Raw genomic sequence first — 72,089 nt, forward strand, 5'->3', positions numbered from 1 at the left:
GGGTGATTGATATGCTTCTAATTCTAGCCTTACTTTGTATTGGATATTCGGATAGGTTTCATATCACGCACTGCATCGATATTTCACATGGTTTTTGTTTCATTTTTGTAATTTTCTTACTTTTATTTTATTAAAATATTTATACCAATGTCGATTATAATACTGTGGGAATTAGATATCGTTTGAAATTTATCATGTCTATAATGATTTGTTCTCCATATCAAAATATGAATTATCTTCTGTGATATAAACTTTTTCTATGCTAATTATGTTGTATTTTATTAGTCTTAATTCTTTCAGGGAGTAGCTGTTGTGGCACTGTTGAGGCACTTTGGATGCCCGTGCTGGTAACTGATCTCACGTTTAGTCATCAATCAAGACATATTTAAGTAGTGATAGTTCTTCTAATTTATGCCTTGTGGAATCATGTTATAAGCTGGGAATTGGCTTCAGCCTTGAAAGAGTCCAAAGCAAGGTTTGATTCAGCTGGTGTCAAACTAATTGCAGTGGGTATTGGTACTCCCGACAAAGCCCGCATGCTTGCTAATCGAGTAAGTTCTGAGTCCTCCTTTGTCATTATGGCTTTTCCTGCCGAGTTGTATGCTTCAGAAAGTAACATAAAATAAGTCATTGTTTTAGGGTCATATTTGTTGGAGTTATTTTTTGACAATCATTGTTCGTTATATTACCTTTTCTACAGGACATCCCTTCTTAGTTTTAGGTGTGAAATTAGATCAGGAAAGGTTGATTCTGGTAAACTTTGGAGTCAACGAATGCTAATTTTTAGTTAATGTTTCGGATTTGGGATGACAATTTAACCTAAACTCAATTATTACTTATAAAAGTTTCTTCCTATGAATGAGGTTCTGTCCATCAAACGGCCCTGAGTTAGGTCTAGTTAAATGATACTTTGAAGGTCTGGGTTTGGACATCATGGTAGGCAACCTCCCGTTTTACCTCGCACTCTCATAAATTTGTATTTGTTATATGTTATATTTCGTAGTTGAGTTGGATGTTGAACTTTTGAAAGTTAATGTTTTTTCATTGTTAATTTAAAATAATATTTTTGTTTCACCAGTTTGTAGAAAAAGGGTCATTTAAAAGAAAGTATATTCCATATAACTAAAATGGAGATGATGAACTTATATCATATGCCTGTCTTTGTATTATTACCTATCAACTCTGGACACTAAAATAGTTAACCTATCTAAACCCTGTACCCATCGTCGTTCCTTCAAGTATCTATCATTCTAATGAGATTTATTTTCAGTTAACAGTCTCAAAACTCAAGTATATTTGAGTTGAGTGGTTTGTGATTCAAGTTTAAATCCATTTTATTGAAGATTCAGCCTTTGTGTTGCTTATTGACTCAAGTGTTGCAGTGGAATGGTCATTTTTATCTTAACCAGGCATAGTGTTTCAATCACTGTTTGAATTTTGAAGACTTCATGTAAATGAACAATTTGTGTGATATTGACATGAACATGTTCATGATATCAGAACTGATATTTTTGTCTTGATGTTTTTATCTTTAGTTACCATTTCCAATGGATTGTCTTTATGCTGACCCGGATCGCAAGGTAATATGCTGGGATGGCTAGTTGAACATTCACCCACGTAACTCAGCTTTTGGTCAATATTAACCAATTTGACATTCCTTCAGGCATATGATGTTTTGAACCTTTACTATGGTTTTGGCCGAACTTTCTTTAATCCAGCCAGTGTAAGCTTAGACTCTAACATCTTTGAAGTTACATTTAGTTTTTGGAAGCATTTGTAATTATGCATGCAGAACTGCTGATTAAACTTTTTAACCATACATTTGATATCACAGACAAAGGTATTTTCTAGATTTGATGCTCTGCAGAAAGCTGTCAAGAACTATACAATTGAAGCCACTCCAGATGATAGAAGTGGTGTGTTGCAGCAGGTTGATGCATTAATCTGACAGAAAAAACGATGAAAGCAATATTATGCATATTGTATCCCCTAAAATACTGATTCTTTATTTTTCAGGGAGGGATGTTTGTGTTCAGAGGAAAGGAGCTTCTGTATGCAAGGAAAGACGAAGGGACAGGTGATCATGCCCCCTTAGATGATGTTTTTAATGTCTGCTGCAAAGCTCCGGTTGCCTAAAGATTTCAAAGTTTGCATAGTTTAGGAAATAGTAGACGAGATTTCTCTGTTGACAACATATTGCATGTTAAGGTTTGGTTAAAAGTCATTTACACATTATAAAGTCAAATATACATAAACAAAATTTTAGTAGCAAAAGTTGATATAGAATTCGTGATTGTAATATATGTAGGTTGTTCATGTTTTAGCCATTATAAATTATTATAATGAATTGCAAACTGGTATATATGACTAGATATATTTCTAAAGGTGCATAAGACAATTAATTTATCTAGCATGTAGCTCAACTTGACATTATAGACAAAAACATATTAGAAAAAATAAATAAAAAAATAAACTAGTCAAAATTTTGATTACAAATTATTAATAATATTTTTAAAAAAATTTGGGACCAAAAGAATAATATTTAAGTATCAAATGGATCTATAACTTAACAATTTGTTCAAATCTTGGTTCCTAAATACCTTATCATTTTTATTTTAAATTGATGTGATTGCGGTTAAGAAGTCTCTACTTTTCCTCAATTCAAATGAAACACTAATGTAACATCGTACAAATTTAGGACCAAATATTTACTCCATATTTTACTGATAGCACAACAATAGCTGTTCTAATTGAAAGGGGGAATCGATTTACTTTAAATTGGTTTTAAAGTTTTATTTTATAATTTTTTTATTAATCTATTGTTTTTCGGCTCAATGTTTCATATGATAAGTAATTTTATTGTTTATTTTGCTATTATTAAATATTTATTCTTTTTAATATTATATATAATATTAAAAAATTGATTAAAATATATTTCCTTACCAATAAAAAAGTTAAAATAAATTGTAAAACACAAGGAATAACTACATTCTTATACAAGACAAGTAAAAAATAAAAAGTATGGTGCTATATTGATAATTATTACATAAATATTAGCAATTTCGTTATTTATATATTAACACATTATTATTTTTATTATTTCTCTCGTAGATTTATAAATGTAAATCAAATTAGGTAATATATATTTTTCTCTTATATATTATAAGTTAAATAATAAATAATATTTAAATAATTGGTTTTCATTAATTTAAATTCTATACCTGTGCAATAGGGAACATAATTAAATTTATCCAATGTCACAAAATTTAAAATTACATAAATATATATTCAATTTTTCTAAGTAAAAATGAATTTTTAAAATTAAGTTGTAATATTAGATATACATGTACAAGAGGGGACTAATATCATACGGCATGTGGTGGAATACATTATATCGGCACACAGTTATCATTGATATAATAAGAGGTTAATATGAAAATTAATACATCCTAAATATTTCCATACTAGCTTTAGTCAATCCTGAGACACATCTATTCTGAGTAAAATCTCACAAGAAATGTGTAAAAAGTAGAGATGACAATACATGTCAGGTTATCTCGTTTTGACTAAAAAAAATACAAATACAAGCTAATATTTTTATTCGTTTCGCATAACATTTATTTTGTGAATTTGCATGCCAATTCATAATTCTCATAACAATTTTAACAATTTTAATTTTATTTAATTAAATTAATACAAATAATAATTTATATCGACCTATTTCTTAAAAGTAATATTAATAACTTTATAATTCATCAGTTTTAAGTACAAGATTATTTAAAATAGAAATAATTTTGAAGTGAAATGAAATACGAGAATAAATGTAAATAAGAAACTTATTTTTGAGCGGACTTGACGCGAATAAGCAAACTATTGTTGGATGTACAGAAAAAAAATGAATAAATAAGTTACTTAGAAAAACACACCCAATGTGTTGTGTTAGAACTACTATATTTTAGGAATTTAAGTAATATATGCGCAAGCTACATGTTTTGTGAGACAGATTATCAGACTAAAATACTCAATTCACACGTACTTTTTTCAACTTCAACTTCTTTTTATAAACAATTCACATGACATGTCCCACATTGTTTTTCCTTATAGGAATGAGACACTAATCATGAGACAGGTAAATTCATTTATTATTAAGATTAATTACACTTAGGGATGGTAAAATGGACTGGGTCCAATGAGCCAATTTGTCAGCCCGTGTTAAAAGAAACAGGTTGGATTGAAGATTTCAACCCGTCAGCCCGTTCTTACCCATTCTGTCCTGCCCGTAACCTTGACGGGCTAAAGTACCGGCCAACCCGTCATGGCCCGTTGGCCCGTTTAAAAAAAAAATAAAAAAAAATAATTAAAAAGATTAATTTTTTATATTATATATTTTAAATGTATAAATATATAATAGCATTGTAATTTAAATCATTAACACCTACAAATTAAGTTGAATTATTAGTTGCAATTGAATAATTTAATATGTAAATTTAATAATTATTTTAACTTATCTAATTAAAAACATTAACTAATCAATGAAAAGTTTAAAAAATATTTTATTTGATTAAATATGACTTTAATAATAATTTATATGTATATATAAACAAAATTTAAAAAATAAAAAAATTTTAAAAATATGAAAACAAATTAAAAAACTTTCAAAAAATTTAAAAAAAAAGAAAAAAAAACTGGACAGGCCAGTCCGGCCCAGCTCGTTAATCCATCCTAAACGGAATGGATTGCGATTATTGACCAATTTTTGTTTGACGGACCAGTCCGACTCAATCCGTTTTTGACAGATCACATACGGGTCGAGCCAAAACGGGCCGACACTTGTTAATTTATTTATTTGTCAGTGAAGTCTCTTTGGAAACATTTTCACCTATAGTGTGGTGAAAATGTTGAAGAAAGAAGGGACGGGGACTTAGGATGTGTTCACTTAGGGGAGAGTAATTAAGAGAGAGGGAGTGGATGAGTTTGAGTTGATTTAAGAGTGAATTTTGTGTTTTTTTTAAGGGGTTTAGAAGTGATGGTGAGTAAATTTATAAATAATTTTTGTGAAAGTTTGTCAAAGATTTGATTGATGTGATAGATTAAAAAATATGTTTTAATAGAAGTAATAATGAGATTACCATTTTGCCCTTAGTTTAATAAGTATTATAAATTGATCTTTGTGTGAGTAAATTTATTTTCAATTTCTTTGAGTTCACAAATATTTGTTCTGTACATGAGCAGAAAATGTTGTCCAATATCATGCTCAATGAAAGCATGGCAATTGGGGTCTAAAAAAGAGAGAATATGCACAATGAAAGCATGTTGCACTATGGTATAAAAAGGGGTTGAATTATATTGTGCGCAAAACCCCGTATCCGATCTGCACTATGTGGATCCAATTTGTATTAAATCCATGCCAAGAGGATCAAATCCTCAACACCACGTATTGTTAGAAAATGATTACTCAAATAATATTAATAATAATATAAATATGAAATAATATAATAATAATTATTAAATCAATAATAATACTAAGACAATATATAAAATAATTAATATTAATCAGAGATCAACAATTATAATAACAATAATAAATAAAAGATAAAAGGTAAGGAGTAGAAATATCTTGGGTTGAGGCACGCATAGCGTTATCCTTATAGAGAAAATGCCCATACTGCACAGGGCTAAACAAATATATCAATTCACAATCATATGTGTTTCTTATTCTTATCATATGCATTTCTCTCCCAAGATACAACATCCCGTCAGATCGATCGAGTGCAGCAAAGGATCTCCGAACCTTATGAACACCACTGTCTTAAAAATAATATAGAGAAGAAAAGAAAAACACTTTTAAGAAAGACTCTAGTGTTTGTTATCTTTGTTGTTGTATGCTTCCCCATGCACCTAGGTGGTATTTATAGGTAACAAAAGGAGACAAAGGAGTAAATAGTAATAAGAATATAGTTGTTAGCCATTAAAAGCATTAACCCATAAATTAAAAGTCTATAAAAACTTTAGTAACAGTAAGTTTTTTTATTTTAATTATTTATTTTTTAAATTATAATAAAATATTTCCAATAATGCCCCACATAATTTAAAAAATAAAACAAAAATATATTATCTTTTAAAACAAAATATTGTAGTTCAGTGTAAGGAACCTTGCGGGTCTGACCCTTACACCTAGTGCTTATAAACTTCCACCCGAGAAGATGCAGAGACATGATTGTCTTGAACTACATCCCCTGTGACCAGATTTTAGTAAATAACACATACAATATCGATGTTCATTATAGGTTCTAATCAGTGGGTGCACGTTACGAGTGTGTGTATCTTGTTTCATGAGTGTCACTTAGAGACTTGCCCATGTCTCACAATGGTGGCCCCACCATCACACTCACTAGGTAAACCCTCAAAGGGTGGTTTGTGACTCACACCGCTACAATAATTGTCATTGGGTTTATTAAGAGGTATTTTATAAAATAAGCATGATAATGCACATACCTCAACCTTATTATTGTCACAATTTATAGTACACCTCGCCATAGGAATGAGACATAAAATTTAATTAAATTATTTGGTGTACTTTAGTCAAGAAAAACTTCGTTGTTACCCATTGAACTCCATTCCATGGGATCGCCATTCATGTGGAGATGGGTGTCCATTGTTGCAGCTAATTTATGGGCTATAATCTCATTCCCCTCGACGACTCAAATACTTGTTGTTGATACATCAACCCTTTGATAAGCAGATCTGCAACATTTCTTTCTAACCTGACAAAGTCAAGAGAGATAATATCATGAGTAATTAAGTTTCTAATATATTTGTCTTTCATTCTCATATGTCAATTTTTCAATTTCATTGACATTTTTACTAAAAACTTTAAATATAATAATTTGATTGTCAGGATGCATTGAAAAAAAGAATAATTTATGCTTGCATAATAGATCATGATAGAACAACAACTTTTTAACATGTTTCCATGATAGGGCATTTTCATCCAAGGTTAAAACATAACCATAACCAATAGGTGATTTTGTGTCACCAAAATCAATATCCAATTTACATTAAAAATATCATTCAATAATCTCAAGAAATTGGACATATTGCCATAATATAAGAAACACAAATAATATTACACTAGATGGAAAAATAGTTCTCGAGGTATCATAAACAAATTTAGTCAATTTATTATTTGAAGGAAACATCTCTAAATATTTATCGGTATAAATAACCAAAGATTTTTTTTTCTCATTAAAAGGTATATTAACCTTTACAAGATATCCCCACACTTTGAAATATTTTAAATGTGGTTCTTTTTTCTTTCATAACTCATAAAAAGTTTTATCACAACCTTTTGTGTTCAAGATATGGTAAGCAAGATATAAAATTTCACTAATATAATGTTAGGCAAGCTAGAACTTGTAGAATAACATTTACCATATCAAACAAAAACATTTTTTTTTCTTTCACTGCACCATTATATTAACACCATACACTATATGAAGATGTTACATAATGAATAATACCATGAATTTTACATAAAACACTCATTTATAAAGATATGTATCACCACTTCTCTAATTAATTAATTTTTGCACCTCAAAATTTTATAATTTGAATGGCCTCTAACCAGAATTTCTCAACATCTCAACAGTTGTAGCAATAGCATGTCATAAATCACAACTTAACATTTTGTAATAATCAAAGAAAATTTATAAATATTTTATTACAAGATAAAGGTACTTAACTCAAACATATCATCACAAATATATCATTTATCATCCAAAACACATGTCTTGAATTAATAATTTTATTGTACTCAAGAAACACTTCATAACTATGTTGAGCAGCAATGATGTTTCTAAATTCAGAAACATAAAAAACATTTTAAAATAAGAAGTCTTTATGGCTCAAACAGCTAGCGGACCTCCTTAATTGAGAAAGTCAAGTCAGCACGCCCCCTACCTATGTAGTGGGCTTCCCGGTAGTTTGCGGGACGCTATTGGAATCGGTCTATCTAAATGGCCTATCTCCATATGTATTCTTGAAGTGCCTTTCTCATAGTTCCCTTCCCGGGCATTGATTGAGAGGGAATAGACTTCCCCACTGAACGAGGAAGTCAGTCAACTCTTGCCCATAGTCGGGCAATCAAATCAATCCTTCCTCTCGGGCACAAACAAAAAATGTAACCAGATCTACTCAACCCAGACGCTCTTGGTCTTACCGGTGCTTTAGCCATATCTTTTGTTTGCCTTTACCTACCTGCTATTGGTGTAAGCGTAACCGGTCTTACTGCTATTGAATCAGCTCTTTGAAAGAAAAGGCTCTGGGACTGTTGACTTTCCCGATGCCTCTCAACTCCATCCTCTTGCTTTAACCGTATCTGCTTCAAAGAGTTGCTTGCATTTGCCGATTTATTTTCTGACAAAAGCTTGTTATGAGCCTGAATGGCGTATACCTTAAACCTGGGTGGTTCTTTATAAACGTGATTAACTAGTCCATAAACCTCTAGAAGACAAGTTTAATTACTTGACCATCCCTCAATTTCTGATATGAAGATAATTTTTTTTTTAATCATCACACACATGATCATAAGCATGAAAATAATTCATTTTAATTTCATGTCATAAACAATAATTTTGAATTCATAAATTTGATAAAGATTATATTTATTATCAGTCATATTTTTTCTTTTCATATAAATATCAAGTTAATTTTTTTTCCTTTGCAAATACAAAGTTTAGTTCAAGTATTTTCATAACACAATAATAGTTTTAGTACAACAAATTATTTTATAATGATTTTCATACAAAACAATTAAATTATATTCATGATGTGGAACAACTTTATCAATGGTAAGAATAGACAATATTAAAGCATAAATTAATATAACAACAAAAACATTAGCTATAGATATCACACAAAAAAATATATTCAATGAGAAAGAATCTCATTTATCAATCATTTCATTTATTGTTACCAATAGGAGTAGAACAATTATACACATAAACTTTTAGGCTTAGTTGAGGATGATTTAATTATAACCATAATAAACACATTAGTTCATAAAATGTGCTTTCAGTCTTCACCTCTATACCTCTATATTATTTTTAATCGTAGAAATGAATACAATTGAGTAATAAAAAAAATATAAATAACAAGATAATATTTTTCTCTCTAAGAATGTTAGAAAATGATTACTCAAATAATATTAATAATAATATAAATATGAAATAATATAATAATAATTATTAAATCAATAATAATACTAAGACAATATATTAAACAATTAATATTAATCAGAGATCAACAATTATAATAACAATAATAAATAAAAGATTAAAGGTAAGGAGTAGAAATATCTTGGGTTGAGGCACGCATAGCGCTATCCTTATAGAGAAAACGCCCATACTGCACAGGGCTAAACAAATATATCAATACACAATCATATGTGTTTCTTATTCTTATCATATGTGTTTCTCTCCCAAGATACAACCAGTGGCAGATATTGACCAAAAGTTTTGGAGGGGCCAGAATAATATAATATTTTGATCATTTGATTGGATCATTAATATAACACTTTAAAAAATGACTCTTCTACAAAACAATTAGATCGTTAGATTGGATTATTAGTATAATGCTTTAAATACTTTAAAATATTAAAATATGTGAAAAAATATGATTTAACTTGTTTTCATCTTCACGTGTAGCTTCTTCCCTTTTACTACTTCTACAAAATAAATTCATTATTTTATTCTTCATCGATATGTTTTTTTAAATATATTAAAAAATAATTTATCATAATCTAATAAAATATTGAAAGACATAAGTATTAGAAGAAAAATATATTATAATCAAGTCACAATTAAAAATCGGTTATAAAAAAACATATAATACATTATTTTTTTTTCTTCTATAATCATAAAAAGTAAGTATACAAAAGGCTCACGAGATAACAAATAATTTTAATAACTATTAAAGTAATATTTCATCATCAAGACAAGAGAGAGTTACATTTTTTTTCTTCGAGAAATGAAAGAAACAAATGAGAAATGAGAACAAACATAATGACACTGAGAGATGACTAAAATTTTGTCAAAATTTAAAAAGGCAATGACAGAAGAAAATAAAAAATATTTTAATAAATGTTTGGTTTAATTACTCTTTTGGTTATTGTTTCTAAAAATGTAAGTTGATCTTCTAGTTTTTTTAGTTTCAATTTAGTGACAATTTGATATTTTTAGACGAAAACAAATACTAGAAGACTAATTAAACCTAAATATTTTTTTTATTTTTTATTATTTTGGATTTTATGTTTTATTATTTATTAACATTAAATGTTGTATTTTATAAAAGAAATAAAGATACACAATTTAATTATCATCAATTTCTAAAATATACTATTTATAATTTTAAAATTTTCAAAATTTTTAAAAATTAAAAAAATGAATATATAATTTTGAAAAAAATAAAAAATATTTGGGGGGCCTAGGCCCCTCCCTGCTCCTAAGATGGTCCGCCCCTGGATACAACAACCCGTCAGATCGATCGAGTGCAGCGAAGGATCTCCGAACCTTATGAACACCATATTTTTATCCTTTAAATAAATTTTAATTTTAATTTTATTATTTTTAAAATTAAAATAATTATTTTATCTTCTATCCTTGCAGTAAATTTTTTAAAATAATTTGCATTCAAAATTTTCATAAACAATTTATGTTAGTTTTTTTCTTAATTGTATTATGTTTTGGATTTTTTATATAATTCATATAATTAATTTTATTAAAAACATTATATTATATATATATATATATATATATATATATATATATATATATATATATATGTGTGTGTGTGTGTGTGTGTATAAAGGAGATTTGTTTTTGTGTTTGTCAACATCTATTTTTCAAATTTATCCTTTTGTATATTTTTTTAAAATTAAAATAATTATTTTATCAATTTTACTATTTAAGTGACCATTTATTAAAATTTTAATTATTTTTTTCTTTGACTTTTTTAAAATTTAATATTTTTAACTAATAAATGACATAAAAATACAAATATAATTTATTTACAAAAAATTATGAAAATTATTTATATTTATTTTTATAATTATATTAACAAGGATAATAATACTTTTATTATTTAGTCATAATAAACAGAAAACACAGATAGTGTAGCGCCCATGTGTTTTTACTGGTTTTAACATAAAATAATTAGCATAATTATTTTATCAAATTATTATATCTAAATCCAAACTGATAAATAATAATAATAAAAATCATATTTTAATTTAACTATTTTATACAAAACTGTTACAATACAATTATACAATTAGCTTCCTTCTTTCACAAATTTATTTTTCAATTAATTTAATATAATTTCATTTATTTTAAAATCTCAATAAACTTCACTCATGAAAAATAGGTATTTCTTATCAATTTTTAAAAAAATAATCTATAATAATATATAAAAAAATTACTATTATGTAGGGATGGCAACGGGGCGGGGCGGGTACGGGTATCATGATCCCATCCCCATCCCCATAATAAAAATTCATCCCCATCCCCATCCCCAAACCCAACGGGTATACAACTTTTGACCCATCCCCATCCCCACCGGGTAACGGGTATTTTCTTATACCCATACCCATACCCATTTTTTTATTGTTCCATATATCAATTAAATATTTTTTATAAAAAAAATTTAAAAATCACACCAACGGAATCATGATACTATCAAAATATTCAATATTAAAATAACATACTCTTTTTGATTTTCATGATGTCAACTATTAAGAAAAATATTATAATAGTATAAATCTCAAATTAAAGTATCAAATAACAACTAAATAAAATTCAAATAATTATATAAAAGCTAAAAAATTACACATTACTAAAATTTTATAATAACCAAAATATTTATTAATTTTACAAATGATCAGTGGTTTCATTTGCATTCGATCCACCTACACATAGAAAAAAAATGAAAAATTAGATATGATATAATAATTGAAATTGAAAATTTTAATTACTAGAATATAATGTACCTTCTTCATCAGATTCATTTTCACTCATGAGAACATCTTTTCCTTTTAATTTTTTAACACCTACAAACACCAAATGTAGAATATTAGATGAGAATTCACAAAAAATACTAACAAAAAATATTAATAAATTTGAGTAACTTACCTAGATGGTTTGAGTTCCATATCCAACTTCTTGTACACATCAAAGCCTCTATAGTAATATGATGAAGTCGACTACCGTGAGAAGTTAATATCTGACCACCAGTACTAAAAGCAGATTCAGAAGCTACAGTTGTTATTGGAATAGCTAAAACATCCCTTGCAATTGCTTGAAGGGTTGGAAACTTTAACCCATTTGTTTTCCACCATGATAGGATATCAAATTCTTGTGTAACCGGCAAATTATCTTCTTCCAAGTAATAATCCAACTCTGTTTTCATAACTGTAGTTCTAGATTTTTTCTTTTTTGCCATAAACTCTAAAAATTCATTCGCATCATTATCAACATCCTTTCCCAACTCCAATGATGTAGCTCTATAAGAAGAAGTTTCATTCTTTTTTGATTGATATTCCAAAACCAAATCATAGCATATTTGACGAATCCTACTAAGTTTCAGATCAAAATCATTACCATACAATTTATAAAAATAATATTCTAACATGTCCATCTTGTACCTTGGATCTAAAACTGAAGCAATTGCCAATATATCATGAATAACACTCCAGTAACTTTCAAATTTCTTTAACATTTGTATTGTCATATTTTGAATGGTTATCTCAGGAGATTTAACCCAATCATTTATTGCAATCTTGATCTCACAAATCTTTGGGAAAAAGATGTTGGCAGTTGGGTATTTGGAGCTAGAAATGATTTCTGTGATGTCATTAAATAATTTTAGCCTTCGACAAACATCCTTTGCAAATTCCCACTGCATATCAGTTGGCAAAGAAGTGTATTGAGCTTCACGTTGCAAATTATATTATATTATATATTATATTACTATGTATATATATATATATATTATATGTGTGGATATCTTATGTTTATATATATATATATATATAATTATTTATATATATTATATTATATTATATATTATATTATTATTACTATGTATATATATTATATGTGTGGATATCTTATGTTTATATATATATATATATATTTATAGATATATATTTATTTTAAGTATATATTATATTATATTATATAATAATATAAATATAATAATATATATTATATTATTATGTATATATATTATATGTATATGCGTAGATATTTTATGTATATATATATATATATATATATATATATATATATATATATATATATATATATTTCTTTTAAATTTTTATAAATTTGTCATGTTATAAATTTGTTTATAAAAGATCTCACTAGTTAAATGATTAATTTGTTTTATACGTATATATTATATATATATATATATTATATTATATTATTATGTGTATATATTATATTATATTATTTTATATTATATTATATTATATTATATTATATTACATGTATATGTGTAAATATATATATATATATATATATATATAAAAGTATATTTTATTTATATGTATATATACTATATTATATTATATTATATTTTATTTTATGTGTAAATATATTATTTATTTATATATATTTTTTAGATTTTTTAATAAATTATAAATAGTTTAGTAATTTAAGCGGGGACGGGTATTTGGGCGGGTATATATATATCCCCATCCCCATCCCCATCCCCAGTTGAAAATTTCGGGTATTACCCATACCCAGTCAAAGTGGGGATTCCCCGTCAAAACGGGGACGGGTTCGGGTGATACCCACGGGCACGGGTTTATTTGCCATCTCTACTATTATGTTCACACCTCACTATTTCAGTTTCATTATTAATTATTTTAAAAATTAATTATTTTATAAATAATTTATTTGTATTTATTATTCTATTTTTTATTTATTTTAAACTGTTATTTTGAAAACTTATTTTATATATATATATATATATACATATTTTATTTTTTAATTTTATATTTAATAAATATTTTAAAAATTAATTATATATTTTTATTGATCTTTAACTTAAATTTTTATAAAAATTAAAAAATACGATCATACATATCAACTTCGCTTCGCTAGTATTAATAATAATGATTACATTAAAATATAATAAATAATTGTACAATAATATTTCGATAATTTTGTTTTTTTCATTTAATTTTTTATTATAATTAAGCGTAATTTAGAAATATTAAATTGGGATCCCTATGTGTGTGTGTTTTTTTTCTTTTTTCAATCAAAGAGTTTAAATCAACTAAAACAATAACGTTATTACGACGCATAATATTACGTTTAAAAATTAATTTTTTTTACAAATTATTATAATTGGATAATTTTAAATCAAAATTCTTAAACTAGTTTACGTCCAATTTCAATGCTAAAATTATAATTAATCTTAACAAAAATGATGTTAGGGGCGTGGAGTAAAGCAAACCGCTCCCACGGAACTTTCTGTGGCTGTGTGCGCTGAGATCATCCATCTTCTTCTTCGGTTTGCACCACCGTGGGAATTAGAGTTGCTATTGAATTCCACGACTTTGCCAACCAAACTATGGCAATTCTGCAATCTCTGTCACCTGCTTTCCGTCCATCAGTTCCAGCCCCAAATTCTCACGCTTTTCCGGCGGCCACTCTATTTAATTCTTCCCCCAAATTCATTGACTCAAAGGGTGTGAGTGTCAGCCTCAGACATTCTATAACTTCTCCAAGGGTTTCCAATTCCCAGTATAGTCCGCAAATCGTGGAAACTCTCGGTGACGTTAGCATTTTTACAGCTTCCGGCGAGCCAGTAAGATTCAGTGATCTCTGGGACCAGAACCAGGTCAGCATGCCTTCTATTTATGTGTAAAAGCTTTCATCTTTATCCGTATCATACCCCTTTATTTCTCCATCCTTGTTTGTTTTGTTCTTTATGTGGGGGGTTCAAACAAACTAACTAGTACAATTTGGTTTGATTAGTTCTTACCTTGGGTGTCTGATTCTTTTTATTGCGTGTTTTAATTTGGTGAAGCCAACATGGGAGTGAACTGATGGAAATTATCCGTTGGCTTTTTGAGCAAGGGTGATTAATAACACTTGCCTTACTGCGTGTATTGGATATTTGGATAGGTATTCATTACGCACTGCTTCGATGTTTCACATGGTTTATCAAAATATCTATACCAATGTCGATTCTGAGTATTAGATTTAGATATCTTTTGAAATTTATCATGTCTATAATGATTTGTCTCCATTTTAAAATATGACTTCTCTTCTGTGATATAAACTTGTTATGCTAATGTTAGATTAATTTCGTATGTTGTATTAGATTAGTCTTAATTCTTGCAGGGAGTAGCTGTAGTGGCACTATTGAGGCACTTTGGATGCATTTGCTGGTAACTGATATTCAGCATGCTCAGCAATCAAGATTTGTTTGAGGGATAGTTCTTCTAATTTATGCCTTGTCTGTTCTTGTTAAAAGTTGGGAATTGGCTTTGGCCTTGAAAGAATCGAAAGCAAGATTTGATTCAGCTGGTGTGAAGCTAATTGCCGTGGGTGTTGGTCCTCCCAATAAAGCCCGCGTTCTTGCTGAAAGAGTAATTTCTCTATCCACCTTTGTCATTTTGTTGTTTTTCTGTATGCTCTAAAATATAATATAAGAACAAAGCTAGACATAGGCCATACAAGTAATCTGAGGTTCGTGGAGAGATAGATTGCTATAAAAGTTTGGAATCGACTAATGCTGATTTAGGTGAAGGTTTTTAGATTGAGAAATGATAGGTTGACACCACATTTGACCACTTTTTTTACCACCTTAAAATTAACTTGTAATCCAAGACAAATTAACTTGTAACCTATGAAGGTGGTAAAAAAAGTGGTCAAATGTGGGTGTCAACCTATTATTTCTCTTTTAGATTGGATGACAAATCATTGATAATCATAAAAATCACTTACAATGAAAAATCTTTTCACTGTTTTGTAAATAAGTTGATTGTAAGAAGTTTAAATTGGTGCCTTTTGTAGTTTATTTTTGGGAAATTTCATAAATATTAAATGACATTCATACCTCTATTAAAAATTGAATTAGAATATTTATTTTTTAATTTGTGTGTGATATCACTATTATGTCTTGCAATGGAATTTCTTCGGTCTATTGGGTTAGAGTTTAATATGTAAAGTTATCTTAGGAGACTTTTAAAATGAGACAACGTTTCTTAAATTAAATAAATAATTTTTTTATAAAATATTCTTTCATTTTTATATTTTAAAACTTTAACATTTAATTTTATAATTTTTATTTAAGTTTTAGTTAATATACTATTTTAAATAAAAAATAAGCGATGTTATTTTTCCTTTATGAGAAGCATAAAAATGTAAATGCCTTTTTTGAAAAGCACAAGGAGGGAGATGTGTGTGTCTCATTTTATTAAGAATATAAGGGATTTGTATATATTTTAAAATTAAAGAAGATTTTACTGTCATTTAGCATTACCTCATATATGTAAGTGCAATTAATTTTAATATTAAACCAATATTATTGTTTTATCATTTTGTACAAAAAAATAAACAAAAAGTACATTAAAAACAGAGTATATTTCATGGGTTTAATATATGTTGTATATCTATGGAGCGAGTGCTAGCAAGACATTTTCAACATGCTCACTTGATTAAAATTTATTAAAAACTACAATATCATGAGAGGTTTATTAAATAGCACGAGACCCACAAAACATTGTAATTTTTAATTAAGTGCCGAGTTCAAAGAATGTATTTCTATTAATATTTCTCGTACCTATTATTAAGTAGTGTGAACACTAATAGCGTGTTTGATAACTCAGAAACATTGTAGAAATAGGATGGAGACAGAAGAGATGGATGAAAAAAAGAAGATAAATTGTGTTACAGGAAAATGATGGAGGAGAAAAGTGTGAATCCCATAATCTTTTATTTCTCTATAAAATAACAAAGAAATAACATATTGCAAAAGAAATAATCAATTACGATGAAAACATAATTGCCCACAGTTTATTATGCAACATATATGGTACCAGAGAATCGTAATCAACTATGAGAGATAAACCTAATCAATTAGGTACTACCAACATAACTGATAGTTCACTAAATAAAAGTATTCAAATAATTATTTTAGATTTTTCTATTTTTTTAATCAAGCATATATGTAATATATTCCTACTTTATCTCATATTTATTTTCTTGTATGAATTTGAACACAGGTTATGTTTTTAAATGCACAGTCCAGTTTACTAATCTACCTAAATTCTATCAATTGGTTCCATCAAGTATCATACTTGTGAAGTTTATTTTTAGTTATTAGTCCTGGGTATATTTTGGCTTAGCTGTTTGTGATTCAATTTTAAATCCATTTCATTGAAGGTTCATCATTTGTGTCCTAAATTCGCGCGAGGATAGCAGTATAATGGTCATTTTTATCTTGATCTGGCGTAGTTTTGCATCTCTATATATCTGAAATTCGAAGACTTTTAATGTAAACTTACCTGTCTGTGTTTTAATAGTGGTATGAACATGTTCTTCATATCAGAACTGATATTTTCTCTCTATCTTGATATTTGCACTGACAGTTACCATTTCCAATGGATTGCCTTTATGCTGATCCTGAGCGAAGGGTAAGATGTGATTAGCTACTTCACATTCACCTACTCGACTTATCTTTTAGTTCAATATTGTGTAATTTCCCCTTCTTTCAGGCATATAATGTTTTGAAACTATACCATGGTTTGGGCCGAACTTTCCTCAACCCTGCAAGTGTAAGCTTAGACCTCTAACTTCTTTATAAATAAATAAAAACATACACACATAGAATATGTGTGTGTGTGTGAGTGACAGAGATTAGCAATTATGCATGCTGATTAATATACATTTTTAACCTTAAAATTGATAACACAGGCAAAGGTGTTTTCAAGATATGATTCTCTGCAGAAAGCTGCGGAGAACTATACAATTGGAGCCACTCCAAATGATATAAGCAGTGTATTGCAGCAGGTTGATAGATTAATCTGGAACCAAAAGTGATAAAAAACAGTTCTACCAGCATTCCCCATAGTATTGATCCATTTTGTTTTTGTCAGGGAGGAATGTTTGTGTTCAGAGGAAAGGAGCTATTATACGCAAGGAAAGACGAAGGGACAGGTGATCATGCCCCGTTAGATGATGTTTTAGAGGTCTGCCTCAAAGCTCCTGTTGCCTAATGCTCTATTTTATAGAATTTTAAATTCGCAAAACTGTAAGAATGTTCAATTTAAGAAGATTTGTTTCAGTAGATTAGATTTCCTTGAATCATATCGGCAACAACTTATTGGAAGTTGTGGATTTGATTAAAAAATCATATATAAATCATTATGAATGGTTATATTGAAGTTTCCAATCGGTATATGGCTAAAGATGTATAGCGAAAGGATGTGCCAAGTGTTATCTACCGAGAGATTCAATATAACGGTAAGAATAATATGATTGTAAGCATGTTTTCTTTTCCTCTCAACTGTCATTTAGTATTTTTGGTGTTTGTATTATTTTTCTTCTTTCCTCTCGTTGCATCTTTGAATGTATGTATATACACATGATTAGAGTTGTCAATTTGATCCATGATCGGACCGAAGGTCGAGATGGACCAATTCGGTCGAAAGTTGAGATGAGCCGTCTGAGTCGAAAGTCCAAACGAATCAGTCTAAGTCGAAGGTTTTGAGTTGGTCATGATCGAAGATCGAGACGGGCAAGCCCGAGTCGAAGGTTGAGATGGGTCAGTCCAGGTTGAAGGTCGAGACAAGTCAACATGCATTGAAGGTCTAAGACAGGCTAGCACAGGCCGAAGGTTGAGAAGGGTCGGCCTAGCCAAAGGTCGATAGGATGGCCCGGACCAAAGGCTAAGACGGGCTAGCCCAGGTCAATGGTCAAGACGGGCTAACCTGTGTGAATGGTCAGGACGACCCATCTCAGGTGAAAGGTCTAGACAACTCGAAATTTGAGACTGTTTCAGGCTGAAGGTCGTGAATTGTGAAGGGTTAGCCCGAGCAGATGGTTGAGACAAGTCGTTCTTGACTGAATGTCTAAATAAGCCAATCTGATACGAAGGTCATGATGGGTTGATCCATGCAAAAGGTGGAGGTAGACTAACACACAATGAAGGTCGAGACAGGCGGACTTAGGTCGAATGTTGGTTAAAGATGAAGTTTTAGTATTGTTGCTTATATGTCTAATAATATATTTAAAAATTAATATTTTTTCATGTTTAAAAAACAAAGTTCATGATCTAATCCTGGTCCTGAAAGAACTTTTGTGGTCGTTTTGATCGTGTGAGATTTTCCGATGGAGGGATTTTTGGGTACCAGCCCATGTGGATTTTTTTGGTACCAGTGCATGTGGATGATGGCTCGGAGTGAGGGAAATTAACAGCTCTACAAATGACAAGGTCTTTCGTTGAATCTTGGAAAGTTCAAACTCTCCTTTGTTGACGAATATGTGGTGCGAGCTTTGTCGTGTGATTCTGGCCCTACATCATCTACATTTCCTAAGGTGGGTTCATTATTTTTGGGCCAAGTTCTGTTTATTGTAATTCATCTTTGAGTGTATCTGTCCTTGTAATTTCTTGTGGTTGTAAAATCTATTTAAGGAGCAGACATGATCAATGATCTAGTTCGTATATTTTCAGTTTTAATTCCTGTTAATTGTTAGAATAGTGAGGGAACGTACGTTTGATTTGACTCTGGTCAATTTTTTTCGTGCTAGCCGGTTGAAAATAGCTCCATTGGTTGGTGTAAGAAAATATTGGGTAGTTTCCTTTGTATTTTTGTAAGGTTATATACTGTGGAGGAGAATCCTAATCTCTAAATAATGCATCTGAGGATAAAACGAGGGCAGGGGTGCAGTAACGCGGTCTAACCTGATTGGGATGGAATGGCCATTCTTTTCGAGACATTTTACATTGTTTAGGTCCAATCCACTGATAAGCCAGAAATGTCTACATGTATTGTGGGGTTCTGATTATAAAGTAAAAGTACATAACAAATAAAACAATGTATCCACTAAACAGTGCCTTCCTGTTGCAGCTCATACATGATAGTCACCCACCTGTTAGTCACCCCAATCTTGACCGAAAGCTTTGGCTTTTCCTGTTTTTAAACAACCACAGATTACAACTTACTTTCCCATCACATCATCACTTAAAAAAATAATATATTCTTCCACCACTGTTCATCTATGTATAGTCATAGAACCTAACATGTATATGAAAAGGGATTAAGTTATTCTAAAAGCATCGTAAAAGAAATATTTTCACCTTCCACATTTTTAGTTAATGTTTGATGGTAAAATTAAAAGAATGAAAGATTGAGATTTGTTAAAATGACAGATTATTCTCCTTGGACTTATAATTACATTATCTCAATTAAGGGTTCATGTTTTGTTAGTATATGTGGGATCTATACAATGAGTTTGGTTGTTTATTGTGGGTGTGAAAAAATGTTGTAGGTGAGTGCAGGGCTAGAAGTAATGTAGAATAGGTAGTGTGGTGTTGGTGTGTGAAAACTAGGATAAAAGGGTGGTGGTGGGTTTATACCGTAAGTTATAGATGATTGAAGGTACAAGTTCTTTGGGTATTTGAAGGATAAGGAGGGTAAAAGGGAAAAGGAAATGTTGAATGTTGCGGTCAGCAAAGTAGTGATAAAAGAGATTCTCACAAAAGAGTACGACATGCAACATTAATGCCGAGAGAAGAAAGAGAGAGGAAATGGACTGGGCGTAGGGTAAAGTTAACTAAGGAAGAGAGATGCAGAATGAAAGGGTTACTCAAATACATGGCATCAGAAAGAGAAAGTGCACAAGGACCTTTTCTTCTCATGCATATACTATATCATTCGCAGGGTTCTGTGGTGCCAATCAGATTAGTTGCTATCCAATTGCACTTTTTTCTGTTCACTCCTTATGCTCGTTTAGGCAATTTTCTTTAGATCTCCTGTTCAAACCAACACAATCCAATACCTTTGCTTTATCTACAAACTTCAAAAGCCTCCCTGTGTTCACATTATTAATCACGACAATGCTACGCTTCTAACTAACCAATACTAGATTCTAGTTAAGGTGGTCATATACCAACCTATTTAACTAAGTGTTCTTGTTCTTAAACAAAAACACATACTATCTTTTACCATTTATTTGGGACACGAGGCCCAAACACGTTGTATTAGTAGATATTCTTATGGGATTTCATGCACTGTTATAAGAAAAAATTGTTTTTTATGTTTCCTTCCTTATTAAACATGAAAAGTTCCGGTGATGGATTTTTTTTTTGGTGTGTGGGGATCGCTATGATTTATGAGTTGGTGGTTTAATTGGATTGGTATAAAAAAGAAAAAAATATATTTATTTTTAAATATTAAAATATTTGAATAATTTTTTAAATAACCTATGAGATGACAATCACAGTAAAATCAAGAATCAATATCTTCGTCATAATCACCACTAATATATATGATGAATTGTTTCCTAGAAAGTGTTCGTATAGTCTAAAAAAACATTACTAATATTACACGGTTTTTGTTATGCTATTGAACAAAATATAAATGAAAAAGTTACACTTTTTTTCATGCTAATTTAGAAAGACTTGTTTATAAGACGGTTTTTTGAGTAATTTATTATAAAGATAATAATTAAAGATTAAAATATTTATTGTATATAATTGTATATAACTTGACAATCAAATTAATTAAAATCAAAGTATTCAAATATTGTTAAACAACATTCTAACATTTAAAAACATGAAATTATGAACTTATATAATTAAGAGTAATAAATAATTATTAAAAAATTTTAAAAAAATTGTAAAAAAATGTTAATAAGTTAAGTAGGTCAACACACCTTCAATCCTGCTCAATCCTGTGGATTTAGTGAACCGGGTTGAGTTCAACCCACTTTCGAAAAAACTTAATTTTTTTCGATCAAACCCGACTCAAACCCGTGGTGAGTCGGATTGACTCACGAATTAAAATACATTTTGATATATCTAATCATAGATTAAATTTATTTTATAAAACTAATAGAAACACATGTTTAAGCTCACGCGTTTCTACATTTTTTGTTATAACAAAATATAAAATTATTATTATTATTATTGTAATGTTTTGTGGGTCTCTTGTAGGGATGGCAACGGGGCGGGGCGGGTACGGGTATCATGATCCCATCCCCATCCCCATAATAAAAATTCATCCCCATCCCCATCCCCAAACCTAACGGGTATACAACTTTTGACCCATCCCTATCCCCACCGGGTAACGGGTATTTTCTTATACCCATACCCATACCCATTTTTTTATTGTTCCATATATCAATTAAATATTTTTTATAAAAAAAATTTAAAAATCACACCAACGGAATCACGATACTATCAAAATATTCAATATTAAAATAACATACTCTTTTTGATTTTCATGATGTCAAATATTAAGAAAAATATTATAATAGTATAAATCTCAAATTAAAGTATCAAATAACAACTAAATAAAATTCAAATAATTATATAAAAGCTAAAAAATTACACATTACTAAAATTTTATAATAACCAAAATATTTATTAATTTTACAAATGATCAGTGGTTTCATTTGCATTCGATCCACCTACACATAGAAAAAAAATGAAAAATTAGATATGATATAATAATTGAAATTGAAAATTTTAATTACTAGAATATAATGTACCTTCTTCATCAGATTCATTATCATAAAGGAGTAAAGATAATTAAATGTGTGACCCAAATTTGAGAATATCCATTTGAACATAACATAACGAAAAAAAAAATGTATAATTAAGATTATGATAAAAGGAAAAGTACCTTGAAGATCTGCTTAAACCTTAAAGAACAAGCCAAACGATTAAAAGAGAGTAAAAAAGTGTATAACCAAAGTAACAAAAAGAAGAGCTACAAAATAAGAGTCAAACATTTTCATGAAAATAAATAAATAAATAAAGATAATCAAATGTGTAACCTAAAAATTATTTCATAGAATGAAATTGAGGAACACCTATTTGAACATAACCATGTACAAAGAGTAAAAATTATGTAATAAGAAGAAGAAAAATTACCTTCAAAATTAAATCTTGAAAAACAAACCAGACAATTGAGAGAGTAAACAAAGTGTATAACAAAAAACAAAGAGAATGAGAAATATGTTATATATATATATATATATATTATATTATATTATATTATATATTATATTACTATGTATGTATATATTATATGTGTGGATATCTTATGTTTATATATATATATATATAATTATTTATATATATTATATTATATTATATATTATATTATTATTACTATGTATATATATTATATGTGTGGATATCTTATGTTTATATATATATATATATATATATATATATATATATATATATTTTTTATAGATATATATTTATTTTAAGTATATATTATATTATATTATATAATAATATATATTATATTATTATGTATATATATTATATGTATATGCGTAGATATTTTATGCTTTTATATATATATATATATATATATATATATATATATATATATATTTCTTTTAAATTTTTTTAAATTTGTAATGTTATAAATTTGTTTATAAAAGATCTCACTAGTTAAATGATTAATTTGTTTTATACGTATATATTATATATATTATATTATATTATTATGTATATATATTATATGTATATTATATTATATTATATTATATTATATTATATTACATGTATATGTGTAAATATATATATATATATATATATATATATATATAAAAGTATATTTTATTTATATGTATATATACTATATTATATTATATTATATTATATTATATTATATTTTATGTGTAAATATATTATTTATTTATATATATTTTTTAGATTATTTAATAAATTATAAATAGTTTAGTAATTTAAGCGGGGACGGGTATTTGGGCGGGTATATATATATCCCCATCCCCATCCCCAGTTGAAAATTTCGGGTATTACCCATACCCATACCCATACCCAGTCAAAGCGGGGATTCCCCGTCAAAACGGGGACGGGTTCGGGTGATACCCACGGGCACTGGTTTATTTGCCATCTCTAGTCTCTTGCTTTAATAAATGTCTAGTTTTTTATAAATCCAAAAATCTAACAATTATATAAAAGTAAACTGAATTAACCTATTTTCAAACTCGCCTTTATCATGACAGCTTCTGCTTATCGCCTATTTTTGGCTATCAACAGTGAGATGGACAAGGATGTTTGGTACTTTCTTTTTCTTTTTTTCTTTCCTTCCAAAATGCAAGTGTCCGTATGTAAAAATTTGAAGTGTACAGTGCGGCATTATTATTTGTTTGTGATTTCACTTATATTAATTCTCAAACTTGCTTATGACTTTAAACTCGGGATTTGTGGCTGATCTTAGACCTTGATAATCAAAATTTGCTAGCATTTTCTCCACATACACAAAATTTTGAATATGCTTTATTGGCTTTTATTTCCCTCCCCAAACAAAATTTCACCCTATCGACTTTGTGAATAAAATGTAAAGTCGTTATACTCCACGTTAGCATGACGATGATTGTAATTAGCAGATATGACATGAAAAAAAGAAGTGCTTATATTATTATAAGGAAGTTATTAGATAGTCCACTGTTATCGGCGAAAAAATTTTCATCAGAAAGTTAGCAGTGGCGGAAGTTAAAATTTCTTTCTTTCATAAGATAATATAAAAATAAAAAAATAAAAAACAAAAATTTAATGTAAAAGAATAAATGGACTAGTTCATTAACCAGTGGGCTAGTTCATTAATAAGAGAACAAGAATTGTTCCTTTTTTTTCTCTGTTTTATTTCTTTCCTTTTTTTTATTATTGTGTATATTTGTATGAACAATGAATTCTTAATATAAAAGAATAATAAAGTTTTATGATTTTTTTTTTACCAAAAAATTATTTTTGAACAAACAAATTATAAAAGCATTTGTACTGCAGGAGCACAATACGCTGCTTTTCGGGGGGTTTATACAAGCTCCCACCATCTTCATCATTGCCAAAATTGGCAACTTGCAGTTTAAAATGTAAGGAGAAAATACATATCGTTCCTCATCATATCCAAAACTATATCATCCCTACCTAGACAAATAAAGTAATTAGAAAAAACAACAAAATTCATGGTAAAGTCCACATATCTTACCATAGATTTTTTTTTTTTATGGGCATCTTATCTTTAGATGCACTTAATAACTATAGCAGTTTGGTTTCTTTATATCTACAAAGACATTATCTTTAGAGACACGATATAATACACAAAAGAGGGTCTTTCTAAAACGAATTTGGATTTTCTGATGAGTTTTTTTGTACTATTATTCTACTGTGTCTTCATAATACATTGATTATTACTAATTTTGATGTTTTAAAATATATTAAAAAATATTTAAAAAATTAACACGGTATATTTTGAATGCTTAGCAAAAGACAACACAAAAAGAATTGGTAGACAATCTCAACTACTCTAAAACTAATCCTGAGGGACTAAGTGATGGTAGTGAAGAAGCATTACAGCAATGCCTTATTTTGATATAAGAGAAAAATATTGCAGAAATAAGGAACGTGCAACTAGGGAGGATAAGATATCCTCCAAAACATCGAAACTGTACACATGAGATCTTGGATTCTTGGTCATGCATCTTGGCCGTTGCAGATGAGAATTGCTGATCATGTAATCATGTTTTTCTTTGCCAATGGGAGAGGACGTAACGTAAACTATAGCATTTAATGGTGCATGTACTTTAAGTGGCTCCTGAAACACAAACATATAGCTAGAGATGACAAATAAATCCGTCCCCGTGGGTATTGCCCGAACCCGTCCCCGTTTTGATGGGGAATCCCCGCATTGACTGGGTATGGGTATGGGTATGGGTAATCCCCGACTTTTTCAATTGGGTATGGGGATGGGTATGGAGATGTACATATCCCCGCCATAATACCCGTCCCCGTTTAAATTATTAAAATATTTACAATTAATTAAGTAATGATATATATATATATATATATATATATATATATATATATATATATATCACTACAAAAAAAATAGAGATTACCGACGGTCGAGAACCGTCGATACCAACATATATCCGTCGGTAAACTACTTTTTCCGACGGACAATCGACGAACCAAAATCCGTCGGTAAAAGGGTCGTAGCTAACGGTTACCGACGGATACTGCCCGTCGGTAATTACCGATCGCGTATCCGTCGGTAATTACCGACCGCGTATTCGTCGGTAATTATCGACCGCGGTATCCGTCGGTAATTACCGACCGCCGTATCTGTCGGTAATTACCGACCGCAGAATCCGTCGGTAAGTACCGTCCGCAGGATCCGTCGGAAATTACGGACGGCAGTATCCGTCGGTATTTACATGTATTCGACGCAGCTTTTTCCGACGGATTGTCGACGGAATAATCCGTCGGTAATTTGAAAACAGTTTTTCAGTGCAGTTTGTATTCGCACTGTCCACAAAATTTATCAAACCTGCAATCTCACAAATACAATCAGACCTGCCCATCTTATAGTTATCCATAGCCAATCCAGACAGGTATCTTATACAGACATCACACGCATAAATATTTTTAGAGTCTGTATATAAAAGCCAAATAAAGATAAACATCTTTCAATCACAATCTCATAGGTTATATATGTTTAACTAATGTAAAAGCAGACATAAATAACAAACTCAGTATAGAAAAATGTCCTAATAATCTACATAATCATCTGAATGATTTTCTTCTGTAGGGTCTTCTTGTTGCTCAATTGTGGCTGGACTGGAGTGGGCTGGACTGGAGTGGGTTGGACTGGTGTGGGTTGGACTGGTGCGGGTTGGACTGGAGTGGGTTGTTGCTGGGGCGGTGTTGGGTTGGACTGCTGTTGTTGAAGACGGGTCTGGGCATCAGGAGGTAGAAAGGCCATGACTAGATTTTGGAAGTTTTGAAACTGCCTTGTCAAATTTTCATAAGCTTGATCACGTTCTTCTAGTCGTTGTGTGAGTCGGTTCACGGCCTCCTCAGCATTGCTGGAAGAAGATGCTTATTGTTTGTGGATACCTCTTCCAGCAGTGTAACCTTTGCCAAGTTCTCCAGTGCCATAAAGTCTTCCTTTATTTTTTCCGCCGACAACATCAACCCAACACTGTGTCCTAATGACGTCTTCCTCATCATTATGCTCTGACGCCTCAGCACAGGACCCTTGCTCAGATCTAACCTGTGAGAGTCTAGTTGAAAATTCTTCCTGTTAAAGAAAACAATGACAAATTAGTTAAATAAGGTACAACATATAAGTTTAAAGGAAATAATAAATAGTAAAAGGATTTCCTTACATGTGTTCTTCGAGACCTTTCATCAACAAACTGGCCAGATCCCTTGCGAAGATGAGTTTGGTAAAATACCTCATCAATATATGCCTCTCGCCCCAACTCTTTTTCCTTTAACAAAATAAATTGTTATATGTATACATCGATTTTAAAAGAAGTAAATTATATCATAATATGAAAATAAAAAAGATTAAGGTTTATACCATACGAAGGGCATGCTCATGAGTGGTAATGGAACCACCTGTGTGTAGGGTGCCACCCTTTTCTGAAGCTCTATTCCTCTGGGCTGTAATTTGCTTGTTGCGATAAGAAGGAGAATTCCAATGTTCTAGCAATCGATTCCAGATATCGTCCCCAATCCAATAAGGGCGCTCTCCTGCAATCCGGGCATCTCTAAACATCTCAGATAGCCTATGAGATGCTTTAGAGTGGAAATTTTTTTTAATTTGACCTTCGTGCTCAGGTCTCCACTGAACCGATCTCTGTAACAATAAATCAAGTACATATGATGTTGACAACACAATATGCATGGTATTTAAAGTCTAATAGCAGTGACCATCTACTTTTCCTTTGAAATACATACATAAATATAGAATGAAAATAAGTTTCATGACGTTTTACCTTAAATCGTTGCCAAAAAGGTTCTCTCTCTTCTGGAGGTATGGCTCCCCATGATGGCCAAGGCGAAAGGAACTGTTGCTTAATAGATCTTGTGATTGCCTGAGAAGCAACTCTAGAAGGAACAAACCTAAATATAAATGCATAAAAGTCATCAAAAAGAAGGCAAGGCAAATAACAAGTCATGGCATACAAATTAGTATTTAAGATCTAAATAGATATTACCCCCGATTAAAAGGCTCAATCATCGGTCGCTCATGGAGAGGAGGGTCAACATCATCAGCAGCTGAATCAGGAGCATCTGCTGTAGGAGCAACATCAGGAGAGGGATTAGAGGATGAGGAAGGTCTAGAAGAAGTGTGAACCACAACAGGGGAGGGTCCTTGATGGGAAGGTTGTGGTGTGGAGGTAGGTGGTGCAGGAGCCACGGTAGGGTTTGGTATGAAGGTAGCTGGTGCGGGAACCACAGTAGGGTGTGCTGTGAAGGTAGGTGGTGCGCGAACCACAGTAGGGTGTGGTGTGGAGGTAGGTGGTGTGAGTACCATGGTGGGATCTAGTGTGGGTACCACAATAGGGTGTGGTGACGGAATGGATGTAGATGGTGTGGTAACCCCGGCAAGGTGTGGTGTGGGTACCCTAGCAAGTGATGGTGCCTGAATGGGCGCACTCTGTGGTATTTGGCCAGGAACCCTTATGATATACCGTGCTGGCTGTCTTCTTGGCTTTGTCTTCTTCCCTTTATCGAAACTAGATGGACGTCTAGGTGACATTGCAGCAGTCAAACTATATAAAACAACAAAATTCAACATCAAATATTAACAAGATAGTTATTTTACAGTTTAAAATGACAAGTGTAATTCACATTACCAACCACAAAATAATACTTTTATAAGTGAAATATTTAAAGTTTGCCAAAACATAGTTAATGAATCTTTTACATAAATTTAACAATTACAACAACCACAACAACATATCACAACAACTAAATAATTCAATCATCATCGTCATCCTCATCATCATCATTTTTGCCATGATCGTCATACTCGTCGTCGTCGTCATCATCATCATCATCATCATCATAATCTTCTTCTTCTTCTTCTTCTTGGTCGTCTTCATCTTCTTCTTCTTCTTCTTCTTCTCCATCTTCTTCTTGTACTTCTCCTTCCAATTCTTCAGGAGCACCATCAAAGTCATGCAATGTAGATACACTTTCAACATCGATTATTTCATGGGCATGTGACATTTCATCAACTTGATATGGAATATCCTCTTCCACCTCATTTGACTCAATGCGACCCCTAGGCTTAGTTTGTATCGCAACACACCAACCACTTTTGTCGATGCTCCGAAATGCTGGATATGGGACATAGTAAACTTGTCTAACATTATTAGCTAGAATGAATGGATCAAAAGGTCGGTATCTTTTACTCATGTCAAGTTCAACAATATTATACCTAGGATTCACCCTTGTACCATCTCTAGAAGGATCAAACCATTCACAATAAAAAACAACTACTTTCTTTGGAGAAGTACAACTGTTGTACTCTAGCTCAAATATTTTATGAATTATTCCATAAAAATCATCATAACCTCCCTCTGTAATGCCCTTCACGTACACACCACAGTTAATTGTCTTCTTTCCTTTGGACCATTCATTAGTGTGAAACTTATACCCATTAACAAAGTATGTGTGCCATTCTTTTACGCATCTCATGGGCCAATTTGCCAAATCTCTTAAATCTTGATTTTTGAGACTTAATGGCGCATTATAAACCTACAAATATGCAACAATAAATTGTTACATGAATTTGGATAACAACAATTTGTTTAAGAAATAGGAGCATACATACTTGATGTTTGAACCAGTAAGGAAACTCTGAGTATATTCGAGCAGAAGCAGTTCCCTCATGTACTTGATTAGCCACAACGAATGAGCTATTACATAAGAATACAATTAATAATAAGTATATAAACTTCCTGATTAAGGTGCTGAGATTGAGATTAGAACATACTCAAGGTACGATTTAACTTCAGCGCAATTGATTAACACATGGACATGAGCAGAGTTGAATTCAGCATCAGTTAACCAATAAGTCAGCTCCTTGCCTGCGTGACGACCAACTTGTCGAAACACTGATAATGTTGAGTCACATGTTTCATTTTGCCAGCGTGTTTCATTCCTAACATTGCTAGGCGACAAGATGAAGTTCTTGAAATAATGAGAACAAAAATATGTTGTTTCACGATGCAAGTAGGCTGCACAAATTGATCCTTCCACTTTGGCTTTGTTTTTTACAGAACGTTTTGATTCCCCCATAAATCTATAAAAAGAAATGAATAGATTGTGATTTGAAACGAGAATAAAAGTCTAAAACATACAAAGATATAGTAATCATGGTTTATCACCTTTCAAATGGATACATCCACCTATATTGCACTGGCCCACCAAGCCATGCTTCATATGGCAAATGAACAGGGAGATGCTCCATTGAATCAAAGAACCCGGGAGGGAATATTCTTTCCAATTTGCAAAGAATAATTGGAATATTTTCCTCTAACATTTTCAGTGAATGCTCCTTCAGTGTCGTTGAGCATAAGTCTTTGAAAAAATGACTAATTTCTATTAAAGGATTTAACACGTGCATTGGCAATGAGCTGAACGCAACAGGGAGTAATGTCTCCATGAAGACATGACAATCATGACTTTTCATACCGTGAATACTACCCTTTTCGATATTAGCACATCTTGCCAAGTTTGAAGAATAGCCATCTGGCATTCTTAGTTCCTTGATCCAACGACAAACTATTTTAGATTCATCTTTTGTGAAGGTGTAATTTGCTTTTGGTTTGAGCAACCGTCCGTTAGATTGTGGCTTCAACTGCAAGTCTTTTCGGCCACAATATAAAGATAAATCTTTTCTTGCCTTGTCATTATCTTTAGTCTTGCCACTAACATTCATCACGGTGTTGAAGATGTTGTCAAAGAAATTTTTTTCTATATGCATGACATCGAGATTATGTCTTAGCAAGTTATCTTTCCAGTATGGAAGATCCCAAAATATGCTTCTTTTGGTCCAATTATGCCACTCTCCATACCCATCTATCCTTGTCACACCAGTTTCAGTCACTTTTGGATAATCTTTGACCCTTCTCCAAACTTGTGATGGGGTTAACCTAGGAGGTGGCCTATCCGTTTCAACTTCCCCTTTGCGAAATGCCTTTTTGTTTCTCCTAAATGGATGGTCAATGGCCAAGAACCTCCGATGGCAGTCAAACCAACAACTTTTCCGACCATAATTCAATGTGAATGTCTTAGTGTGCTCCATGCAATGTGGACAAGCTAATTTACCATGTGTGCTCCAACCAGATAACATTCCATATGCAGGGAAGTCATTAATTGTCCACATCAAAGCCGCCCTCATAAGGAAATTTTGCTTCCTTGAAACATCATACGTCCAAATACCATTCCACAACTTATTCAAATCATCAATCAAAGGCTCCAAATAAACATCTATGGATGCCTTTGGATTACATGAACCTGGTATTAGACATGTTAAAAACATGAAAGGCTTTGTCATACACATCTCAGGTGGAAGATTGTACGGAGTAACAATCACAGGCCAACAAGAATATGGTGAAGACGATGCCTGGATGTATGGATTAAATCCATCCGAACATAGACCAAGTCGAACGTTACGAGGATCACTGGCGAAGGATTCATGTTTTCGATCGAAGTGCTTCCAGGCTTCACCGTCAGATGGATGACGTAGCACTCCTTGAGTTTTGTTCTCATAATGCCATGTCATGTGTTGTGCTGTTTCCATTGAAGCAAACATTCTTTGTAATCTTGGAACTATAGACAAGTAGAACATAGACTTCAATGGAATTGGTTTTTTTTGCCTTCTTCCTGCATGGATTGTGTGATATCGAGCTTGTCCACAAAATTTGCATTCAAGTAATGATGCATCATTTTTGCCATTATCGTTGTCATAAAAAAGCATACACCCATTAACACAACAATCAATCTTCTTAGACTCTAATCCCAACTTTGAAACTAATCTCTTGGCTTCATAATAATTCTTTGGTAAAGAATTATTTGGTGGTGTTAGATCTAAATAGATTTTTGCCATATTGTCTAATGCTTGGTTAGGAATGTTCCAATTAGATTTGCATGCCAAAAGTCTAACGCATACTGATAGTTTCGACTCTGTTACCCCTTCAAATACAGGTTGATTTGCCTCTGCCAATAAATTGTAAAACCTCTGAGTGGCTTCATTTGGAGACTCTTCTAAACGGCTATTGTCTTGTTCTTCAAATGAAGGATGTCGATTAAGAGCATCATTCACCATTTCTTGCATATACATAAATTGATCCATCTCAGAGGTGTGTGCAACAGTACTTGAACTATGAAGGCAATTTTCTTGTGCAGTCAAATCAACAGAGGGCATTTCTACACCATGAAATGTCCAAATCTTGTAATTTGGCATGAATCCTTTTTGGTATAAATGAACTTTAACCACCGCGTCTTTCAAAATTTTAGTGCATTGGCACTTTAAGCATGGACATCTAATCCCTCCATCAAGAGCATAATATTTATATTGTCGAGCCGTCCAAATAAAGTCCTCAACTCCTATGATAAAATCTTCCTTTAAACCTCTTCTTCCAGGATAACAACGGTCATACATCCAACCACGGTGGATGGGAACTTCGGCCATGTCCTGGGACAAGCCAAAGGAGAAAAATGTTATGTTACACTATGCTAGTGCAACAAAGTACAATTATCAAACATGAGACTTAAGTAATAAACCTATTACTACTTAAGCCCATGCATGTAGAAGGCAAAGATAGAGGGTGCACGAATAATTTCTTCATTCTAGCACACCTCTAGTTAACTTGATTTCAATTTTTGCACCAATTTTATAGTATTATTTTAGTCCAATAGCAATTCACATATACAATTGGATGAGAAATTCGGCCATGTCCTAGGACAAACCAAAGGACGAAAATGTTATGTTACACTGGATAAGTGCAACAAAGGACAATTATCAAACATTAGACTTAAGTAATAAACCTATTACTACTTAAGCCCATGAATGTAGAAGGCATATGAAAGGTAGTATACTTGATTTCAAGGTAGCAATTGAATAAAGCAATTAGTATTTGCTATAATCATACTTCAATCATATATATTCAAACAACAACAAAAAATTTACAATGAAAGCTACATACCAAAAACACCAGACAAGGGTTGAGGAACTACAAAATAAGATAGTCAATGTACCTGCAAAAGAATAAGCCATTTAGAAAGTTGACTAAACTTTGACTTTTTTATTTGAACCTTAAACGCAAGTGTAAACTGATGGAGAATGTATAAGAATGATGAAAACTTAGGCCAAAGTGAGGAATAAGATGGCACACGAAAATTCATATGTGGAGGCTAACTTTATGCATAAGTAGTCTACCACTCACAACTTAGTCAATGTTTTTGTCATTGAATTAGAGTGACTAACTTTGTGGCTTAGTTTGATGCAGAAACAGTGATCCTATGGCAGAAAATGCAGCTGAAACAATGGCCTAAATAAACACTAAATCGGATTAAAAGTTGCTAAGTTGATCAAGAGTTGACTTTTTGCATTTTTGCTCTAATATGCTAACTATGGAAACTGGTAAGAACAGCACCAAGAACCTACTGAACAAGCTTAAAATGACAAAAGGAACCTAAGAAATAACTCAAAACTTAAATCCTACCTAAAACTCAAAGTTTCACTACCTAAAACCTCCTAAAAGACACTAAAACTAGGCTAAAAACTATGGTTATGCTAAATCACGGGTAGAAGTGGATAGAAACTACGTAGACAAGTTTAAAATGACTTAGGAAAACTTAATCCTAACACACAAGCTGCCTCCAAACAGATTTACACAAAATCACTACCTAAAACCAAGACTAGTCTACTAAATTATGTGCATGTACTACCCTAACCTATGAAACTTTAATCTAACTATCCACACAAGTTTCTAATGCCAAAACATGACTAGAAAGGAACTCACACGACAAAAATCAACAACAACTCGAAATTTTGGTCCTTAACACCTAAAAGTACCACTAAACTAGGCTAAAAGTGCAAAAATTTAGAAACTAAGTACACTAGTGCATATAACTATTATAAAACTAATTGGACAAGTTCTAATTAACACAGGAGAGGTGGAGAAAAGATCACAACTCAGAATTAACAAGGTAATTCGAGTTTGCCTAGTCAAAACTCAAAAAATGAACTAGAAAATGGCCAAAATGAGCTAAGGCTACCAAAATAGCAAAGGAATTGTTAAGCAATGATGCAAACACAATCTAATTTGTATAAGAATGATGAAAACTTAGGCCAAAGTGAGGAATAAGATGGCACACGAAAATTCATATGTGGAGGCTAACTTTATGCATAAGTAGTCTACCACTCACAACTTAGTCAATGTTTTTGTCATTGAATTAAAGTGACTAACTTTGTGGCTTAGTTTGATGCAGAAACAGTGATCCTATGGCAGAAAATGCAGCTGAAACAATGGCCTAAATAAACACTAAATTGGATTAAAAGTTGCTAAGTTGACCAAGAGTTGACTTTTTGCATTTTTGCTCTAATATGCTAACTATGAAAACTGGTAAGAACAGCACCAAGAACCTACTGAACAAGCTTAAAATGACAAAAGGAACCTAAGAAATAACTCAAAACTTAAATCCTACCTAAAACTCAAAGTTTCACTACCTAAAACCTCCTAAAAGACACTAAAACTAGGCTAAAAACTATGGTTATGCTAAATCACGGGTAGAAGTGGATAGAAACTACGTAGACAAGTTTAAAATGACTTAGGAAAACTTAATCCTAACACACAAGCTGCCTCCAAACAGATTTACACAAAATCACTACCTAAAACCAAGACTAGTCTACTAAATTATGTGCATGTACTACCCTAACCTATGAAACTTTAATCTAACTATCCACACAAGTTTCTAATGCCAAAACATGACTAGAAAGGAACTCACACGACAAAAATCAACAACAACTCGAAATCTTGGTCCTTAACACCTAAAAGTACCACTAAACTAGGCTAAAAGTGCAAAAATTTAGAAACTAAGTACACTAGTGCATATAACTATTATAAAACTAATTGGACAAGTTCTAATTAACACAGGAGAGGTGGAGAAAAGATCACAACTCAGAATTAACAAGGTAATTCAAGTTTGCCTAGTCAAAACTCAAAAAATGAACTAGAAAATGGCCAAAATGAGCTAAGGCTACCAAATTAGCAAAGGAATTGTTAAGCAATGATGCAAACACAATCTAATTTGTATAAGAATGATGAAAACTTAGGCCAAAGTGAGGAATAAGATGGCACACGAAAATTCATATGTGGAGGCTAACTTTATGCATAAGTAGTCTACCACTCACAACTTAGTCAATGTTTTTGTCATTGAATTAGAGTGACTAACTTTGTGGCTTAGTTTGATGTAGAAACAGTGATCCTATGGCAGAAAATGCAGCTGAAACAATGGCCTAAATAAACACTAAATTGGATTAAAAGTTGCTAAGTTGACCAAGAGTTGACTTTTTGCATTTTTGCTCTAATATGCTAACTATGGAAACTGGTAAGAACAGCACCAAGAACCTACTGAACAAGCTTAAAATGACAAAAGGAACCTAAGAAATAACTCAAAACTTAAATCCTACCTAAAACTCAAAGTTTCACTACCTAAAACCTCCTAAAAGACACTAAAACTAGGCTAAAAACTATGGTTATGCTAAATCACGGGTAGAAGTGGATAGAAACTACGTAGACAAGTTTAAAATGACTTAGGAAAACTTAATCCTAACACACAAGCTGCCTCCAAACAGATTTACACAAAATCACTACCTAAAACCAAGACTAGTCTACTAAATTATGTGCATGTACTACCCTAACCTATGAAACTTTAATCTAACTATCCACACAAGTTTCTAATGCCAAAACATGACTAGAAAGGAACTCACACGACAAAAATCAACAACAACTCGAAATCTTGGTCCTTAACACTTAAAAGTACCACTAAACTAGGCTAAAAGTGCAAAATTTTCGAAATTAAGTACACTAGTGCATATAACTATTAAAAAACTAATTGGACAAGTTCTAATTAACACAAGAGAGATGGAGAAAACATCACAACTCAGGATTAACAAGGTAATTTGAGTTTGTCTAGTCAAAACTCAAAAAATGGCCAATGGAAAGGACCAAAAACAAAACCAAAAAAATATGATAAATAACGAATGAAGATGTTAGCTAGCTAAATCAGATCATTAATTCCAATCACAAACATATCAAAATGCACTACTTTTCACATTCAAGTTTTCCATTCACCAAAATAATGCAGTCCAAAATACATGCATCTATATACATTGGTTAGTTAAAATGAAGTTTATGTAAACAATTATTAAAGATTGGTGATGATAATTATCATAAAATTAAGCTTCAAACCAGCAGCACATGCTCTATCATTCAATTCCATTCAATTCGGATGCACTGCAATAGGAAGAAAAATGAAAGGAAAATGGGAGTTACCTCCAAGACAGCCCAGCAGCACCAAAACCAGTGGTTCCCCCCACGGTCAGAGCACCTCGACGGCCGGAATCCTCAACGGCCGGAGCAGCACCAAACAGAGCACCTCACTCACGCGGAAGCCCAATTCGAATTCCTCTCGCCACAAAAATGGAAGCAACTATCAGAAAAAAAATAATGGGTAAGGATGAATTAAAAGCTTGGTTTATTGCTCGAGCAACAAAACCCTTACCCTGCTTCTCGAACTCAAGCCACCGAATCCCAAACTCGAACTCAAGCCATCGAAAGCGTTACTGGAAGGAGGCCGTCACGGCGACGATTGGGAGTGGGATTGCGACGGTAGTGGCAGCAACAATCGGCGGCAACAGCAGCGCGACTTCAATAACGCGTTTGGAGAAGAAGAATCGCGTTTTGCAGTGGGTGACGGAGCGGACACCGGAAGAAGGCCGTTACGGCCAAGATTGCAACTGGCACGGCGGCGGTTCAAAGTGGCGGTAATGGCGCAACGCGAGTGGCGCGTTCTCACTGCGTTTTGGAGGAGACGACTTTCACGAATTGGGGGGAAAGGGTTTCTGATTTTTTTTAAGTTTAATGCGCGAACTTACCGACGGACTAATCCGTCGGTAATCCGTCGGTAATTGCATGAAAAAATTTACCGACGGATAAATCCGTCGCCAGCTGTGTCTTGTGTTATTACCGACGGAAAAATCCGTCGGTATTGTTCCCGCTTAAGATTCGTCGCTAAATCCGTCGAAAAATTATCATTACAGACGGATAAATATCCGTCGGTATTTGTCCGTCGGTAATTAACAGATTTCTTGTAGTGTATATATATATATATATATATATATATATATATATATATATATATTATATTATCTATATCTATAACAATAAAGGGGATTCCTCTTTTTGTGTCCACATTTCATAATACCCATTTTACCCTTAGTTATTTTAAAAATTAATTATTTTATAAATAATTTACTTTTAATCATTTTTCTACAAATCTCTTTTGTCTTAAATCATTATTTAAATTTTCTTTTTACATATCTTTTTTTTAATTTTATATTTAACAACTATTTTAAAAATTATATATATGTTATTGATCTTAAATTTCTTGAAAATTAAAAAATGCGAATACACAGGCGCGACAACGTCTGTGTGTTCGCTAGTATATATATATATAACAATAAAGGGGATTCCTCTTTTTGTGTCCACATTTCATAATACCCGTCTTACCCTTAGTTATTTTAAAAATTAATTATATCCATTTTACCCTTAGTTATTTTAAAAATTAATTATTTTATAAATAATTTACTTTTAATCATTTTTTTACAAATCTCTTTTGTTTTAAATTATTATTTAAATTTTCTTTTTACATAATTTAATTTTGTTATTTTTGTTTAAATTATTTTTATTATTGATCTTAAATTTCTTGAAAATTATATATTTATTATTGATCTTAAATTTCTTGAAAATTAAAAAATGCGAATACACAGGCGCGACAGCGCCTGTGTGTTCGCTAGTTATATATAAAGAGGATTCCCTCTTTTGTGTCCACTTTCAATAATTCCAACTTTACCCTTTACAATGTAATTGTTTGTTAAATTTTAAAAAATTAACAGTTACTTTTACAAGATTTTATAAAACTATTTATTTATCTCTTTCTTCTTTTTCTATATATAAAGAGGATTCCCTCTTTTGTGTCCACTTTCAATAATTCCAACTTTACCCTTTACAATGTAATTGTTTGTTAAATTTAAAAAATTAACAGTTACTTTTACAAGATTTTATAAAACTATTTATTTATCTCTTTCTTCTTTTTCTCCTATTCATCAATAATTATTTTTTCATATTTTCTCTATACATTTTATTTTATTTTTTATAAATATAATTTTATTTTGTTTATTAACTTAATAACATTATAATATCATCAATTAATAATATAATATCATGCATATTCAAAAAATACGTACACACAGGCGTGATAGCGCCTGTGTTTACCCTAGTATATATATATATATTATTTTTTATTTATTCTAATTATTTGGTTTGTCATCAAACTCATTCGCATCTCAATTATATTTTTTATCTTATCATAACTTTTAAGTAATTATGTTAAAAAGATGTACGTCAATTAAAAAAATTTTATGTCTCACATTTGAATATTTCTATTATTTTATAATATTTTTATTTATTGTATATTTTTCTTTCACATGAAAATGTTTAATACTCTCAATTTAAATATTTAATAACACAAACCTTTGGTTTACTAGGTAATATAAAAAAAAATATTTACTTATTATTATTAGTTTTTGTTTCATTTGAATAACTCTTTTTTTTTCGCTAAAACAATTTTTGTTATTTCTCAACCATTAAGTATATATGTTGATATTTGAAAAGTTTTTTTAATCTCTGTGGTAGTTTTCATCTTATTATACCCTTAATTATACATTTGTTTTTTTTGGTGCAATTTATTTCAATAGTATCTCAAATTTTTTATAAACATTATTTAATTTTTAATATTTTTATTTGTTGTTTATTTTTATTATGTAGAATACTATTTCGATATATTTTATCTATTTATTTTTATTTTTTAACTTATTATCAATCATACTGTAATTTTTTCTCTATAATTGTATAAATAACCTTTATTTACTACAATATAAAAATTTAATGTAATTGTCATTAATTTTTTTTATCACCATCCAACAAAATTGAAGTTCAAAAGATACAAGATCTATATTAAAATTTTATTATTATGATTATCATTTGTTCTTTGTATCATTTTGATTCAGTGATGTATTATAACTTTTATTAGTGTATAAACAAACATTTAAAATATATTTTAATTTGAATATTTGTTTTCCTTTTATATTTTTTTAAAAATATTTTTAAATTTTATCAACTAGGTTTCATTAATGTTTGCAAATTTAATAAATGTGTTGGTTCTCATGAAATTTTATTTGGTATTATAATCTAAAATGTAAACAATTATAATTTATTTTAAACTTTTATTATGATTATTATTTTTTTTTGTATCATTTTGATCAAATGATGTATTATAACTTTTATTAGTATATAAAAAAGATATTCATTAGAATTTAAAAGGTTGAAGTAAACAAACATTCAAAATATATTTTAATTTGAATATTTGTTTTCCTTTTATATTTTTAAAAAATGTTTTTAAAATTTTCAATTATGTTTCATTAATATTTGCAAATTTAATAATTATTTGGTCCTTATGAAATTTTATTTGGTATTATAATCTAAAATGTAAACAATTATAATTTATTTTAATCTTTTATTATGATTATTATTTTTTCTTTGTATCATTTTGATCAAATGATGTATTATAACTTTTATTAGTATATAAAAATTATATTCATTAGAATTTAAAAGATTGAGTAAACAAACATTTAAAATATATTTTAATTTGAATATTTGTTTTCCTTTTATATTTTTTAAAAAATGTTTTTAAAATTTTCAACTATGTTTCATTAATATTTGCAAATTTAATAATTATTTGGTCCTCATGAAAATTTATTTGGTATTATAATCTAAAATGTAAACAATTATAATTTATTTTAATATATTTGATATCGAAGAAACAACCATCATTTTAATATGGAATATTTGATAATATAATGTTTCCTTTACCATAATTTTTTATTATTTTAAAAAAATTAATCAAAATTAATATTGAAGTAGTAAGAAAACGGGTATGGGTATGGGTACGAGATTATACCCGTTACCCGGTGGGGATGGGGATGGGACAAAAGTTTGATACCCGTTGGGTTTGGGTATGGGGATGAGGATGAATTTTTTTTACGGGGATAAGTATGAGATTGCGAAACCCGTGCCCGCCCCGCCCCGTTGCCTCTACATATAGCTAGCCATTGCCCCATAAACTTGTGCTAAAAAATAGTGTAGCTCTGTAACTGCTGCCTTGTACTCTTTTGTGTTTTCCAAGAGAAAAAACATGGCAATGGAGAATAAAATTATTGTATTTACAATATAGTAGGAATATTGTAACCTCATTTGGTCTAATTTGAAATCAAATCTGCACATTAATATATAAATTTTTTGGAATGCAACTCCAAGCATTTTTAATTAACACAGTTGGAAAGGAATATAAATCAACAGAAGAGGGGTTTGGAAGAAAACCTTAAAATGTTTATTTTGTGATACGAGGAGAACCAAATTTATACTACTACCTAGAGCTTCTTGCATTGTTTAATTCATCAGTGTGGCTCTCACAAAAAGCTGAAAAAGTCTTGCGCATATGGAACTATGTTTGTGGCAGGATAATTTGACAGGATGCATACCCATCACTGCAGCCATAAACAAAACAATCACAAATCTGCATCATACTGCAGACATAAAGAAAACAAGTCCAACGTACGTAGCCGGCAGACGGCCAATCCAAGAAGCATAACAGCATATGTTCCATAGAATATTCTTTATCCGGAGATGATGTGACAAAAAATAAGCTAACAACATAGGATAATTTGATATTAAAATGAGTGTCCTTATTATTATTATTACATCTGATTCCATGTATATAAGAGGATAGGAAGGCAAACATTGAACAAGAAAGTAGAAGCAAAATGAGTGAGCGCAAAGTAGTTCTAGTGACTGGGTGTGGCAAAGGTGGCATCGGCTACGAATACTGTAAGGCATTTGCTGAGAAAAAATGCCACGTTTTTGCCTCTGACATCTCAGCACGGATGCAAGACATGTCAGAGTTGCAGTCAGATAACATAGAGACATTGGAGCTTGATGTGTGTTGTGATGAGAGCGTGTCTTCGGCTGTTGCGAATGTTATATCAAAACATGGTCGCATAGATATATTGGTTAATAATGCTGGAATAGGTAGCACTGGGCCATTGGCCGAGTTGGCACTAGATAGAATTAGAAAGGCTTGGGAAATCAACACACTAGGGCAACTAAGAATGGTGCAGCATGTGGTGCCTCACATGGCTATGAGAAGAAGTGGTAGTATAGTAAATGTTGGAAGCGTGGTAGGGGAAGTTGCAACCCCTTGGGCAGGGTCTTATTGTGGTAGCAAAGCTGCAGTGCATGCCATGTCAAACAGTTTGCGGCTAGAACTCAGGCCTTTTGGGATCAACGTAGTTCTTGTTTTGCCAGCCTCTGTGAGATCAAACTTTGGGAGGGCCAATACGGAGAGATTGGGTAATTATGAGTGGAAGCTTTATAAGGACTTTAAAGAGGCGATTGAAGAACGAGGTAGAGCTTCTCAGGGTGACAAAGCAACGGATGGTAGAGTTTTTGCAAGACATGTGGTTAAAAAGGTTTTACGCCCTAAACCACCAAAGCAAATTGCTTTTGGTCACATGACAGCTTTGTTTGCCTTCCTCTCATGGTCTCCCCTCTGGGTGAGAGATCAATTTTTCGCATCCCGTTTTGGCCTAACCAAGAAAGTTTAAGGTTTTGGTTCAAGTAATAGTGATGATGTATTCTTTTTTTAGTGTTAATTAAATGGATGGTTTGATGTTGTAAGAGTATCTTACATCTTATTCTCTCAATTCAAAAGTGACATGTACCATTAATCAAAAGTTCAGATTAGTATTTAAAATAAGGGTTAAATATGTTTTTAGTCACTCAAATTTTAGTGAATTTTAAAATTAGTCCCTCTTCGAAATTTTATACCAATTTAGTCTTTTATCTTTAGAAATGCATGAATTTAGTCCTTCTTACTAAATTTTGTTAAGTTTATTTGACATTTTAAACATATTTTATGGTAATATTTGAGTTAACATTGAAACGAAAATATGTCAAATAGTGTAAATAATTCAAATATTATCATAAAATGCGTTTAAAATGTCAAATAAACTTAACAAAATTTGGTAATTAAGAAAAACTAAATCCATACATTTCTAAATATGAAGGACCAAATTGGAATAAAGTTTCGAACAGAACAGAGACTAATTTCAAAATTTACTTAAACTTAAGAAACAAAAATATATTTAACCCTTAAAATAAATTCAAACATATATATATATATATATATATTAGCTGCGATTAGTTTTTCTGTTTGGATGGTTCGGCAAAAAAGGCATTGTTACTTGTGTTTTGCTATATTCAGAGGTAACATGAGAAAGTATATTCATAGTTTTTCCTTTTTTTTTTTTGGAGTCCGTAATTTCTATTTATGTTGATTACATGATACATGCGGTGGAATATGTTTTGAATGCTAATTTTAAAAGACTTTGGTTTGAATGCAACTCTTTATTGGTGTGTTTAGCCTTTTTCTTTTATTGTTCCTTCGAATGCTTTGTAGGTGATGAAAAAAAATTTGGAGTTATGTAAAATAATTTAGAGTTTTTCATATTTTTTGGGAGGAAAATAATTATTCAGATAAATTGATGACTTTAGATTTGAAAATTTGAGAAGGTTTTAAATGGTATCGTGTTTTACCTCCTTAATAAGTTTAGATTTTTTTTTTCATAATATTTTTCAACTTCCTATGTTCAGAATTCTATATATTTTTATAAAGTATTTTTTGATATGCATTTGACCTGATCTCTCATATATTTTATTTTTTATTCTTTAATAAATTTTCATAGTATTTTTTAACTCTATTTTATAAATCGTAACTAAAATGTCAAATTATATAGTGATGTCACATAAATTTATAAAACAAAATTTAAGGCTCTATTTGTAATCATATTACCATTGAAATCAGTTGAATACATATTTTACACTTTTTAATCTTAATTATTTAACAAAATTAAGTAATAGAGTCTTTTAAAAATCTAGTTAGGAAAATAAATAATGAACTTTATGATATATTTTAGAGTGATGTAGTTAAACAAAGCGAAAAAATAAATAAAATTTTCACTTGAATGAAACCAATTCTTTACTTAAGTTAGAGTATAAAGAGCTTAAAATTTGAAAAAACACGTTTGCTTAAATAGAACCAAATGTTCGCTTAAGTAAAAATAGATAAATAATACCATTGGGGATTTAAATCTCACTTAAAAACAAAAATCATAACCATGTGTCATGTATTCTTCAAAAGTGAACATGAGACAACAATTCATCTATCTAAAACAGTAATTTTTCATCACACTTTATCATTTTATAATTCATATCAAATCACCCTTCTCATAAAAATTATTTTCAAATTTCAAAACACATATATACAACATTTATACTATTTTTTTAATTCAACGATAAAACATTCAAATTACAATTAAATTAGTTTCTCTTATCTTAAAAGGACCTACCAATGTTCTCTTTGGACATTCCTACACTACTTAAGCATGTCCTATATATAAATAAAACCCTACTAAAATTATATTGTAAAACAAGCAAAGGATGAGGTTCATCTAAAACACAGAAAAATCACATGCAAACTCAGAAATTTTTCATGTATTGAAAATAGAATTGACTCTTAACAAAAGGGCCAAATTGCACTTACTTACATTTATAGATTGTTGAGAACATATTGTATGGTTTGTTATAAAAATCTTGTTTTCACAGCTTCAATATTCAAAAGACGAGGAATTGTTGAATTTTAGGAGGAGCAGAGCAAAGAAAAGAAGGAAATCATGAAGGAAAATAGATAGAAAAGTGTTTTGTTTCTTAAAAGAGCCCATTTTTAGAGATTATAACTTTTTAACAAAAATTAAAAAAAAAATTACTTATTTGTTGGATTCTCACATAAAAAAAAACATGGTAAAAAAGATGCCATGTTAATAGTATAAGTGATGGGATTTTCCTTGAATTTGGAAGGATCTATATATAAGTTCAATGAAGAATTTGACTGTGATCTATAAGTTCAATGAAGGATTTGACGTGAAAAATTCATCATGTAGAGTTTAAAATATTATGTATTATTTAAAATAATTGATACAAAAATTTCATGTTATTTGAGTTTAAAGTAAATTATATTAGTATTATGATCAAATTTTTATATTTTTGTTGGAGATTCCATGTTAATTCAAGATAAGACGAGTTTATGATATATAAGTGAAAGAAAATTTTATCTTATAAAGAGTTTTGAGAGGTTAAATTAGAGTTAAAATTCACTTCTTAACATAATATCAGAGTAATGATTAAAACATATCTTTAACAATGTATCATTTATTGGGTCATATAACTCGATATCACCACTATTGAACCACACATTAATATTTTATGTATGATATAAATAGGTGCAAACTTATCCGTTAATGGGTTAGATTACGATTATACTTCTTAGCAATTCTTTCTATCAATTAGTGTGATTATAACGAATTTAATAGAATAGACATCATCTAATTTACTTAACTGATATATCAATAACTACCATTAATTATGTCCATTGCCCGGAAGGAAAAAAACAAGGAGAAAAAGAAAAGGAGATGCAGAACATGAGAAGGATGGTAAAAGGGAAAGAAAGCAAAATTGGTATTTCCTTTATCTGCGATTCACTCACTGTTGAAATAGGGGCAAAATGTGAATTGATGTGTAGTGGTTGGTGGGGTTGATATAACAGTGACTCATGATTAGCACAATCAAAAAGAGGCCCTCTTTCTATTTCTCAACATTCCTCCTGGTCTGCTCCTACGTCTTTCTTTCACTGCCTAACTCCGTTTCACATCTCTTTTCTCTCCAAACACCATCATGTCCTCAAGAATTCCTGTCTCCATGAATTTGGTCACGCAAATTTGCATGCAAACTAATCATTATACTCTTCCCATCAAATGGAATCTGTATGTAAACCTACCTTTTTAACAGGCCCCTACTCTCTCTATCTACATATTATATCAAAAATATGACGTACATACACCTCATTTCTTGGGTGCACCACCGAACAAGAATAAGAGATAATATAAAAAATGTGACAAAATCATTCATTATCTTTAAGAGAGCTAGAGCAAGGACAGTTAAAACTGAGATGAAAATGAAAGTAAGTATAGATATTGCACCAGTAACTAGGACAAGAGTTGCTTCTCAAGTTGCGTTCTTAATGAAACGTGATTGTGGTTTACATAAAAAAGTTGAGAAAGGAGTTTAATTTTGTTCAAACTTGATTCCTTTCTCATTGTTTTGGATCTTGGAATATTAGACAAGAAGTAAACTCTTCTTTTGTGGTGGCATAGATCGTAAGTGTGAATCACTTTACTGTCTACCTATAAAATCTCCATTTTAATTTCTAGTTTTATAAAAAGTTATTCCACTTGTTCTTTTCTATTTTACTTTTTTATTGTTCTATATAAATATGTTAAAGTGATGTTTTCAAAAATCAATAACTAGTACAGAAATGTCATAAAGTCAAACTAAAGCAACTCACGCTTTTAACTTTAAAAATTAAAATGAAAATGTCTTCATTCATAAGTGTATAATGTCTGTACATATTTTTAATTAAATATATTTTATCATGGATTTTTCATAATATTTGTTTATTTAACGAATATAATTATATGGTTTCACTTTCAGATATACTTGTTGCTGATAAATCTGATTTTTAATTAGAAAAAGTAAATTGTTCAGTTATATATTTTTTGGACAATTGTAAACCAATAATTTCTAAACGTGATTAATCCAATACAACTGCTTTTATACTCTCATGGTAATTGATGGAAAAGAAACACTCACATATGAGTCATTACCTGTTACTTAAGTTGCTGTTGTGATTCATGTGAAATTCTCTAGTTTGGCAAAACCAGACTTTATTGGTGGGATTAACCAATTGGTTAAATGTCTGCTGAGGATTGTACCAAAAATGTCTTGTAGGACTTTAATTAATGTATGCATCACAACATGAAAGTAAGTTTATTTATGGGGAAGTTGATTGTCCCACACTTCCACTACATAGAATAAATTTAAATCCACTTATCTTTATTAAGGGCCACTCCATCATATCAGGAATATATGTATTTCAAGACTGCATGCTTTATCCCAAGTTTCTCTACTCCTATTTTTTATCTTTTCTTCTAGAACTGCTGAGTTGCTACTATTTATTTACCTCACTAAAATGCATATCGCAATAAACGCACACTTTTATACACTTTTCACGTTAATGGTTCAATACCCTCTGTATATCTGAACAGTAATGTGCAACATATATATATATATATATATATATATATATATATATGTGAAATGCTGTACTCTGAGTTTGAGAAAATAACAATAAAAGATCATGAAATTGAAGTTATTTGTGGTTGTCATGATTAATGTGCTGTATATATATAGAGAGAGGAAATACACGTTTATCCACTTGCTAGATTCCTTGTTGAAGAATGTTAGTGATTTCACCTCTCTCACTTTTTGTCTTCATGCATGTATTCATTGACTACAATCAAGAAACTTACACCTCAATAATTTTATATTATTATTCTATTTATTTATACCAAAAGTACTCTAATCTAGATGCTTGATGAGTAGCGTAGACAATCATGGTAACGCAAGTAGCATTGGGCCAAATTAGATCACATCGTGTATATATCACAATTTTCCTTTCTAGTCTTTTGTTCCGTATTCCTCCTCACGCTTTGACTTTATAAAGCACCGTTCGCCCTAATTAGTAGTGTGAACATTCCTGAAACTTACTCTAGCATGATCATAGTGAACCTTTTGTGTTCTTCATTGCCAACAATTATAGGTGGCCTAAAACTTCTCAGACCAAGTATTATCAATAACCCTCTACTAATTACTCTCACTTTTTTCCCATAATGGATGTTTATAGAACTACAAACATTAATAACTAATAAAGTAAGATTTTAAATTGCGGTTACATCATGGATCAGGTTTCATTCTGATATCTGTAACTGTTGTGCCATTCCGGTTCGGTTTAAGATAAACGTGGCTCCACTGAATGCGTAAGAGTCCTTGATTTTGATCCTTAAGAAACATAGTGCCAGAGTCACAAAATGTTATGAAAGATTGTAATTGAAGAAGTAACGATTAATTAGCATTTTAATGAGGTCAGAGAAATTCCAAAAATCTAATCACAGTGTGTAATTCAGGAAATTGAGATGACCCCAGTTGGAAGAAAGAGCCAAATGGACGAAAGAAAGTCACTGGCAGTGGTTGAAATTTGAAATGTGTGTGTAATTGGGTGTGCATTGCAGGAAGGGCAAGTGGTAAATGTGCGTTTGAAAATCATGGGCAAAAAGGAGAGACTAGGTAGCCCACAGCACAGCAGAGGTTATTTGCAGTGAAGGACAAGAAAATTGGACTTTAAAGAAACGACGTCGTAAGAGCCAACCCCTATAACTCTCGGGTGGCAGATACCTGTCCTGTAGTTGCAAAGTTGTTGTAGGGGTCCATAGCAGAGCAGGATCTGCAAACTGTTTTGAAGTGACTGGAAGGAGGGACACGTTGTCCATGGCCCGTGAAACCCTATTCAAGCTTCTCAGCAACTCATCCTCCCAAAACCAACCAACCAAGCCGAATAGGAAGCCCCATCACATTAAATGAACCTTTATTTGTGTGTATACAACATAAAATATGTATTAGTGATGTGCACCCTGTTAGTAGTTTGTATGTGTTACTGTGTGAGTGTGAGCGTGAACAATAAATTTGAGATGGAGTTGGTTTGAGTGTTTGAAGTTGCATTTGCATCCATTGTGCAAAAATGAGGCCTCTGCATTTGGTGTTGTTGGATGCAGCACAAGGGTCTTTTTTAGATAACAATAACTAATTGGTATTATTACTTCAATATGAGAGTGACTAAGGTCTATGGACTAAGGAGTGTTACATAAAAGAGAAAAGGAAAGGAGGGAGCGTAGAATAAAGCAAAAGCGAAGGTCTTTCTCATACACGGATCCCCATGGAATGCGGGAAGGATGCCAAGCATTGCTTGCTGGAACACATTCTTTTTGTTTAGTTTAAAGGAACTTGCTTTGTTCCCTTTAGAAATGTGTCCACCGAGACACCCTTATATACATACACGCCAACACACTCGTATACAAGGAGAGAGAGAAAAAGCTTATAGATGATGCAGTTGCCCGCAGGATCTGCATAGATTTCTTTACATTGTTTCTTAGATTTAGACCACTCAGTTTTGTGACCAAAATTATTTATTTACAAAAAAACTGAAGGAAAAGAAACTGGTCCAAGAGGTGTGGGGTGGGGAGGTTAGAGAGTGGATATTGTTTCCCGTTGAATATTTAGACAGAGATATAATTCTCTTGTTTGGTGAAGGAGCAAGTGAGTGTTGGTTGAGAGAAAATGAAGAGCATGGAAAATGATGACTCTGTTGACCTTAATAATCAAAATAACTGGTTGGGTTTTTCACTCTCTCCTCAAATGAACGTGGGTGTTGCTTCACACCCGCAACCTTCCTCTGCTGCTGATGTGGTTCCTACAAGTTTTTACCACACTGCACCACTTAATAACTACGGCTTCTACTATGGACTTGAAGCTGAAAATGTTGGATTGTATTCAGCTTTGCCTATCATGCCCCTCAAATCTGATGGCTCTCTCTATGGAATGGAAGCTCTGAGCAGGTCACAAACACAAGGTTAGTCCAAAACTTTTCCTACATTCTCTTGTTTTCGGAGACTTGTTTTTTAGTGTGCACTATACTAATTGTTGCCTCTCTTGACCACTGTTTTTATCTATTTTTGTGAAGCAATGGCTACTACATCAACTCCAAAACTGGAGAATTTCTTAGGTGGGGAAGCGATGGGGACCCCTCACTATGAATGTAGTGTCACAGAAACAATTCCTCTGAGCCTAGACAGTGTGTTTTACAACCAATCCTCACGCCGTGACCCAAATAACCAAACTTTCCAAAACCATGTCCAACACATTACCACTCAACAACAACATCACCAAGAGCTTCAGGCCCAACACTTATCATATTACTCTACCTTGAGAAACCATGATATGATGTTAGAAGGGTCGAAGCAAAGTCAAACCTCAGACAGCAATCTTCAGGTTCCAAACATGGGTGATGATGGAGTTCCTTCTCCTGGTCTTAAGAGTTGGGGAGTAAGGAACTTCCAAACTAGCCATGCACAGGACCCAAAGTTGATTGTTCCTGTGGAGGAAAATGGAGGTGAATCAGGGTCCATTGGATCAATGGCTTATGGGGATTTGCAGTCTTTAAGCTTGTCCATGAGTCCTAGCTCACAGTCCAGTTGTGTCACTAGTTCGCACCGCACATCACCTGCTGTCATTGATTCTGTTGCCATGGATACAAAGAAAAGGGGACCTGAAAAGGTTGACCAGAAGCAAATAATTCATAGGAAGTCCATTGACACCTTTGGACAAAGAACCTCTCAATATAGAGGCGTGACAAGGTTTGTTTTCTTCTGCCTACACCGCACTAATATGTTTATGCATTTTGAATGAATAAAGCTATAGGTCAGTTGTTTGTTTAATATCATGCGTGAGCACATTTAACAGTTCATGTCCCTTTTTTGTGTTTTTTGGTTTATTGTTTCTCTTTATTTCTAAAGTGTGTATGTCCATCAGACATAGGTGGACTGGTAGGTATGAAGCTCATCTATGGGACAACAGCTGCAAGAAAGAGGGCCAAAGCAGGAAAGGAAGACAAGGTAAGAAAGGGTTATATTCCCCCATCACTTTATCTTTATTATTTTTCTTGTGCATTTTGTTAGGTCCAACATATCCATCTATTGAGTTCCACTGTTCTTTGAAGCAAAGATCTGCAATTCTTTAGATATCACTCACTATTCTTTTTGGTTTCTATCTTTACTTCCCGGGGGATGCCACTCAAATATACGATGAACCTCAGTTTATCTAGGTAAGTCTTCTTGAAACTCCCAGAGCTTAGATTCGCAAGACAGTTAAAGATAGATATCATTTAATATTTTGCTTATGACCATAACAAAAGAGGAAAATTTATGTTTATTCAAGTCATTCCAAACTTTTGATTTTAGGGGGTTATGATATGGAAGAAAAAGCTGCGAGAGCTTATGATCTGGCCGCACTCAAGTATTGGGGACCCTCCACTCACATAAACTTCCCTGTAATAAAAAATAATTTGTTTCTCCCTTCTCTTTCATGTCTCCTCCACTCAAGTTGTGTGGTCTAGTTCATAACAGAGAATAAAATAATAATCTTACCACATCCTTTTTCTTTTACATTCTCTTCTAACAGTTGGAAAATTATCAAAATGAACTTGAGGAAATGAAGAACATGACGAGACAGGAGTATGTTGCTCATTTAAGAAGGTAAAATCTTGTTGCTATTTATCTTCAGTAAACATCTATTTTACTTATTCATAACTTCCATCAACTTTGTCAATTCAGAAAAAGCAGCGGATTCTCAAGAGGGGCTTCCATGTACAGAGGAGTAACAAGGTCTCCTAGCTAACAATTACTTATAGTACATATAATTAGTAATATAAATTTTGTATATCTTCAATTAAAATGTCTGAAGTTTTTCAAACTTGGTTCACTTGGTAGCAGACACCACCAACATGGAAGGTGGCAAGCACGAATTGGTAGAGTGGCTGGAAACAAAGATCTATATCTTGGAACCTTCAGTAAGTTCTTTCATAATAACTCTTTTCTTCCACTGAATTAATGTCCGTTTCTTTTGTTCTCTCAACGTGTTCATGTACCAATTACCATGTTTCCCATGGTAGGATGCGACAGAGAGGGCGCTTTATGACTTTGAAAACCTATTCTTTCATGTTCTCTAAGGATGCCCATCTTTTCAGCCACAATAAAGCTGATCATAAGTCACTTTAATAAATATTGTAGAGGACTGTTAGTCCCGGAGAGACACTTTTTATTAATGCTACTGATAGACAATAACAACTTTAAATCTGAATAGTTCACTTAAGTAAAATTTTATCCAATGTCTGTAGCATAGAGAACACTGAACTCAAGTATTTTACCAAACGGCACTTTCCAAAGTGTTTGTACTAGACCGAAGAGAGAAAAAAAAAAGAATATCCAATGTTGGCACAAAAAGCTAATAATTAGTGTTATTGAAATCAAACTCTAGGTACACAAGAGGAAGCAGCTGAAGCCTATGACATTGCTGCTATAAAATTCCGAGGAGTGAATGCTGTAACCAACTTTGACATAACAAGATATGACGTGGAGAAAATCATGGCAAGCAGCAACCTTCTTAGCAGTGAGCTAGCTAGGCGCAACAGAGAGACAGACAGTGGAACTCAGTATATTGATCATAATCATAAGTCTTCTGCGTATGATGATACTGAAGAAGCTATTCTAATGCAGAAGAGCTGTGAAAGTCAAAATGATCAGTGGAAGATGGCTCTCTATCAATCCTCTCAACAACTTGACCAGAATCCACCTGGAATTGAGAGTGACAGAACTAAGCAATCCTTCTCAGTGGCTTTGGACAACATGTTTCATCAAGAAGTAGAGGAATCAAGTAAGGTGAGAACGCATGTATCAAATCCTTCTTCACTGGCCACAAGTTTGAATAGCTCAAGAGAAGGTAGCCCTGATAAGACAAGCTTGCCAATGCTCTCTGGAATGCCTTCAACTGCGTCAAAACTATTGTCTACCAATCCAAACAACGTGAATTCTTGGGATCCTTCACCCCATTTGAGGCCTGCCCTTTCTTTGCCTCAGATGCCAGTTTTTGCTGCTTGGACAGATGCATAGTTCATAGTTTCATAGTCCTTTTATTTTTGTTCTCTCAAGTAAAATTTCAATCCTTTTGCATGCGTGGACAACACAATAGAAGGGGTTGTTGTTGCAAGTAAAATTGAGGGTTTAAATATTATCCGCAAGTTTAAACTTTAAACAGCTACATGTTAACATTGTCCTAGTAAAGAACTCCTGAATTTTCATTTTGCTATCGTTGTGGCCAGATTTTGTGGAGTCGTGGATAGAAATGGAGGAGAAGGGTATAAGAAGGTTATGATTGAGAAGGTGAAATTATTAAGGCAATATGGGGGGGGAGACACCAGACATCATTAGTTGGAACATTACTGGTCCTCCTAAGTACATGACCCAGCTCAAATTGTGTCCCTTTGACCGTAATGATCCTGTTGATCACGTCATGGCTACTGATTCTCCACGTCCAGGGTGATGATTACTCCCACCTTTTCTTGCTTAACTTTGTCTAAAGGCAGCAGATATTCCCTTACCTAATTCAAACAAAAGGCAGTGGGTGCAAAATTAGATTCCTTCTGAATCACTTTATGTTATTTCATTGATGACTTAATGCCATCTATCGTATTACAATTTGTCTGCTACCTTAAGGAAAGCCACATAGTTGGAAAACTTTTCACATCTTTCTTTTATTGTTTTATAACCACTAATAATTAGATTGGCCCTTAACAGCATCCTCGTCTGTGAACGGTGTGTCTTTATACAGAACTTTTAGTGCCACAAATATGAGAGTAAAACAGACAACAAATATTTTATCATAAAGGGAATGTTTTATAGTTATATAAATTTTAACAATTTCAAATGAATTTCAATAATTGATTTTATAGGTTTATATAGTTATGTTTATTATTTAGTGTAAATGTCACAAAGTATTATGAAATATCTTCAAAGATAAATATTTTGTGATATAGTAATTTATTGTCAGATTTTATAATATCACTGTGATATTATGATAAAGTATCTCATGATATAATAAAGGCTAACTTAACATTAAATGGAACATTTTTCAATTCCATCCACCTCATAGTATCATGCATGACAACTAGAGTAAAAGTATCATACTAATATACTCCATGTCATTAAAAATACACTTTAAGTACCAATCTTGCTTTGACTTTGTCTACATATCGTAAGAGTTTAGTTTGCTTTTGTAAATCCACACCAATCACTTTTTTACGAGTGAGTTTATCTGTGAGTTGTAATTTATTAATCTTTTCATTCATTTGTATCTTCTCCTACATGACAATCTTTAATCTTTCTTTTTTAGTGATTTTAGCATTGTCAAGAGACTTTAATGAAGCTGTGTTACATGTGTCATAGACATCTTTTATTGAGTTGTTGTCTTTAACATGTACTCAAAATCATTGTTTGATATACCACCAATTAAATCTTTAGCATTTGGTCCTTAACATTTGGTATATTGTTCAAATTATTTGATAGTTTATCGCTTGGTCCTTTATTTGCGTTTAATCCAAATTTCACTTAGGTAACACCTCAAATTTAAGATCCTTATCAATACGGATTTTATGCATCTAAAGATTATGTAAAGATTATTTGCTTGGACTCTTTATTGTACCCTTAAAACAATGTAATTTTTTTGTTTGTGATTAAGTTTGGCCTTGAAATCCTCTTTCAATTTATCTCCAACTTTTTTAATAGTTTCCATGTTAGCAAATTTGATTAAAACATCATAATTTAAAGTTGCTTGTATAATGGTAAGTCTTATTCTTCTTTTTTTCTTTTGTCATTTCTTTATTGTAACTTTTGAGTTATGTTAAATATTTTTATATTATGGAGTTTGAATTCTACCATATATCTTACAAGCTTTGAATTCTCAAGTACAATATATACTTAAGTTTGCATTTTGATATGGAAAATTTTGTGTGAACTTAATTAGGATGCGGACTTATGGAATAATAGTGATCATATAATTATAGGATATGAGAGGTCATATAATAAACTCTATATACTGAAAACAATTCACTTCATTGCGAAGATGAACAATCACGGAGACATGAAACACAAAGGCTACAATCTAAATTTGAATGATTGTCAATGCCTGGAGATTATTGATTGGAGTCCATGTAAAGTATTGTTCGACAAGAGGGAGTTAATGAGAAAGTCATTCTAAACTTGATTCGAGAATTTTTTTCTTTCCAAATACAAATTAAATGAGTGCAAATTTAAGTGAATATATGTAAGTATTCATTTTTTTAACACAATAACGAAAGTTATAAAAAAAATGGAAAGTGAATGTAATAAATTTTGAGGTTTCTATATGTAATAATGAGTGAATAGATTTTTTTTTCTCTGAACTATTTAACTTTTATTTTTGTCTCTTTTCCTTTTTAGAGTCTTAAATGAAAAAAAAAATTAATTATCAAAAGAGAATACTTTATAATTACAAAAATTTCAATTACTTCAAATGATTTCTAAGAGTTATTTTTTAGGTCTAATAAAAAGTAATCATTAGAAGTATTCTCCTTTACTCAACAGTTGTTGCAAGAGCAAAATTATCAGGAAGTCTGGAGTCATCATAGTTTCCACTCATCTTTACATCACAATTAATTGAGTTATATTAATGATTCTCATAAATTAAATAATTATGTAATATTAAAGACTGGTTGATTTTTGTTCAATACTTTATTATAAATTACTTTATGATTAAAGTAATGTATATATCTTAAAACAACCCTCTTTAACTAGAATATTGTGATTGAGGGAGAGTTAAAGTGTGGTCATGATGAGTTTTTAAAGTGACAAAAACTATGAAATAAAAGTGAGTGATATTTTGAAATGGTGGGGAAAATGTAGCAACAATGCATAGATCTCTAACATGATTAGTATCCCCTCGTGGGAAATAATGACCCTAAGTTATGATACGTGTGATTCTGAGGCCAAAAGACAATTATGCATAGCAGTTATTTCTCTTCTCTTCTTCTCTTCTTCTCAGCAGTATATTCTGCATACGTATCCACGCCTTCAATATATATACCATCACAAGTACGGTTATTCTGAAAAGCTTGTATAATGTGTGTAGATACTGAAAACTTATTAATGGTGTGAAAAGGAAATCGAAAGTACCCAATAATCGTTCACGCGTATTAATATACTATGTGAGTGAATATTTAATGTGAAGACTACACCACCAAGAACTTGGTGGTGGTGAAAAAATAGTAGCTTTGGTTTTTTCCTTTTGGCTTTAATTAAGTGGGCGTGGCCTCCCAAATTTGAAAAGATAAAGTTTGCATATGGTAGCGAAATACCCTTACTAGGCAAAAAGCAGAGGAAACAAAACATGTAAAAGAGAAGCATGCCGACGGCAAAATCAACGTGGACAGAATCAAGAGAGTGACACATTATGAAGTCAATAAAGATGAACCATGCACAGCAATATCTGGAGCCATTACCACACTGTACGGCCACTCAATTCTAATAAATTCACGAATCCTGCATTTTCGTGCTCATGGTTAAATCACAAGATTTGGTATCATTGGAAATTAAACACACTTTTTACTTTTATGCTTCTTCTTCTGTATAGCTGTAATGACAGCAAATTAACTATAGTCAACACCTGTCCTTACCAAAATAATATAAACAAGTCAAAATTAAGAGATATGAAAATATATAAGTTTGGGCTTATTATCAAGCTTTTGGTTATTTGAAGCCAAAATATTATCATGATTAAAGGTAATGTATCGGATCTTATCACAATTTCTACATAAACGACAAAAGGAGTGTAGGGAAATCACGCTTTAAGAAACTAATATAAAGCAAACCTACAAATAAAAATAGACAAATAAATAAAAGTAGGAAATTTAACGTGAGAAAAAATATAAATAAAAAAACACACAGAAATCTATCGTGATTTGGTATTTCATAATGCACTTTTATGGACCAAAATGATAAATCTTAGTGTAATTTTTCTCGTTTTTATATATTACTTTATGTAAGATTTTGATAAATACTGATTTAAAAAAAACAAAATCTTTATTTTTATAATATTTTTCTATTGTTCTCCTTTTTATATTAATCGACGTGAAATTTGAATAAATATTCTGCCAAAAGAGTATGTACAGGTACATGTATCGCTATAATCATTTCAAAATTTTGTCCATACATTCACTTCGGTTCATGTACGTAAATGGATTGAATTTTCCTGCCTATTTTTTAATCCTCCGACCAAAAATAAAGTATTAGAAAACCTTTAAAGTGTAGAAACAATAACTTTTTTCCTTTGTTGTTGGTATGCATGTGTACCTCAATGATCCGGTATAGGGATGTCAAAAAATTCCGTACCCGAGAATAAAATCCGTGACGGGTAAAAAATAAATATTAAAAATGGATATCCGCTACCCGCGGGTATGGGTATTTTTGATATCCGCATGTTAACGGAACGGGTACGGGTATCATAGTATCTGTACCCGTGGATACTTTACATTATATATATATATATATATATATATATATATATATATATATATATATATATATATATATATATATATATATATATATATATATATATATATATTAGTAAACAACATTATGAGTCTTCATCCAATAATGGTGGTCAGATTCTTACCCCACAAATGAGTAAATTACTTCCATATACTGTGGAGGTATTGATGTGTCTCTAAGACTGGTTATGGACCAACGAAGGTAATGAAATTAACATTTTTACTTAGATATTTTAATTAAGTGATTGTTAGAAATTTTTACTGAACTTCTTATGTTTTAAGGCTCTTCTAGATTAAAATTGGACAACATGAAACTTTATACAATGTTGCAAGAGGTGGACATCGATGAAGTTAGTAATTTCTTTAATATTTTATTCAAAAATAAACTACAATATAAATTGGTAGTGATTTTTTATTTGTTTTTTTTTTTCAAGAATCAATCGGAGAAAGGGGACTTGTTGATCTAAGCACTAATTATGGTTAAATATTTATTTTTTAAAATATTTTTGTAAATACCCGCGGATACCCGTGGATACCCGCGGATATGAAAAAAATAGACGGGTACCCGCATAACGGATACCCGACGGATATGAATACGGGTACGAGACAAATATTTATCCAGCGAGTAAGGTACGGGAGAGCTACTACCCGTACCCTACCACCCCGTTGACATCCCTAATCCGGTACATAATATAATAACAGTAAGGCGTGGGTTAAATAAAGTTTATGTATATATTCACATTGGCTAATGGAAATTAACATTCACAATCAAAATATAGGTCTTGTTGAAAAGAGAAAGTTTTTATTGAAAATTATATGAGTACGTTATAGAAAAGTATATTTTGATGCGTTTCCGTAAAACATTTCACTCAAACCAGTCGCATAAAGGGCACTAGTCAGTATTTTCTTTTTCTTCTAAAAACTATAATACTTGACTTTCATGACAAGACTTTAAGTTCCTTATGCATACCAAAACAGTAATGAAAAAAAAAAAACTAACAATTATACAAAATTAGCCTTAGAGTATATTACATTCACAGCTAAAATAATAGTTCCCACATTTGTTTTTGTTTATTTTAAAGCTTTTATATAGAAATTAAAAATATGCAATAAATATTGTTGAACCTAGTAAACTATGTTATTTTTTCCCAACAAATTAACTAACAACTAAATGAAAAATAAAAAGGTAAAAATATCATTACGTAAACTCAACTCATCTTTCATTAGCTTATGTTAAGTAACACTAACATATGCATAGTCCTACATTTTAAAAACATTTATTATAATAATTATTATAATATTAGTGAAAAAGTATAATTAATATTACCCTAAAAAAAGAAAACAAAATTTATTTTAATATTATTTATAGTCTTACACAACATTTATCATGGATGAAGAGAGGTTAATCTTGGTTGTTTATGCCAGCATATTGGCAGATGAACCCACAAACCACTAACACAGACATTAATTTTTTTTATTATTATTTTCTTCCATATAATATGATGAAGTCCCCAAGATTGCAATAATTAAGGTTGTTTTACCTCCAACAATTTCTTTAGCATCTCCAAATTTTACAAAACTACCTAAAATACTTTTTTAACTTTGATCATCTACACCCAAAAAGTAACATTACCAGAAGTCGACTCCTGATAATATATTTTGACTTCCGGAAGTCGACTTTCGGTAATATATTTTGACTTCCGAAAGTCGATTTTTCGATAATATATTTTGATTTCCAAAAGTCAATTTCCGGTAATATATTTTGATTTCCGGAAATTGACTTCCGGTTATATGTTTTGACTTTCGGAAGTCGACTTCCGTAATATATTTTGACTTTCGGAAGTCAACTTCCGGTAATATATTTTGAGTTTCGGAAGTTGACTTCCGGTAATATATTTTGACTTCCGGAAGTTGACTTTCGATTATATATTTTGACATCCGAAAAGTCGACTTCCAGTAATATAATTTGACTTTTGGAAATCAACTTTCGATAATATATTTTAACTCTCGGTTATATATTTTGACTTCAAAAAATTGACTTCCGAAAGTATTCTTCATCGAAAGTCGACATCCGGAAATAATTTTGGGATGTGACGTGCGTAACTTTAATTAAATGATCAAAAGGTAATTTTAGGATTTATAATATTTTTGGAGGTGTAGAAGAAATTTTGGAGGTGACCCATAATTAATTACAAAGTCAATTTGGGCCTTTTGGAGTTGGATGGTCCCTGTACTTTTGTATTATCAACCACTTTAATCACCAGCACCAGCCTTGCTTGCGTTTTGCTTTTACAGCTATTAATTATAGATATGACTAAAAATACTGATAATGAATTTTGTTTAAAGCCACCAAAATAACTTTTTTAACTATTCTTTTTCAAGTAAAATAAAAATTCAAACTCTTCTTATAAATGCATTTGATGATCAGTAATGCACTTATTGTCGAACTAGATGGTTATTCCTTCAATTGTTTTGCTTTTTCTTTTCTTTTGTAGCGTGAAAACGTAATGCATTGCTTCATTTTCTTTTTAGATTCAATACAAACCATTGAATTCATTTTCATTTTATTAAATTTTTCCATCGTTTTCTTTATATAATGATGGCTATAAATTGTGTATCACTACAGGAAAGCTTGTCAAAAACCCTCACAACTGGACATATGGTAAAAAAAAATCTCTTGGTTGTTAATGATAATTGATTGGGCCTACTCTGCATAAATGGGCTCACTGTTTTTATTTTGGGGTCTTTCTTCCTACACCTCCAAACATTTCTTTTTCATTTCCAAAATTTCTTTAAATTCTCAAAAAATCCTTTAACCATTTAAGAAAATTCACGAACATCACACCCCCAAAATTACTTCCGGATGTCGACTTCCGAAAGTCAAAATATATCCCCATAAGTCAACTTTCGGAAGTCAAAAATCATTACCGGAAGTCGACTTCCGGAAGTCAAAAATCATTACTGGAAGTCAACTATTACCGGAAGTCTGACTTCCAGAAATCAAAAAACATTACGGAAAGTCGACTTTCGGAAATCAAAAAATTAATTTTATTTTAAATATTTTAATCTTTTTAAAAATTTATGTTTTCTACCTTTTATTTTATTTTGTTTCTTAAAACACGTATTAAAAATATTAAAAATTATAAAATATATAAATTTTAAAAATAAATATTTTAGAAAATAAAAAATAATTAAAAAAAATGCTAAATAAAAAAATGAAAAATAATTTAAATTAAAATAGTAAAACTTTAAATTTAAAAAAAATGTATATTTATATATCTATATATCTATATATATATATTCTGTTTTTAGTTAAAGTTTTACTATTTTAATTTAAATTATTTTTGTTTATTTATTTATTAATATTATTATAATTATTTTATTTATATATTTCATGTGTATAATATTTTATATTTTATTTGAATTTTTAATTTTATTTAAAATTTAAAAATTTAATTTAATCAAATTTAAAATTTTTTTTCAATTATATATCTTTTTATATTTTTAAATTTAAATTTATTTTTATATAATTTATTAAAACTTCAATAAAAATAAAAAAGAATTAAACGAATCATATTTAAAATAATATATATATATATATAAATAATGAAATTTAAAATTAAAAAAAAAGAAGAATATACATATATATTTTTTTTTCTTTTTTTTTTAATTTAAAGTTTTATTATTTTTAAATTAATTTAAATATTAAATAAAATTAAATGAAGGAGAATAATTTTTTTATTTTTTTGTTCTTTTTATTTAATGTTTAATATTATTTTAATTTTACTTATATTTATATTTATATTTATTTTTTAGTATATTAAATAAAAATAAAATTATATATAGATATTAATATTTTTTAAAATATATATTAAGAAATATGAAAACATAAAAAAGAAATAAAATAATAAATAATAAACTAAAAAAATTAAAAGTTAGAAAACATAAATTTTAAAAAGAATTAAAAATATTTAAAATAAAATTAATTTTTTGACTTACGGAAGTCGACTTCCGTAATGTTTTTTGACTTCCAGAAATCGACTTCCGGTGATACATTTTGACTTCCGGAAGTCAACATAATTTTGAGAGTGTGCTGTTTGCGAATTTTTTTAAATGGTCAAAGGATTTTTTAAAAATTTAAAGAAATTTTGGAGGTGTAGAAGAAATTTTGGAAGTGCAGGAAGAAAGACCCTTTATTTTGCTCCAGCGGAGAGCTGAGATCCACTGAACCAGAAGAAGTCCAGTAGGCTTCTTCTTTCTGTATTCCCATGTTTTCGGCCTGCACCCCCGTAAATTTGAATATCTCCATTTTACCCTTAGGTCAATATTCCCTCAAACCCTAATTTAAAATCCTCGCATCGCGCCTCCTACTGCACCATATTTCCTTTGCACCGCACGTTGAGGCAAACTAGCATGTTGCGACGTAATTTCAAAAACATGGTCAAAAGTCAATGTTTTAGAAAATACTTTCTAAAACATTCATTCAAAAAAAAAAAAATTATAAGTATTTTTATCACTAGTTTATAGTTATACTTAGACAGAAATGCGCTTAAAGCTTTTGTTTCTGCTACATTTTTCCATGAGATAATTACCAAAAGACTGTTTCATGCATAATTAAAGCTACATATACAGTATTTTATTTTGAAGTGGTGTGGCAGCATAGAAGCCAATGGATCGTAGGGGAAGCATTACGTCGTGAAACTACAAACTTGTCTGAAAATATGCTAAATTTTGAGAAACACAAACAAATGATGCAATTATTTTTTCGAACAGAAAGTGTGATGTTTTGTTGACATTCAGATGAGTGTAGGTTAGGATGCTGGGAGACAACAAATACACATGCATGGAAATGTCTCAACCTTAATCTGTCTTGATGCAACAACTTACGAGGTATGCTATCTATATCTAACGTCTAATTTGTTTATTTGTGTTTCATAACGTCACTACACCACACTACTTAACCTACCTTTCCATTAACTCTTATTTAAACTCATTATTATTTGTTTTAAATTATTTATTAATTTTAAAATATATTTTTTCTTTCTAAGTAAAATAAGAAAACATTCGGTGTGAGAAAATAATACGCAAACAAACTCAAATGAAAAATGAAACTCTTTGGTCGAAAAGAAAAATTTTCTATTGTCAATATCTATTGCTCCAAAACTCATAAATTCAACTAACTTTTCCTTTAATTTTATAAAAGGGGAATTATCAATATTATAAAGGATTAAAACATTCCACATTTTTTAGAAATAAAAATTAAAAATAAATGACTAAAATTTGATAGGATCAAAAACCATATTTTATCCTTTTATATATTTTTTCTACCGAATGGACCTTAGATGTTTGGATTTTAGTTTTCTTATCACTCTATTGACATTCAAGAGTTTGTATTTTACTCTATTTTACGATGACCATCTCTATTTTTGCATTTATAAAGTAGTCACCCACCTCCTACATTTATTCTTTTGGTTTAAATTCATTTTTAATATTTTAAATTTAGAATGATTCTGTTTTTTCCTACACTAATTTTGAATGACTAAAAAAAGTTAAACCTTAAATTCTAAATAGTACAAAACACTTATTTTAATCTTTCAAGTAACTTAAATTATATATATATATATATATATATATATATATATATATATATGTATGTATATATATTTTACATTGAGGACTTAAAAGAAACCTTTTAAAATTTGCGATCAAATCTATGCAAAATTTTAATAATAAAAGTAGGATGTTAAATAAATTATCTAAAGTATTGATACTTGTATTGGTTGAATAGAAATAAGTAGTATTCAATTTCTTAAATCAGAAACAATGGAGAATAATACCGTATAATTTTTTTCAAGTGATCATGTACGTATTTCAAGCAATATAAACCCTAATTTTATTGAATTAAATTGTCTACATGACACTACTAAAAAAAATCATATTTTTTTTCAATTTTGTTTTGAATTTTTTTTTAGAAAATACTTATAAATTTTGTTATAAAAAAAAATTGTAGGAAATTGTTGTTAATTTTTTTGCAAAATATTTTGTATAAAACACTTTTCGCAATAAAATTTGTAAGGAATATTTACGAATTTAATATTTTTATAAGAAACAATTACTCACAAAGGAATTATCTATCAATTAAAATTCTTAGAAAAAATAGTACGAAAAAGTATTTTTCTACAAATTTTTTTTTAACAAATTTGGAAGAAAATTGTCATATATATATGAGAATTTTTAGTAGTGTGACATGATAGATAAGTTGTGTGTTTTTTTTTTAATATTTTTATTTATTATTCATCATTTATCATATAATATTGTTTGATTATCGATTTTTTAGTGTGTAATCCTATAAACCATAAATTTATTAAGTAATGTAAAAAAATTATCTTAATTTTTATCTTTTGGTTCTTTTTTTTTTTTTAATTTCCTTTTTAAAGAATGAACTTGTGAGAGATGACTATCTTTGAATTCCATACAAGTAGAACTTAAAGATGAACTTTTACAATTTAAAGTACCTATAACAAATGCAAGGAGCAAAATATTGGAAGAATAAATCTATTCAAGACTCTTGATTCTACAAGCGACTAAACATTCAAAAGATATGAAAATCATGACTCATAACACATTTTGAAGGTTAATTAGTTTATGTTTCTATGGTTTTGGACTTTTTTATAGAAATCTAGAAATTAGTTTATGTTTTCTATGTTTTTGGACTTTTTGCTTTATGTTCCTGTATATAGTGGTACGAAAAACTAATATAGATATTTTTAGTCATAAATTAAATTTGATTTCATTAAAGAGAGGATTTTTTTTTTGTTCTTAGGTTAGGCCTCAGGTTCTTATCAAATATTAACATTTTGGTGGCGATTTTTTTTTTGACTTATCAATCTTATTGATTGTGGTGTTTCTATTATGGGTTATTATCAAAGATTTATATCTTTGTGGAGAATCTTCACCTGACTTATCGATAGCTGCTAGATTATGGTGTCATTCATCCATGTCTTATTTCACACCCTTCTCTTATTATTTTTTTGTTTATGAAAGATCGTACTCTTTCTTGTATTCTTCCTTGAATAGGATACTTGACAATATCATTTTTTTTATCTAATTCTTATTTTTTATAAAAAATTATTTAATTAATGTTTGAGGCCATTCATATGCATGTACAAATGAAGTCGTTGGCCAAAATAGATAAAAAAAAAACAAATTCATATCTAATAAAAATAAGGACAATATAAATATGAATTTTTGCTTTAAAAATAGGTTAAAATACTCCATTGGTATATGTTTTTGTACTAAAATCTCAAATAGGTCCCTAAATTTTTTTTAAGTCTCAATTAGGTCCATATTTTTGAAAATGTGTAATAATTAGGTTCATTCAATTAATATGGTGTTAACGGTGTTAAGGATATATCACGTGTCAATTCCTCATTTTAATTGATTTTTATTTTATTTTTCAAAATTTTTAAAAAAATAATTTTTTTTTGAAAATTATTTATGCCACATTTTTTTCAGTATTGTACCACGTGTCAAGTCAATATGGTGATATGTGTCAAGTAATTGTCTAAATCTCAATTTTTTTTATATATTTGTTATTTTGATACCATTTCAGTCCATAAGTTTTTAAAATTTTTCTAATTTCATCCCCTCTAAATTGAGACCAAATCTAACTTTTATATAAATATTATAATGATATTTTAATTAAAATTTATATTTTTATTAAATATTTTAACAATATTAAGTTTATTTAAATTTAAATTTTAAATTAAACTTTACTTATATTTTGTTTTAAAATTTTAAATATATTTATTTTAACTTGTCACAAAATTATTTTAAATAATTTATATATGTTAGAGTTGGTTTAAAAATAAAAATTTTATAAATTTAAATATAAAATTTTAAAACAATTTTGTAACAAGTTAAAATAAGTATATTTAAAATTTTAAAATTAAAAAATAGAATTTAATGTAAAATATAAATTTAAATAAACTTAATATTGTTAAAAATATGTAATAAAAATATCATTATAATATTTATATAAAAGTTAAATTTGATCTCAACTGGGAGGGAATGAAATTTAAAATTAAAAAAAAAAGGAACTGAAATAGAATCAAAATAACAAATACATGAAATGAATTGAGATTCAGACAATGACTTTATACGTGTTACCATAATAGCATGCCACATGACATAAATAATTTTAAAAAAACTAAAAAATTCAAAAAAATGAGGAGCTAACATATAACATATCCTCCATTAATATTTTTAAAAATATAAACCTACTAGAAATTAAAATAAATTTGAGGACTTATTTGAAATTTTGGTATAAATAGATGAAACAATAAAATATTTTAACCTTAAAAATAAAAACAAAACTCGCATCAACTTTGTCTTGTTATTTCTCCTAAATTAAACGAATATAATTAAACTCGCATCAATTTTGTCACGTTGTATGTAACTCTTAAATTGAAGCATAGTTAAACCTATTCATTTGAATATTAGTATTTTAAGTTATATATTTATTTTATTTTATTTAACTACAGCATTTTTGCAAAATAAATTAATTTTGTCAATTATAATGAATTAAATACAATTACATAAAATTTTACATAAAATCATAAATAAATAAATAAATCAATTATATTCTTTATCTCACCGATGGCATGAATAAATCACGAGAAATAGTATTAAGTTGAAATATATAAGACTAACACCTTACATATATTATACATAATAATAGTCAGACCTTGAATTATTCATATAAAAATTTATTGATTCTTTTTGTCCCAATTTAATTTATATGACATATGTAATCTTTGAATTATTCATCTGAAATTTTCTTTGGCTCCAATTCAATCTATACGGTATCCAATATGGTAATTCCTGCATATAACTCCAAATAAGTAACATGAATCTCCAACTTTTCACCACTTGATACTTTCATATATATGACTCAAACTATTAATAAGGTCTAAATATCTTATTCACATAACTCCTTAACTCAATACTTATATCATTCTCATATAAAATCATATTAGTCAGATGATTAAATTACTCTTTTGGTTCCTCTATTTATCATAAAATTTCAGTTTGGTCCTCAAGTTTTTCGTTGTCTCAATTTGGTCTTCATTTTCCTAAAAATGACTCAATTTGATTCTCACCATTAACTTTGACCAGACGTGTTAAGTAAACGCCACGTGTCAATTTCTGGTTTTTTTGAATTTTTTTAATATATTTTTGATTTTTTTAAATTTTTTTTATTTTTGACACGTATCACTTCAGATTTGTGTCACATGTCAAAGTGACTCAATTTGGTCCCTATATTTGTTTTTAGTTTCAATTTAGTCACAATTTTTGTAAAAATGAAGCAATATTGTCCTGCTTTGATTGAGACTCAATTTAATCCTTGTATACAACTTATGATGATATTCTTAATAAAATTGACGTTTTTATTAAATATTTGTAGAAATATTTTTAAATAATTTTTTTTAGTTTTATTATTAAACAAAGTTAAACCCCAAACTTAATTTAAAAAGTTAACAATTTTGTCATCATATATAAAGGCATCAAGTGTATACAATTTATGATGATATTCTTAATAAAATTGACGTTTTTATTAAATATTTGTAGAAATATTTTTAAATAATTTTTTTTAGTTTTATTATTAAACAAAGTTAAACCCCAAACTTAATTTAAAAAGTTAACAATTTTGTCATCATATATAAAGGCATCAAGTGTATCATATTATACAAACTTAGTAAAAATTAAAAATCAAATAACTTGTCACACATAAGTTTAGGAACTAAATTTCAAGTTCAAAACAAAATCAAAGTCTAATGTTTTGTATAGAATTTAAAGTTAATTTGAAATATTTACAGAAATATTTAATAAAAACATTAATTTTAGTAAGAATATCACCATAAAATTTATAAAAAAGTAAATTTAATGTCAATTTAAGGAAGGATAATAGTGCTTCATTTTTACAAAAATTGGGACTAAATTGAAACTAAAAACAAATATAAAGACCAAATTGTGTCACTTTGACACGTGGCACAAATGTGAAGTGACACGTGTCAAAAATAAAAATAAAAAAAAATAAAAAATATTTAAAAAATATTAAAAAAAACAAAAAAAACTAGAAATTAACACGTGACGTTGACTTTAACACCATTTGGTCAATGTTAACAGTGAGGACCAAATTGAGTCATTTTTAAGAAATGAGGACCAAATTGAGACAACAAAAAATTTGAGGACCAAACTGAAATTTCATAACAAATAGAGAGACCAAAAGACTAATTTAACATAGTAATTACTATCAAATATTATAATTTTAAGAAATAGCATTACATCCCCAATAACTAATGTATTTATCTTCAAGTCATTATTATTCTTCGTAATAAACATTGTTCCTCCATGATAATCAGGTACTAGAGTTTTACAGAACTACAAAATTTTACATAAGCAATTTCAGATTTAATCTATAAAAGATTGTTGTAATATTAAACTGAGCTTTTTAAATGATTTTATTATTTCCTTTATTTATAAATTCTCATTTAATTTATATACAAAAAAGTTTTAAGAAAAAAGAAAAAAATTAATAATTCATGAACATTTAATTTAAATTATTTAAGTCGAACATCTTAGAAAAAGTAGTAAATAAACGATTGATTAATTCAAGAAATAATTCAAGTAATTTAAAATTTAGATGTTTATTTATAAAAATTAATAAATTCTAAGGATCAATCAAAATAGAATAAAATTTTAAATTATTTATTTGAAAATGAGGTAAAGTTTGAATATGAATTAAAATTAAAATATTTATTTGTATAAGAATTGATACTAAGCTTGAGTGGTTCTTGCTTTAAATATAAAACTTTTTTTTATTGTAGTTCCGCATAGAAGAATAGAATGAAAATGAGAGTAGTGCGGTTTGCGCCAGATCTGTTGAAGTTGGTGCTGTAACGTTATGCAAATGCAAATGCAATTACAATTGCTATGCTTCTCATCTCTTATTTTCTCATATATTCAGATTCAGATCTCTAAACTTCCTTCATTGTTGAATGAAGTTATGAATGCCATCTAATAAAAGAAGGTGCTTCACTCTCCCTTCTCATTAAATTTCATTTCCATTTTCATCACTGCTCACTTGTTTCTTCAATTTCATTCCTTTCCCAACAATGCTGATCTTTGTTTTGCAGGCACAATAAGAAGTAATGTCAAAGAGACAACCAAGTTCCACCAAACGTGGTGATGGGTTTTTTTCCTTATCTGGAGTCTTCAATTCCAAATCCAAAACTTCCCCACTGTCCATATCTCTTGTCCTCTTGGTAATTTATCATCCTTTTCTCAATTTGGCTGCTGTTTGATGATTAGGATCCACCCATGGGAATTGGGCTCATCCGGTTTTGGTAATAAATTTATGAGGTTAATAATTTTATTTTTTTATTGAAAATCTCAGGGAACTATCCTTCTCATAATTTATGCTTTTGGTGGGTCAGGTAACAAGCTTCTATGAGCTGTTCTTGTTAATGTCACTGTTTCTTTCTCTTTAATGGCTAGTTTCTATGTTCGTAGTCGCAGGGGTGACAAATCAATTGATGGGGGGTTCTCATGTGAAATCACGGAGAAAATAATCCCCGATTAATTTTTAGTTTCATTTGATACATCATCATCTTTAAGATTTTACACTCTCGATTAGTTAGAAATATTTCTACTTTTGGCTTTAGTAGCACAAACGTCAATATGCCAATTCGTGCTTGGATGACAGGATAAAAATGGCCTTTATACTATTAGTGTATTCTAATTAAATGCATTTTAGACACCATTTTTATGGATATACTAAACTAGCTTGAATGTAAGTAACTTACTGTACTTGTTTTTATGCACTGGTTGATCTTACATTTTCAAGTTGACAGGTCTATTACGAGGAAGAAAGAATGTGGTTAGCAGGATAGAAGGTAAGTATGCCAATAAGCCTTCAGAATGTTATTGGGATTGCTTTGTATCAAATTATTAGTTTCTTATTGCTGTTTTTGTTTTTAGAAGCCATAAGACTTGGTAAAAAGCAGTAGCATTTCTTTGCTACGGAAAGGTAAGCCAGTAGCAATGCTGATAAAAATTGGAGCTAGTTCCATGCATTGAGGAATCATTATATCCAATTGCAAATAATACGGTGGTTAGCCATATTTTAACAAGTATGATTATCCTTATGATAATACGGTGCCCCTTTTTTCTATTTTTTATTGTGTAAATAATCAAATCTTTTAGAATCTATTTTTCTGACAGTCTGTTTTGATTCTGTTAGTAGTTCATGTTGGCTGCACCTAATAGGGGTCTATATAACTATGTATTTTGCACCTACTTCATACAATGAAATATACAGAATTTTAAGTTTATCCCTCTCTCTCAGTTCTATCATGGTATCCAAAGCTTAATTTTTTTTTTTTGTTTCTATGGCTGACATTCCTGGCCCGTCCACTGCACCCTCCCTAGTCCTCTTCTCATATTTTGTATTGGAGAAGCTTTCTGAAACAAGTTTTTTTTATTTGGAAGCAACAGACTGAACCAGCTATCAAGGCACACCGCCTTCAATGTTTTGTTGTTAAATCCCCTTATTTTGTCGTAGTATCTCTCCCTCTCTGCTTGTGATCTAGGAAAAGAGAATCCCAAGTACACTATTTAGGAAACGCAAGATCAACTTCTCCTCTCGTGGTTGCAATTGTCCCTCTTTGCTTCATTCCTTGCTCGTGTTTTTGGATGCAAGCACTCCTTCCAACTAAGGGACAAGTTTCATTCAGATTTCCATTCACAAACTAAAGCTAAGGCGCGACAGTTGCGCACGCAGTATGCAGAAAGGTGATCGTCTGATCACTGAGTTCTTACTCCATCTCAAAAGGATTGTTCATTCTCTCAACTCCATTGGTGACTCTATCTCCGAAAATGAGTAGCTTGACATTCTTATTAAAGGCCTTCTAGTTGAATATGAATCGTTCATCTTATTAATCAATAGCAAACCTTATTTGTTCTTTTGATGAAATTGAATCATTGCTTGTTGCTCAAGAAGCTAATATTGAGAAGTTTAAACAATCTGGTGACAACTTCTCTCTCAATTTAACTGAGGCAAATTCACAAACTACTTCTGCTCCTACTGTCCAGTTGGCTCAGACATAATTCGATTCATATCAGACCTACTCTCCTAACCTTTTCACAGAGGTGGGTGATGTTCATGGTGGCCAAGGCAATTGCAGATGTAGAGGTGATAGTACTAGACGTGGTTCTATTTAGTGTCTAGACGTGGTTCTATTTAGTGTCAAGTTTGCAACAAGTATGGCCATACTGCATCATACTACTATCATCATTTTGATCTGAACTATATTGGTCAATCGTATGACCCTCATTTGAGGCCCAACTTTGCTTCATATTACAATCCGAATGTGTTTTCTCAGTCATCGTTTCGGACGTGACCTTCCGATCCTCCTGGCCAACCACAATTTTACATGACAACAACTTCCAACACTTAACCTCACACTTATGCAAACACGTATGCTCCTGCCCAACAATCTCATAATTGGTTCATAGATTCAAGAGCTTCACATCATATTACTTTTGATCCTAACAATCTTGAGGAAGCTATTCCTACTCAAGGAGATGCCAATGTGTTTCTAGGGAATGGACAAGGTTTGCTTGTAGTTATTTGGTTCACTTTTCCCTCACATACTAAACCACATGTCACTTTCTATCTGAAAAATCTTTTGCACGTTGCCTCCATAAATAAAAATCTTGTTAGTGTGAGCAAGTTTACACATGATAACCATGTCTATTTTGAATTTCACTCCTCTATTTGTTTTGTCAAGTCATAGGTTGATCTCTTGCGCTGCATTCTTCACCCAGATCTCCTCACTGTCATTTGTCCCAACACTCATCCACTGATAATTCCAGCACTCGCTAGTCTCCATCGTCTGACAACATTACTTTAAATCCTCTATGGCACCAGTTATCAGGACATCTTTCCTCTATTATTTTACACAATGTTTTTAAACACTGTAATATATCTCCAGTAAAAAAACACCTGTTTACTTTTGTGTGGCATGCTGAATGGGAAAATCTCGTCAACTTAACTCACCCTTCTTTAACAACTTATAGTCATCCTCTTCAACTCATTTTTTGTAATCTTTGGGGACCATCTCACATTCAATCATCCCTGGGATACAATTATTATATTTCTTTTGTTGATGCTTACAGTAGAGATACCTACCAAGTTGAATACCATAGTCTTGCCATTATTGCTTCTGAAATCTTATGGTTTTAATCTCTTCTTCAAGAATTACAAATCAAGTGCTCTACTAGTTATTTATTGTGACAATCAAAGTGTTGTTGCCTTAAGCCATAATCCGGTGCTCCACTCCTTAACAAAACATATGGAACTGGACATTTTCTTTATTAGTGGATAAGTGCTCAATCTTTCCTTAGTTGTTACTCATATACCTGCAGGCTGCAGCTGATCAAGTTGTTGATGTTCTTACAAAACCACTCTTACAAGCTCGGTTTTCTAGTCTGTCACAAACTCAATGTTATTGATTATTTTCTATTTTTTGATCATGTAAATAATCAGATCTTCTAGAATCTGTTTTTCTGACAGTTTGTTATGATTTTGTTAGTAGTGTATGCTGACTGCACCTACTAGGGGTCTATATAACTATGTATTGTGCACCTCCTTCATATAATAAAATATACAGAATATTAAGTTTATCCCTATCTCTCAATTGTATCATGGATGCACCAAGGAACACGAAAAGTTTCAGGATATGAAGTTACAAATCCTATGAGTTGAGGGCTCTTGTTGCTAGAGCAGCTTATCATCTTGTTGATTATAGAAACCTTCATCATTTTTCGTTTGTTCATCAATATTTAGCATCCATTAACATAGAGAGGAACTTGACCTTATGTTGGGTTTTATATAATCGGTCTAAATTGTAGTCTTCGGAATATCTGATCATATGAATTAGACATTGGTTATGCTATAAAACGCACCCCTGGTTTGTTTTCTTAGCATCCTCTTCCAAAATGTTCATTTTTCTTCCTTATAGAGAACAAATTATTTAAACAACAAGGAAAGCTACTACCAGAATCTGTTGTGGTGCATTCCCTTACGACTGCTGATTCAGCTGCAGCTGGGTTGACTGAGAATGGTTTAAGGGGGTCTCTCTATTTCTACCTTATTAGTTGGAAAAGTTTGAACTGGGATTGTTGTATAAGTAGTGTTGCTCCAAGGCAAGTAAAGTTTCTAATTGAAGAGAAGGTTTTTAAGTGGATAGATACATTACCATGAGCACGGTTGATGACAAGAGAGGTTTACTAGATTTAGCAAAATAAATCTCTCTTATAAAATTGGAACATAT

General features: G+C 30.5%; 5 protein-coding genes and 1 pseudogene across 7 annotated transcripts in view; 5 read left to right on the plus strand and 1 right to left on the minus strand.

Annotated features, from left to right (window-relative positions):
• Positions 1 to 2,360, plus strand: part of LOC114175991 (thioredoxin-like protein AAED1, chloroplastic) — a 2,967-nt gene extending 607 nt beyond the window's left edge. Inside the window, exons 2-7 of the mRNA XM_028060864.2 lie at positions 301 to 347; positions 437 to 551; positions 1,536 to 1,580; positions 1,664 to 1,723; positions 1,835 to 1,930; positions 2,017 to 2,360. Coding sequence (XP_027916665.1) covers positions 301 to 347; positions 437 to 551; positions 1,536 to 1,580; positions 1,664 to 1,723; positions 1,835 to 1,930; positions 2,017 to 2,136 — 483 coding nt within the window. The 3' untranslated portion in view covers positions 2,137 to 2,360. The remainder of the gene's footprint in view (positions 1 to 300; positions 348 to 436; positions 552 to 1,535; positions 1,581 to 1,663; positions 1,724 to 1,834; positions 1,931 to 2,016) is intronic.
• A 12,134-nt stretch (positions 2,361 to 14,494) lies between these two features.
• On the plus strand, positions 14,495 to 18,582 carry LOC114175860 (thioredoxin-like protein AAED1, chloroplastic). The gene is made up of 7 exons (XM_028060697.2): positions 14,495 to 14,907; positions 15,414 to 15,460; positions 15,547 to 15,661; positions 17,666 to 17,710; positions 17,792 to 17,851; positions 17,991 to 18,086; positions 18,173 to 18,582. The coding sequence occupies exons 1-7, from the start codon at positions 14,638 to 14,640 to the stop codon at positions 18,290 to 18,292; spliced, it is 753 nt and encodes a 250-aa protein (XP_027916498.1). The 5' UTR covers positions 14,495 to 14,637; the 3' UTR covers positions 18,293 to 18,582.
• Positions 18,583 to 29,055: 10,473 nt separating this feature from the next.
• On the minus strand, positions 29,056 to 32,779 carry LOC146887943 (uncharacterized). Its single transcript, XM_085670237.1, has 4 exons — positions 30,471 to 32,779; positions 30,077 to 30,385; positions 29,915 to 29,999; positions 29,056 to 29,838 (listed from the first exon to the last, which is right to left on the minus strand). Exons 1-4 carry the CDS (start codon positions 32,777 to 32,779, stop codon positions 29,056 to 29,058), a joined length of 3,486 nt encoding a protein of 1,161 aa, XP_085526363.1.
• Positions 32,780 to 41,254: 8,475 nt separating this feature from the next.
• On the plus strand, positions 41,255 to 42,094 carry LOC114175499 (short-chain dehydrogenase ptmH-like). Its single transcript, XM_028060255.1, has one exon. The coding sequence runs from the start codon at positions 41,255 to 41,257 to the stop codon at positions 42,092 to 42,094; it is 840 nt and encodes a 279-aa protein (XP_027916056.1).
• Positions 42,095 to 48,327: 6,233 nt separating this feature from the next.
• LOC114178841 (AP2-like ethylene-responsive transcription factor ANT) lies at positions 48,328 to 52,746 on the plus strand. Of its 2 annotated transcripts, none has more exons than XM_028064960.2 (9): positions 48,328 to 49,125; positions 49,237 to 49,909; positions 50,085 to 50,167; positions 50,368 to 50,376; positions 50,513 to 50,601; positions 50,733 to 50,806; positions 50,885 to 50,935; positions 51,041 to 51,120; positions 51,588 to 52,746. In XM_028064960.2, exons 1-9 carry the CDS (start codon positions 48,834 to 48,836, stop codon positions 52,217 to 52,219), a joined length of 1,983 nt encoding a protein of 660 aa, XP_027920761.2. In that variant the 5' UTR covers positions 48,328 to 48,833; the 3' UTR covers positions 52,220 to 52,746. The 2 variants fall into 2 exon arrangements, with proteins under 2 accessions (XP_027920761.2, XP_027920762.2); XM_028064961.2 differs by having other exon boundaries at positions 48,344 to 49,125; positions 51,044 to 51,120.
• Positions 52,747 to 67,578: 14,832 nt separating this feature from the next.
• LOC114179099 (putative pectin methylesterase CGR2) overlaps positions 67,579 to 72,089 on the plus strand; it is an 8,096-nt pseudogene continuing 3,585 nt past the window's right edge. Inside the window, exons 1-4 of the transcript XR_014993941.1 lie at positions 67,579 to 67,783; positions 67,890 to 68,018; positions 68,150 to 68,189; positions 68,607 to 68,648. The product of XR_014993941.1 is annotated as a putative pectin methylesterase CGR2 (transcript). The remainder of the gene's footprint in view (positions 67,784 to 67,889; positions 68,019 to 68,149; positions 68,190 to 68,606; positions 68,649 to 72,089) is intronic.

The sequence above is a fragment of the Vigna unguiculata genome, chromosome 3, assembly GCF_037176805.1.
Source record: "Vigna unguiculata cultivar grain cowpea cultivar isolate G323 ecotype 2 chromosome 3, ASM3717680v1, whole genome shotgun sequence".
In the NCBI taxonomy this organism is placed as follows: domain Eukaryota; kingdom Viridiplantae; phylum Streptophyta; class Magnoliopsida; order Fabales; family Fabaceae; genus Vigna; species Vigna unguiculata.

Coding starts and splice junctions, on each gene's coding strand:
- LOC114175860 (XM_028060697.2), top strand. CDS start 14,638: ATGGCAATTCTGCAATCTCTGTCACCTGCTTTCCGTCCATCAGTTCCA. Junction 15,461..15,546: donor CACTTTGGATGCATTTGCTG/GTAACTGATATT, acceptor TCTTGTTAAAAG/TTGGGAATTGGCTTTGGCCT. Junction 17,852..17,990: donor CTTTCCTCAACCCTGCAAGT/GTAAGCTTAGAC, acceptor TTGATAACACAG/GCAAAGGTGTTTTCAAGATA.
- LOC146887943 (XM_085670237.1), bottom strand. CDS start 32,779: ATGGCCGAAGTTCCCATCCACCGTGGTTGGATGTATGACCGTTGTTAT. Junction 30,386..30,470: donor TGGATGTATCCATTTGAAAG/GTGATAAACCAT, acceptor TTCTTTTTATAG/ATTTATGGGGGAATCAAAAC. Junction 30,000..30,076: donor GAAGTTAAATCGTACCTTGA/GTATGTTCTAAT, acceptor CTTATGTAATAG/CTCATTCGTTGTGGCTAATC.
- LOC114175499 (XM_028060255.1), top strand. CDS start 41,255: ATGAGTGAGCGCAAAGTAGTTCTAGTGACTGGGTGTGGCAAAGGTGGC.
- LOC114178841 (XM_028064960.2), top strand. CDS start 48,834: ATGAAGAGCATGGAAAATGATGACTCTGTTGACCTTAATAATCAAAAT. Junction 50,807..50,884: donor TATGTTGCTCATTTAAGAAG/GTAAAATCTTGT, acceptor TTGTCAATTCAG/AAAAAGCAGCGGATTCTCAA. Junction 51,121..51,587: donor TCTATATCTTGGAACCTTCA/GTAAGTTCTTTC, acceptor ATCAAACTCTAG/GTACACAAGAGGAAGCAGCT.